Raw genomic sequence first — 72,089 nt, 5'->3', positions numbered from 1 at the left:
AGAGAATGCATGAGTCTTGAAGATCGAAGAACATTGTTCAAGAGGAATAAAGAGAAGAAAGATAAAAGTGGGAAACATAAAAATTAGGAGGAAAAATAGCAAAAGGAAACCAACCATGCAGCATACAAATAACGATAACCAAAGGATCAACTAGAAAATATGAATAAAGGGAAAGTCTGGAAGAAAGGAATGCAATGATAGCCCAAAGAAAATAAGAAATGAAGAGGAATAGAGAAGAAGAGAAACACCAACAAGCATATGAAGGTAGAGGGGACAAGAGGAACAACTTCTAAAGTATGAGTAAGATGAAGAAATAATAAGTAGAGGAAATGATAAAGTCGAAACAAGAATTAAATAAGAATAAAATCCAAAGAAGATAGGAATAAGAAGCAAGAAGAGGAAGCCAAAAGGAAGCAGGAGGCTCTTTCCATGTACATTCATTAAGATTGACTCAAGGGACAATGGAGAAAAAGGTAGTTGATCAGCACTGTCAAGGGTCCCCAATGTAATTATATTTATCACGAGTTTGGGACATTCCTCCGTTTACTCCAATTACTGGTGGTAATATTCCACTATGAGAACTAGGGATCCCAAGGGATGAAGAAGAGGATGTGTTGGATAACACAAGGCTAACTTTAGATAAATTCCAATGAAAAATAATGCAAGAAAGGAGGAAGTGTTAGGCAAAGAACCCACCTAAGCCCATATCATTTGTCACAAAAAAGGAAATTATCATAGATACCACCATGAACCTCTAGATGATTGGTTCATCTGGAACTACTTTCATGCCTACAATATAGTTTAACATGAATATATTGAAAAAATTAGTCGATGATATACAGGAAAATCTTGGTTCTTTTGAATAAAGAGTTGCACAAGTACAAGAAGAGAACCGGGCTTTGTGTTTGGCCCATTCGAGTAGCGAAGAATTGTAGGAATATATTCAAGAGGATGTGGAGACATTAGAAGATACTATGGTTGTGTTCTACCAATAAATGATGAAACCACAACATGCCATAGTAATATTTTCAACCACTTAGGAAAAATCTAAAGGAAATGAAGTGATGCTCAAATAGGGCACAATAATTATCGATAAAATACACAAATGGACCACTAAATATATGAATGCAGCATAAATGCTCCCAAAAATAGAATGCATAGTTGTTGAAGATGAAAAAGTTTAAATTCGCATTAAGGTCCATTCATGTGAAAATCTAGCAAGAGATGTGGTTAAATTTTTAGCATCATATAAGCATATGTTGGAATATGTAATCGATGTGCATAAAGTTCCTTCTATTGGACCGGTGGATGAAATAATGCGACAAGAAGAAGTTATGCAATAAATCCAGGGATTCCTCAATCCTTTTAAATAGGCTACTAACATGGAAGAATTAGAAGTTACAAGGGAAACAATTAGTCAATATGTGGTGGATCATGTAAGGTTTTCTACTCAGATTTTGACCCTATCAAATTAGATAAAGGTAAAGAATAACAGCCTATTGCTAGTTTCACTAGAGTGTCTCCAGAGACATGTAGAAAAAAAATATAAATTTGTCGACATTGCAAAGGAATACATGCCTTGGTACACATATCTTGTACACAAATTACATCTAGATGTCCCAAACCTTTCTATAACTTGAATTGTATAATAATAGCAATTCTCTCTATCATGTAAGATAGTAGTAGAATAGAGACTACAATAGATTAGAGAGCCACGTGGGAATGTGAAAGTTCATGGGGTAGCTCAAAAGCCACACGTGTAGAAAAAAACCCCACCGATTGTTCTATAAATATCTCCTCATGACACAACATAAGGCACTTTTGGTTCTGGACTAATTTGTGGATATTGTTTGAGAACTAATAGATTTTTTGGTGAATGCAAGAGGTAATTTCATATTTCCACTTATGGATTTGATGGACTTCTCATCTGATGGTGCTATGGATATTTCATCTTAATGATTCAAGCTTTATGAATTTTTTCCTGTTGTTTCTTCATGTGTCATCAAGCATTGTGGGATTTCTCTTGTGGTGAATGGATGGTATATGAAATGTGTACTTTTTTCTTATGTCAATGAATTGTCTTATTTACTTGAGAATTATATAATTGTAGAATTGTGTGCCTACATATGCTTTCATGGTGTTATTAATCAAAAACTTATACTTGATTGATAACTTACTCCTTGTAGTATGAATGGGTTTGATTTGTAGCTTTGCGAACACTACTATTCTTGATATTCATGCCATAATATGATGTTGTTATTTATAGTATCTTATGTGCTGAATTTTCAATAGATTTATTTCTTGCATATGTTGAACCTTTATCTATTCTATGACGACTAGTACCTCTTTTGTCCAAAGCAAATTTCAATCAACAGATTGACAATCAGGCCTACATACCATATGCAACTCCTAGACCAAACACTACAGAGTCTAATTGGGATTCTACGTTGGGGAGATACCCTACGTGATGGTGGTACATTCAAGCCCATCAACATAGTGTTGTTAATTTAAATAGAATGACTTTATTTTCAATAACATTTTTAATTTATATTTGTTTATCTTTATCTTCACAATTTTGATATGTTAATATTTTATTTATACGATAAGTACATAAATTATATAAATTTATAAACATTTATTCTGTTTGAATATATGTTTGTGTGTTAATTTTTCATTTATACCATGCACAGTTAAGTCATATATATTTATATATTTATCAATACTTATAATAGAAGTATAACATTTCAATAAAATGTAAAATTAAGATAGAAAAAAAGGTTTGCAAGTTTAAAAAAAAAACTTACTTTTTTTTCATTTATTGTTTTTGTATGCACATTTTTTTCTATTATTTTTTTATTGGATGAGTGAGCCATTGTAATGTAGTGTTACATTTAAAAATAATAAATAAATATATACAATAACAAATTAAAAAGATAGTAATAACAAAAAAAAATACTTTGTAATATGAAAGATATGCAATTCATTCACTAATAGATATGGATTCAACAAATATCATGTAAAACTAACATAATTGATATTGCATGATATGTAATTCATTTTTGCATAATTGACATGCGATAACTAGAATAAAAATATAGTATATACTAATAAGAAAAAAAAAATTAACTCTTACTCCTAAACAAATTTCTCAATGTCAATATTAAATAATATTTATATCAATTTGATATAAAAGAAAACAAATTAATTTAAATTAAAAATTTCTTATGTTTTCACTTTGCATTGTAAACATTATGTGTAGTTCATTGTATTTTGTATATGGATTTGATATATAACATTTAAAAAATATTAATAACTATAATAAAAGAATTTAATGTATAAAAGGAACAAATGTAAGTTAAAAAATGAATCTCTAAATTTTACTTATTAATATTTAAAATATTTTCATATTTAAAATTCTGAATATGTCTATGTTAATTTTCTTATTATGCCAAGATCTGCTTTACACTCCAGCATGAGGGAAATGTTTTCATGTAACATTACATTTAAAAATAATAAACTAATATTTACAATAAAAAATTATAAAAAAAAATAACAAAGAAAAATGATGTGGGCATAGATAAAATACTTCAATTAACATCTTAACTTTAAATCGACTTTATATAAACATTAAGTAGTTGAAAGCGGAGAAAAATGATAATTATTTAATTTACAATATTAAAGAGATGTGTAATTCGTTCACTACTAAATATGGTGTTGACAGATGCAATGTAAAAATAATATAACTGATATTTCATGATATGTTCATTTAATATAAAAAAAATTATCATCACCAAAAACATATTTGATTGTTATCGATAAAAAAAATATCTTAATGACCTTTTCAAATAACATAGTTTTGCATCATGATTATATAAAGAAAATAAAGGTAATTTAAATTAAAATATTTTTTATATTTTTGCCTTTAATTGTATGGAATATATGTAATTTATTTCATCCTTCATGTGGATTTTATACATAACATTTAAAGGTTTTAGGTACGAAATTATTTCAAGTATCCATCAAATGTTGGTGGATTCGAGACAATGTTTTCCATTCAATGTCATGTGAAGGTGATCTTTGACGTTATCATTATTAACTCCTCCAATGAGTCAAAAAAGGGGTATGGGATCAATCCCCTCCTACAAGGTGGTAATGACTAGGGACCATCACCCAAATCTAATTAGAGAAGGTACAATTAGTGAATAAGCCATAAGTCAGGAGAGAGAAATTCTCGAAGAACAGTGGAAATCTTGACACAAAGGAAGATGCCTACCAAAATCTTCTATGAACATAAAATATGTGATTCCAAATAATAAGCTAAAATGTTCCTATTAGTATATGAAATATCATGATATTACCTACAAATTTATAGGGATTTTGTTAAATGGATATAAACCATGTGGAAAGTAAAGGGCAATATTAAGCATTCAGCTAAAATTTGGCAGTAGGGTTTATTTTAATGTAATTTTCTTGAACATAGAGGAGAGGACCTGAATCTCTAAAAATGGTCAATATTCTTTCAATAATGTTGATATTTTTCATGATTTCTTGGGAGGAATGTTGTAATCTATAGTAGGAAAAATTCATGATGGCTCTAGTTTGGGTGTCATTATTTTCACTCCCTACCGACGTCTGTGATCTTAAAATTTTAGAAGATATTGAAAATATTTCTTTATATGTGGGGAATGACTCAGGTTCAGCTTTAGTTAGCAAAAAAAAATCCCTACACTATTGGCCCTTTCGACATCAGCCTGGAGCGCAGACTGAATTCTCACCCGAAGCAGTATGGGAGGATGCTAGAACCAAATTTCCGCACCCTCACATGGTCGTGATGTCAGCTTATACCCTCTATTCCTACTTTTGCGTAGGTCACTAAGATTTACGGTCCTATCAATTTATCCCTTTATTCCACCCTTCAGTACCTCCACGAAGGTGTACGATTAACCTTTGCACATCCTTCATCCGCGATCTAGGCACTTTTGTGCTGCTATGACAGTGTATTGTATAGGTTCCTGATTTATCTTAAGTGTTTACTTATCTTACTAAACAATCATAGTGAGCACCACGTAAACATATATTCTTACTTATGTTCAACTAACCAATATAGTCACATACATTCGCGGATCACATGAACATAGTAAATCAAATCTAAAACGCAATATAACCAGATGCATTAATAAGACATAAATACACAGAATTTGCAGAATAACTCTCTTTATTGATATCTTCAAATTAATACAGACTCTATCCGCCCAGCGCACATAGATAAAAGGGTCCACACACTTAGCTTTGGACTTCCACCCTAGCCCTCTACGCACTTAGCTGTAGAGCCTCTACCTACGCTATGACCCAAAACACTTAGTCTTCTCTACCAAGACCCTAAAACTTGTCTTTCAACTAAAGACTACTTAGAGCTTACTTAATTATCTCCTTTTTATACAATCCCATGTTCCACGGAACATGGGTGTATCTTTACAGCCGATTTTACACTTTACAAAATAAGGGCAGACAACCCTTTATGACTCTTGACACCTTCATGCTCCGTGGCCACAAAATGCATAAACTTTACAACTTTATTATAAAATTGCCTAAAACCATGGGCTTGTAGCCCCAAAACTGTCATTAGGGGAACCCAATCCATAAAGGCCCCCAACACAAACATGGTGACTCACCCTCGAGTCACTCTGTGGGCACGCAGATCTTGGCGTGAAGAGCTCCCATCTTGGCCTATATGATGGCAACCTCGACAGTGACCTATGCAGCTGCTTGCTTTTCTTCTTGAACCAACTACTCAGTCGCGGGTCCTAAACTATCAACCTAAAGCATCTACTGAGTAGCTTACAGAGTAGAAATATTGCCTTCAATACAGTCCATGATCAAATAAGCCTCATCCAACCACGCCTTTAGCACTACCTCCTTTTGTTGTGTTATATCTACCTGTTCTTTCAATTTGTTTGCCTCCTGTAGCTTCACCAGTCTCTACGTGAGAGCGATGGTTTACAATGTACCTTTCACTTCGTCATAGCAATGTTGCAATTCTTGTGCTTCTGTTTCCAACTGATATATATTAGGGTCCTCCTATAGACACATAGAGAGCTCGAACAACTGTTCAAAAAGTTGTGTGCAGTCTGGTACTGCACTGTCTACCATTGCTATCACCTCTATGATAGTGGTTGGACATTTCTCCTTTACTTCTGGCAGAGTTTACGGTTGGGACTTCAACTGTAGATCTGCAATCTTTAGGTTCAGATCCAGCTAAACCCTAGACCATCTGTGCGAGCATCACGTACCTCTGTAGCAAGCTTGCAGATGGGCACCTCCTCCGGTTCTTCCTCAGGAATGGCCAACTCTGGGACCATTCGACATGCCTCCTCCACGACTTGAACTATATGTTTGTTTCGATCGATTACCTCGGTCATGGTGGCAATGGCAGAGTCTCACTGTAGGGCCATATGTTGATTATTAATCCTCTACTCACTAATTACCCGCAAAGCACGGTGTTCACAGGTCCTCAACTCTGCGATCTCTCCATCCTACGATAGGTGGAGCGCCTTGCCAAGGAGCCCTACCAAGTTCATCCACACTCTGTTGAGGGGGCTAGTAGTGGGTCTATTAGCTTCATTCTCTATGGTCAGCGCTCCATACGGTAGCACTATCACGCTGGAGACCTTCGAACACAGCATCTCCTGTGTCTGCTTTGGAAATTTCTCAAATATTGAACTGGCTAGCAAAGCTTTGAAGTTCTCGCGGTTCATGTGTGCCTGAAAGGTATATGATTCGATGGATGCTATGTTGAAATGATGATATAGATACCTTCTTGGATCATAGGTACCCCTGATGCATGCATTTTCTAATAAAGGTACTACATTTAATTCAGCAAGCATCCTTACATATACGCTCAAGATAAATATTCAAGCGGGCAAAGATCGACAGAAAGGTAATCCATCAAATTTTTACATGGATTCTTACCTTATTGATGGAGTTTGTGTAAGGTGTCAGTTTGGAGGATGGAGTTTGAGATGGACTCTAGAGGTGCAAGAGCTAGTTCATATTTATTATAACTGTTTTTCAGCATAGGTTACAAGGATTCATTTGAAACTACTTCATAAACTTTTATTGGTGCACTATATTAGGAACTCTTTGGCCATGACCCACCTTGTTTTCCAGAGCAAGATAAAAATACCATCATCGAGGCAACATATTGGTTCCAAATTAGGGAAGAAACTTATATCAAATTTTTTCGTGCATACAATCCCCCCCATGCTCTCTTGATGTTCGTGACAACTAGAGTTCTCTTGCAAGATTTTTTTTATCAATCAACTAATAGATTACCCAAAGCATTATCGATGGGTAATAAGTGACCATGGCCCATGGTTCCTATAATAATTGGAGCATACTCTCTTCAAAAATTCAAATAAGTTGAGGCAGAAACTAAAGAAATAAGAAGTCTCTCTTTCATTGATTTGAGTCTCTGAAAGTATGAACCAAGAGGTACTCTATAGGAAATGTAAAGCACAAGGTTAAGAACTTCTACAATGCTTTTAGGGTATTGGGTTCAAATGAGAAAAAAAATAAGTAGAAGAAGAGAAGTGAGATGATGAGGACAAAGAATGCATGATTCTTGAAGATCAAAGAACATTGTTTAAGAGGAATAAAGAGAAGCAAGATAAAAGTGGGAAACATAAAGAGTAGGAGGAAAAATAAGAAAAGGAAACCAACCATGGAGCATACAAATAATCATACCCAAATATTCAACTAGAAAATATGAATAAGCGGAAAGTCTGGAAGAAAGGAATGCAACGATAGCCCAAAGAAAATAAGAAGTGAAGATAATTAGAGAAGAAGAGAAACACGAACAAGCATATGAAGGTAGAAGGAGACAAGAGGAACAACTTCTGAAGTAGGAGTAAGATGAAGAAATAATAAGAGGAGGAAATGGTAAATACAAAACAAGAATTAAATAAGAAGAAAAGCCAAAGAGGATAGGAAAAATAAACAAGAAGAGGAAGCCAAAAGGCAATAGGAGTCCCTTTCCATGTGCATTCAATGAGATTGACTCAAGGAACAATGGAGAAAAGGAGTAGTTGATCAACATTGTCAAGGGTCCCAAATGTAAGTAGATTTATCATGAGCTTGGGACATCCCTCCATTTACTCCAATTACTGGTGGTAATATTCCACTACGAGAACTAGACATCCCAAGGGATGAAGAAGAGGATGTGTTGGATATCACAAGGCTAACTTTAGATTAAAATGAAAAATTAATGCAAGAGAGGAGGAAGTGTTAGGCAAAGAACCCACCTAAGCCCATATCATTGGTCACAAAAAAGGAAATTGTCATAGATACCACCATGAACCTCAAGATGATTGGTTCATATTGAATTCCTTTCATGCCTACATTATAGTTGAACATGAATAAATTGAAAAAAAAGAGTCGATGATCTATAGGTAAAGCTTGGTTCTTTTGAATAAAGAGTTGCACAAATACAAGAAGAGAGTTGGGCTTTGTGTTTGGTCCATTTGAGGGACAAAGAATTGTAGGAATATATTCAAGAGGATGTGGAGATATTAAAATATACTATGGTTGTGGTCTACCAAGAAATGATGAAATTACGTCATGCCATAGTAATAATTTTCAACCACTTAAGAAAAATATAAAGGAAATGAAGCCATGCTCAAATGGGGCACAACAATTATTGATAAAATACACAAATGGACCACTAAATATACGAATGTAGTGGAAACACTCCCAAAAATAGAATGCATAGTTGTCGAAGATGAAAAAGTTTAAATTTGCATCAAGGTCCATTCATGTGAAAAGCTAGCAAGAGATGTGGATAAATTAATGTCAAAAAGTTGTGTGCAGTCTACCACTTCATTATCTACTACCACTATCACCTCTGTGACAGTGGTTGGACATTTCTCCTTTTCTTCTGCTAGAGTTGAAGGCTAGGCCTTCAACTGTAGATCTACAATCTGTAGGTTCAGATCCAGCTAAATGCTAGCCATCTCTGTGTGAGTATCACGCAGCCCTCTAGCAAGCTTGCGGACGGGTGACTTGATCAGTTCTTCCTTAGGAATGGCCAATTCTGGGACCATTCAGCATGCATCCTCCACGAACTAAACTATACGCTTGTTTCGATTGGTTACCTCGGTCATGGTGGCGATGGTAGAGTCTCGTTGTAGGGCCATATGTTCATTATTAATCCTTTGCTCACTGATTACCTACAAAGCACAGTGTTTGCGGGTCCTCAGCTTCGTGATCTCTCCATCCTGCAATAGGTGGACTCCCTCACCAGGGAGAGCTTCCAAGTTCATCCACTCTCCCTTGATGGGGCTGGTCAGTGCTCCATACGGTAGCACTATCATGCTAGAGATCTTTGCACATAGCATCTCCTATGTCTCCTTTGGAAATGTCTCAAATTCTGAACTGACTAGCAAAGTTTTGAAGTTCTCGTGGTTCATGTGCGCCTAAAAGGTATATGATTTGATGGATATTATGTTGAAATGATGATATAGATACCTTCTTGGATCATGGGTACCCTTGATGCACACATTTTAAGCTAAAGGTATTGTATTTAATTCAACAAGCATCCTTACATCTACACTCAAGATAAATATTGAGGCGGCCAAAGATCCAGAGAAAGGTAATACATCAAATATTTACATGGATTCTTACCTTCTTGATGGAGTTTGTGTAAAATTTCAATTTGGAATATGGAGTTTGAGATGGAATCTAGAGGTGCAATAGCCAGTTCATATTTATTATAAATGCTTTTCAACGTAGGCTACAAGTATTCATTTGAAACTACTTCATTACCTTTTATTAGTCCTCTATATTAGTCACTCTTTGGCCATGACCCACCTTTTTTTCAGAGAAAGATAAAATTACCATCATCGAGGTGGCATATTGGTTCCTTATTAGGGAAGAGACTTATATCAAAGTTTTTGGTGCATAAAATCCTCCTCATGCTCTCTTGATGTTAGTGACAACTAGATTTCTCTTGCAAGAATTATTTTATCAAACGACTACTGGATTACCCAAAGCATTGTCGATGGGTAAGAAGTGACCATGGCCGATGTTTCCTCTAATAATTGGAGCATACTCTCTTCAAAAATTCAAGTAAGTTGAGGCAGAAGCTGAAGAAATAAGAAGTGTCTCTTTCATTGAGTTGAGACTTTGAAAGTATGACCCAAGAGGTATTCTATAGGAAATGTAAAACACAAGGTCAAGAACTTATACAATGCTTTTAAGGTACTGGGTTCAAATGAGAAAAAAAAAAGAAGTAGAAGAAGAGGAGTGAGATGACGAGGATAGAGAATTCATGAGTCTTGAAGATCAAATAACATTGTTCAAGAGGAATAAAGAGAAGAAAAAAGTGGGAAACATAAAAATTAGGAGGAAAAATAGCAAAAGGAAAGAAACCATGGAGCATATAAATAATGATAACCAAAGGATCAACTAGAAAATATGAATAAGGGGAAAGTTTAAAAGAAAGGAATGCAATGATAGCCCAAATAAAATAAGAAATGAAGAGAAATAGAGAAGAATAGAAACACCAACAAGCATATGAAGGTAGAAGGAGACAAGAGGAACAACTTCTAAAGTAGGAGTAAGATGAAGAAATAATAAGAAGAGGAAATGATAAAGACAAAACAAGAATTAAATATGAATAAAAGCCAAAGAATATAGGAAAAAGAAACAAGAAGAGGAAGCTAAAAGGCAGCAGGAGGCTTTTTCCATGTACATTCATTAAGATGGACTCAAGGAACAATGGAGAAAAAGAGTAGTTTATTAGCACTGTCAAGGGTCCCAAATGTAAGTAGACTTATCACAAGTTTGGGAAATTCCTCCATTTACTCCAATTACTGGTGGTAATATTCCACTACGAGAACTAGATATCCCAAGGGATGAAGAAGAGGATGTGTTGGATATCACAAGGCTAACTTTAGATCAATTCCAATGAAAAATAATGCAAGAAAGGAGGAAGTGTTAGGCAAAGAACCAACCTAAGCCCATATCATTTGTCAAAAAAAAGGAAATTATCATAGATACCACCATGAACCTCAAGATGATTGGTTCATCTTGAACTACTTTCATGCCTACAATATAGTTGAACATGAATACATTGAAAAAATGAGTCGATGATCTACAGGAAAATCTTGGTTATTTTGAATAAAGAGTTGCACAAGTACAAGAGGAGAACCATGCTTTGTGTTTGGCCCGTGAGGAATTGTAGGAATATATTCAAGAGGATGTGGAGACATTAGAAGATACTATGGTTGTGTTCTACCAATAAGTGATGAAACTACATCATGCCATAGTAATATTTTCAACTACTTAGGAAAAATCTAAAGGAAATGAAGTGATGCTCAAATAGGGCACAACAATTATCAATAAAATACACAAACGGACCATTAAATATATGAATGCAGCATAAATGCTCCCAAAAAAAGAGTGCATAGTTGTCGAAGATGAAAAAGTTTAAATTCACATCAAGGTCCATTCATGTGAAAAGCTAGCAAGAGATGTGGATAAATTGTTAGCATCATATAAGCATCTATTGGAATATGTAATCGATGTGCATAAATTTCCTTCTATTGGACCGGTGGATTAAATAATGTGACAAGAAGAAGTTATGCAATAAATCCATCGATTCCTCAATCCTTTTAAAAAGGCTACTAACATGGAAGAATTAGAAGTTACAAGGGAAACAATTAGTCAATATGTGGTGCATCATGTAAGGATATCTACTAAGATTTTAACCCTATCAAATTAGATAAAGGTAAAGAATAATAGTCTATTGCTAGTTTCACTAGAGTGTCTCTAGAGACATGTTGAAGAAAAAAAATACAAATTATCGACATTGCAAAGGAATATAAGCTTTGGTACACATATCTTGTACACAAATTACATCTAGATGTCCCAAACCTTTCTATAACTTGAATTGTAGAATAATAGCAATTCTCTCTATCATGTAATATGATAGTAGTAGAATAGAGACTACAATAGATTAGAGAGCCTCGTGGGTATGTGAAAGTTCATGGGATGGGACAAAAGTCATACATGTAGAAACAACCCCGCCAATTGTTCTATAAATATCTCCTCATGACACAAGATAAGGGACTTTTGGTTCTGGACTAATTTATGCATATTGTTTGAGAACTAATAGATTTCTTAGTGAATGCAAGAAGTAATTTCATATTTTCACTTATGGATTTGATGGACTTCTCATCTGATGGTGCTATGGATATTTCATCTTAATGTTTCAAGATTTATGAATCTTTTCCTCTAGTTTCTTCATGTGTCATGAAGCATTGTGGGATTTCTCTTGTGGTGAATGGATGGTATATGACATGTTTAATTTTTTATTATGCCAATGAATTGTTTTATTGACTTGAGAATTATATAATTGTAGAATTGTGTGCCTACATATGCTTTCATGGTGTTATTAATCACAAACTTATATTTGATTGGTAACTTACTCCTTCTAATATGAATGGGTCTGTTTTGTAGCTTTGCGAACACTACTATTCTTGAGATTCATGCCATAATATGATGTTGTTATTCATAGTATCTTGTGTTGAACCTTTATCTATTCTATGATGATTAGTACCTCTTTCATCCAAAGTGAATTTCAATCAACAGAATGACAGTCGAGCCTACATACCATATGAAACTCCTAGACCAAACACTATAGAGTCTAATTGGGATTCTACGTTGGGGAGATACCCTAGGTGTTGGTGGTACATTCGAGCCCATCAACATAGTGTTGTTAATTTAAATAGAATGACTTTATTTTTAACAATATTTTAAATTTATATTTGTTTATCTTTATCTTCACAATTTTGATATGTTAATCTTTTATTTATACGATAAGTACATAAATTATATAAATTTATAAACATTTATTATGTTTGAATATATGTTTGTGTGTTAATTTTTCATTTATACCATGCACAACTAAGTCATATATATTTATATATTTATCAATACTTACAATAGAAGTATAACATTTCAATAAAATGTAAAATTAAGATAGAAAAAAAGGTTTGCAAGTTAAAAAAAATTACCTTTTTTTTCATTTATTGTGTTTGTATGTACTTTTGTTTTTGTTATTTTTTTTATTTGATGAGTGAGCCATTGTAATGTAGTGTTACATTTAAAAATAATAAATAAATATATACAATAACAAATTAAAAAATTAGTAATAACAAAAAAATTACTTTTTAACATTAAAGAGATATGCAATTCATTCACTAATAGATATGGAGTCAACAAATACCATGTAGAAATAACATAATTGATATTGCATGATATGTAATTCATTTTATGCATAATTGACATGCGATAAATCGAGTAAAAATATAGTATATACTAATAAGAAAAAATATTTAACTCTTAGTCCTAAATAAAACTTCTCAATGTCAATATTAAATAATATTTAGATCAATCTGATATAAAAGAAAGCAAACTAATTTAAATTTAAAAATTCCGTATGTTTTCACTTTGCATTGTAAACATTATGTGTAGTTCATTGTATTTTGTATATGGAGTTGATATATAACATTTAAAAAATATTAATAACTATAATAGAAAAATTTAATGTATAAAAGGAACATATGTAAATTTAAAAAAAAAAATGAATCTCTAAACTTTACTTATTAATATTTAAAATATTTTCATATTTAAAATTCTAAATATGTCTGTGTTAATTTCCTTATTATACCAATATGTGCTTTACACTCCAGTATGAGGGAAATGTTTTCATGTAACATTACATTTAAAAATAATAAAGTAATATTTACAATAAAAAATTATAAAAAACAATAACAAAGAAAAATGAGGTGGGCATAGATAAAATACTTCAATTAACATCTTAACTTTAAATCCACTTTATATAAACATTAAGTAGTTGAAAGCGGAGAAAAATAATAATAATTTAATTTATAATATTAAAGAGGTGTAATTCGTTCACTACTAAATATGGTGTTGACAGATGCAATGTAAAATATAATATAATTGATATTTCGTGATATGTTCATTTAATATAAAAAATATTATCATAACCAAAAACATATTTGATTGCTATCCATAAACAAAATATCTCAATGACGATTTCAAATAACATAGTTTTGCATCATGATTATATAAAGAAAATAAAGGTAATTTAAATTAAAATATTTTTTATATTTTCACCTTTAATTGTATGGAATAGATGTAATTTATTTCATCCTTCATGTGGATTTTATACATAGCATTTAAAGGTTTTAGGTAGGAAATTATTTGAAGTATCCACCAAATGTTGGTGGATTTGAGCCATTGTTTTCCATTTAGTGTCACGCGAAGGTGATCTTTTACGTTATCGTTATTAACTCCTCTAATGAGTCAAAAAAGGGGTATGGATCAATCTCCTCCTACAAGGTGGTAATGACTAGGGACCATCACCCAAATATAACTGGAGAAGGTACAAGCAGTGGATAAGCCATAAGTCAAAAGGGAGAACTTCTTGAAGAACAATGGAAATCTTGACACAAAGGAAGATGCATACCAAAAGCTTCTATGAATATTAATATGTGATTCCAAACAATAAGCTAAAATGTTACTATTAATATATGAAATATCATGATCTTACCTACAAATTTATAGGGATTTTGTTAAATGGATACAAACCAAGTGGAAAGTAAAGGGCAATATTGGGCATTGAGCTAAAATTTGGCACTAGGGTTTATTTTAGTGTAATTTTCTTGAACATAGAGGATAGGACCTGAATCTCTGAAAATGGTCCATATTCTTTCAATAATGTTGATATTTTTCATGATTTATTGAGAGGAATGTTGTAATCTATAATAGGAAAAATTGATGATGGCTCTAGTTTGGGTGTTGTTATTTTCACTCCCTACTGACGTCTGTGATCTTGAAATTCTAGAAGATATTGAAAACTCTATTTTTTTTATATGTGGGGAATGACCCAGGTTCAGGGTTAGTTAGCAAAAAAAATCCCTACACTATTATCCCTTTCGACATCAGCCTATGGAGCGTAGGCTGAAGTCTCACCCGAAGCAGTATGGGGGGATACTAGAACCAAGTTTCCACACCCTCACATGGTCGTGATGTCAACTTATACCCTCTATTCCTACTTTCGTGTAGGTCACTAAGCTTTACAGATCTGTCAGTTTATCCCTTTATTCCACCCTTCAGTACCTCCACGAAGGTGTATGATTAACCTTCACGCAGCCTTCACCCATGATCTAGGCACTTTCGTGCTACTATGATAGCATATTGTATAGGTTCCTGATTTGTCTTAACTGTTTACTTACCTTACTAAAACATCATAGTGAGCACAACATAAACATATATTCTTACTTGCATTCAACTAACCAATATAGTCGCATACCTTCGCGGATCACATGAACATAGTAAATCAAATCCAAAATGCAATATAACCAGATGCATTAACAAGACATGAATACACAGAATTTGCAGAATACTTCTCTTTATTGATATCTTCAGATTAATACACACTCTATCCACCCAGCGCACATAGTTGAAAGGGTCCACGCACTTAGCTTTGGACTTCCACCCTAGGCCTCTACACACTCAGCTGTAGAGCCTCTACCTATGCTACAACCCAAAACACTTAGACTTCTCTACCAAGACAGTAAAACTTGTCTCTCAACTCAAGACTAATTATAGCTTACTTACTTAGCTCCTTTTTATACAATCCCATGGTCCGTGGACCATGGGTGGATCTTTACAACCGACTTTACACTTTACAAAATAGGGGCAGACAACCCTTTATGACTCTTGACACCTTCGCACTTTGCAACCAAAAAATTCACAGACTTTACAACTTTATTACAAAATTTCCTAAAACCATGGGATTTTAGCCCCAAAACTATCATTGGGGGAACCCAGTCCCAATAGGCCCCGAACACAAACATGGTGACTCGCCCTTGAGTCACTCTATGGGTGCATAGATCGTGTCGCGAAGAGCTCCAATCTTTACCTATATGATGGCAACCTCGATAGTGCACTGTGCGGCCACTTGCTTTTCTTCTTCAACTAACTTCTCAGTCACGGGTCCTGAACTATCAGACTAAAGCATTTACTGAGGAGCTTGCAGAATAGAAATATTACCTTCAATACAAGCCATGATCAAATAAGCCACATCCAACCATGGCTTCAAGCATGCCATTAGCACTACCTCCTTTTGTTGTGCTACATCTTCCTGTTCTTACAATTTCTTTGCCTCCTGCAGCTTCACCAATATCTGTGCGAGAGTTATGGTTTATGTTGTACCTTTTACTTTGTCATAGCACTGCTGCAATTCTTGTAATTCTGTTTCCAACTGATATACATAAGGCTCCTCATGAAGACTCATTGGGAGCTTGAACGACTGTTCAAAAAGTTTTCTGCAGTTTGTTACTGCACTGTCTACCGTTGCTATCACCTCTGTGATAGTGGTTGGACATTGCTCCCTTACTTCTGGCAGAGTTGAAGGTTGGGGCTTCAACTGTAGATCTGAAATCTATAGGTTCAGCTCCAGCTAAACCCTAGCCCATCTGTGCAAGCGTCACATACCCCTTTAGCAAGCTTACGGACGGGCACCTCATCCAATTCTTTCTTAGGAATGGCCAACTTTGGGACCATTCAATATGCCTCCTCCACAGACTGAACTATATGCTTGTTTCGATCAGTTACCTTGATCATGGTGTTGATGGTAGAGTCTCACTGTAGGGCCATATGTTCATTATTAATCCTCTGTTCACTAATTACCTGGAAAGCGCGGTGTTAGCAAGTCCTCAGCTCCACGATCTCTCCATCCTACAATAGGTGGAGCACCTTGCCAAGGAGTGCCGCCAAGTTTATCCACACTCTATTGAGGGGGCTAGCAGTGGGCCTGTTAACTTCATTATCTATGGTCGGTGCTCCATACGGTAGCACTATCACGCTAGAGACCTTCGCACACAACATCTCCTGTGTCTCCTTTGGCAATTTCTCAAATACTGACCTGGCTAGCAAAGCTTTGAATTTCTCGCGATTCATGTGCACCTGAAAGGTATATGATTTGATGGATGCTATTTTGAAGTGATGATATAGATACCTTCTTGGATCACAGGTACCCTTGATGCACACATTTTCTACTAAAGGTATTGTATTTAATTCGGTAAGCATCCTTACATCTACGCTCAAGATAAATATTCAAACGACCAAAGATCGAGAGAAAGGTAATCCATCAAATTTTTACATGGATTCTTACCTTCTTGATGGAGTTTGTGTAAGGTGTCAGTTTCGAGGATGGAGTTTGAGATGGTCTCTAAAGGTGCAAGAGCGAGTTCATATTTATTATAAATGTTTTTCAATGTAGGTTACAAGGATTCATTTAAAACTACTTCATAAAATTTTATTCGTCCTCTACATTAGGAACTCTTTGGCCATGACCCACCTTGTTTTTCAGAGTAAGATAAAATTACCATCATCGAGGCGACATATTGGTTCCTTATTAGGGAAGAAACTTATATCATTTTTTTTTGTGCATACAATCCTCCCCATGTTCTCTTGATGTTCGTGACAACTTGAGTTCTCTTGCAATACTCCTTTTATCAATAAACTACTGGAATACCCAAAGCATTGTCGATCGGTAAGAAGTGACCATGGCCCATGTTTCCTATAATAATTGGAGCATACTCTCTTCAAAAATTCAAAGAAGTTGAGGAAAAAGCTGAAGAAATAAGAAGTGTCTCTTTCATTGATTTGAGTCTTTGAAAGTATGAACCAAGAGTTACTCTATAGGAAATGTAAAACACAAGGTCAAGAACTTCTACAATTCTTTTAGGGTATTTGGTTCAAATGAGAAAAAAAAAAAGAAGTAGAAGAAGAGGAGTGAGATGATGAGGATAGAGAATGCATGAGTCTTGAAGATTGAAGAACATTCTTTAAGAGGAATAAAGAGAAGCAAGATAAAAGTGTGAAACATAAAGAGTAGGAGGAAAAATAACAAAAGGAAACCAACCATGGAGCATACAGATAAACATACGCAAAGCATCACCTAGAAAATATGAATAAGGGGAAATTCTGGAAGAAAGGAATGCAAAAATAGCCCAAGGAAAATAAGAGATAAAGATAAATAGAGAAGAAGAGAAACACCAACAAGAATATATAGTTAGAAGGAGACAAGAGGAAAAACTTCTAAAGTAGGAGTAAGATGAAGAAATAATAAGAGGAGGAAATGATAAAGATGAAACAAGAATTAAATAAGAATAAAATCCAAAGAAGATAGGAAAAAGAAACAAGAAGAGGAAGCCAAAGGGCAGTAGGAGGCTCTTTCCATGTGAATTCGATAAGATTGACTCAAGGAACAATGGAGAAAAGGATTAGTTGATCAACACTATGAAGGGTCCCAAATGTAAGTAGATTTATCATGAGCTTGGGACATTCCTCCATTTACTCGAATTACTGGTGGTAATATTCCACTACGAGAACTAGACATCCCAAGGGATGAAGAAGAGGATGTGTTGGATATCACAAGGCTAACTTTAGATCAATTCCAATGAAAAATAATGCAGGAAAGGAGGAAGTGTTAGGCAAAGAACCCACCGAAGCCCATATCATTAGTCACAAAAGAGGAAATTGTCATAGATACCACCATGAACCTCAAGATGATTGGTTCATATTGAATTCCTTTCCTGCCTAGATTACAGTTAAACATGTATAAATTGAAAAGAATATTCGATGATCTATAGGTAAAGCTTAGTTCTTTTGAATAAAGAGTTGCACAAGTAAAAGAAGAGAACCGGGCTTTGTGTTTGGTCCATTTGAGTGGCAAAGAATTGTAGGAATATATTCAAGAGGATGTGGAGATATTAAAAGATACTATGGTTGTGGTCTACCAATAAATGATGAAATTACATCATGCCATAGTAACATTTTCAACCACTTAAGAAAAATATAAAGGAAATGAAGCCATGCTCAAATAGGGCACAACAATTATCGATAAAATACACAAATGGACCACTAAATATATGAATGCAGTGGAAACACTCCCAAAAATAGAATGCATAGTTGTCGAAGATGAAAATGTTTAAATTCGCATCAAGGTCCATTCATGTGAAAATCTAGCAAGATATGTGGATAAATTGTTAGCATCGTATAAGCATGTGTCGAGTATGTTGGAATATGTAATCGATTTGCATAAAGTTCCTTCTATTAGACCAGTCAATGAAATAATGCGACAAGAAGAATCTATGTAATAAATCCATGGATTCATCAATCCTTTTAAGCAAGCTACTAACATGGGAGAATTAGAAGTTACAAGGGAAACAATTACTCAATATGTGGTGGATCATGTAAAGATATCTACTAAGATTTTGGCCATATTAAATTAGATAAATGTAAAGAATAACACTCTATTACTAGTTTCAATAAAGTGTCTCCAGAGACATGTAGAAGAACAAAAATATAAATTTAGTGACATTGCAAAGGAATACGATCTTTGGTACACATATCTTGTACACAAATTACATCTAGATGTCCCAAATATTTCTATAACTTGAATTGTAGAATAAGAGCAATTCTCTCTATCATGTAATATTATAGTAGTAGAATAGAGACTAGAATAGATTAGAGAGTCTTGTGGGAATGTGAAAGTTCATGGGGTAGCTCAAAAGTGTTAGAGAATTATATATTATAGAGAAATGGAGCACATAAAATATTACAGAAATATAAAAACTGAAAATGCATAAAACAAGAGAGACACAGATATATGTGGTTCACCCAGTTTGAGCTACAACCATGGAGAAACAGCCAGTCCTTCTTTTTACATTATCGAGCAAACTGAAGAGATACAACCTATAGCAGATTCACTGTAATTCCCTCTTCGCTTGCAATCTCCTCTCTCTTCCTCACTCAGAATATAGATCTGCATAGATGCAATACAATTCCCTCATATCTAGTGAGGGGTTGCCTTCTAGGGCAAAAAACCCTAAATTAAACATAACGTCTACCGTCCAATCTCCCCCTAATGAACGGCCCAAATTGACTACGAAATTACAACATTTTACAAGGAAATTTTACATCTATTCTTAGCTTTGGGGGCGCTGCACCCAATCCCCCCACCAGGGTGGGGCTCACAAAGGTCACATCCACCCCCCACCTTGACACCCCCTACAGCGAATATTTTATGGGCGGCATTTCCACCCCATTACGAACTGGGGTCCAATGCGGAAATACCTTTGAGTACAGAAGATAATCAAGCTCCACACCCAACAACCTTCCACTTGGAGACTAATCATAGAAACTTCGCCGCTGCTTCATTTGCTAGACAATGGCTCCACTTTGGACCTAGACATTTTTCATCTTCTTCATCATACTTGAAGACCAATTGAAACTGAGCAAATTCTCAGTTTCTCCCTGGTTACAACTTTTGATAGCATATCTGTAAGATTCTAGCTAGTGTGTATCTTTTCCAGCTTCAACTATCCATCTTCCAACGCTGACCGTATGAAATGGTACTTGAGTTGTATATGTTTAGTCTTGGAATGAAATGCAGAGTTCTTTGCAAGATGTATGGCACTCTGTCTGTCAGTGTATAACTTTCCCAACTCTTGCTTCTTACCCAATTCATCCAGGAAACCTTTGTAACCAAATCTGTTCTTTACTAGCCTCTATAGCAGCAAAATACTCTACTTCTATTATTGAGATTGCAACAACACTTTGTAGTTTTGAGACGCAACTGACAGCTGTTCCACCTACAGTAAACACATACCCTGTTGTGCTCCTCATGTTATCTCTATCACTTGCCATATCTATATCAGCATATCCCTATAGAGCAATGTTTGAACCACCAAAGCGTAATTCTTGATTTTTGTTACCTCTCAAATACTTGAGGATCCACTTCACTACCATCCAATGTTCTTTTCCTGGATTGTTCATGTACCTACTTACAACTCCCACTACATGTACAATATGAGGCCTTGTGCAAATTATTGCACACATTAAGCTTCCAATTGCTGATGCATATGTAACTTTAGACATATGAGCCATTTCTTCCTAGGTCTTAGGACATTCATCCTTACTTAATTTGAAATGGTTAGCGAAAGGTATACTAACTGGTTTTTCATTCTGCATATTAAACCTTTTCAACACCTTTTCTATGTACTCACTTTGAGACAATGTTATTTTTCGATTCTTCCTATCTCTAGTCATTCTCATACCAAGGATTTGTTTTGCAAGACCCAAATCCTTCATTGCAAATGAGTTTGCCAATTTTCTTTTGAGCAGATTTATTGCTTGCATGTTACAACCTGCAGCAAGCATGTCATCTAATTATAATAACAATATAATATAGCTGCCATCATTTTTCCTTTTGAGATAAAGACAATGATCAGAGTGACATCTAGTATAACCTTGTTCAGACATAAACTTGTCAAATTTTAGATACCTCTTCCTTGGAGCCTATTTTAAGCCATACAATCTCTTCAACCTACACACTAGTTTCTCCTTCCCTTTTACCTCATATCCTTGTGTTAGGGTCCCACCCTAACCCCCTTATTTATGTAATGGGATGACGTCATAGTCAAGAGTCAATAAAGCCCATATTAATAATTGTAAGTGGTTAATCCGCAATTAATGACGGAACAACAGTTAGTTGCAAATGGGCCATAGTATTAGATAGATGGTATTAATAAAACCCACGGTATTGGCCCGTGGTATTGCATGTATGAGTCATATATAAAGGATAGAGACTCCCTGCGAGGAGCATCGTGTCTTATTTTGTAATCGAGCTCTGCTGTATTGGAGGTTGCCCCCTCAAAGAGGCAAGTGAACATTACTCTCTGAATAATAAAATCATTGCTATTCTGTATTTGGGTATCATTTTGCAGGTTAAGAGCATAACACCTTGTGGATGTTGCATATATATATCTCTTCCTCCAAATCCCCATGGAGAAAGGTTGTCTTTACATCTAACTGGTCAAGATGCAAATATTTAGCTACTACTAAACTTAAATAGTTTTGATTGAAGTCATTTTAACAATAGGAGAAAATATCTCATCAAAGTCTATACCCTATTTCTGTGCAAACCCATTCACAACAGGTCTAGCTTTATACCTTTTTCTACCTCCATATTCTTCTTTCAACTGGTAAACTCATTTATTCTGAAATGTTGTTTTACCTACACGCAACCTGACTAAGTCCCAAGTCTGGTTATGTGCTAAGGAGTCCATCTATTCTTTCATGGCTTGCTCCCACTTCTTCCTGGTTTCTACCTGTACTACTTCTTCATAACATTCTGGTTCACAAGAATCAATCAACAATACATAATATAATGAAGGAGAGTATTGTTCAGGGGGTATACTTATCCTGGTAGATCTTCTAACACCACTTTCAGGTGTTTGAGGTGCTTGTTGTTGTTGTGCTTGTTGTTCTAGTTGTTGATCATTATGGTTTTCGGGCTGTCACACGGAATCTGTCAAGGGTGCGGACACGACTGACCTTCCTAGAAGTCTAAGACATTCTAATGACAAACAAGACAAAATGGAGTGATCTTTCTCTAAATACACCTTTTACAACATGAAAACTACAAGTGTTTAGGCTTACCTTATTCCAAAACGCTGTTGTTGAAGTCCGTTCTTGACGATCCGGATGAGCTCCTCCTTCAAGTCAATTCCTGCAACCACAAACAATCAAACAATTACCAAGCACTTGCATTTCATATAATAAAACATATATTCAACATGCAGACCAAGGAACACATGAAATAACTCATTAACACAAGCTATTGAGAAAAATAAACCAGTTTGTATTAATAACGAAACAAAGAAACTCTTACAACCTGGCCTTGGTGTTGTGCAAGTTCCTCCCAGGGTCCATCAAGGGTTTTCCTCTACTTTGACAAAGCTCACCCTCTCCCAAGTAGAATCAAGTGAAGACAATCTCTCCTCACAAAGGCTCTAATGGAAGACCTAAATCCTGCAGCATTTACCCAAAGAAAATGTATAGCTCCAACCTCTTCTCCTTTTGGCTCAATGCCTTTATTTATAGTGCTGTAAAGAGGTTATTCAGGTCCACTATCAATGGGATCATCCCCCTCTATGGGTGGGATAGCTCCCTTATTGATGGGATAAGTTCCCCCTTAATAGAGATACATGAACCAACTGGAGGCGCATCCATTTCATCAAACCGACCTCTAGAATGTTCTAGAAGTAACCACAAGTAACTTTTTCAAGATAAAACTCGCGCATTTTGCCTTTTACAGAGGGACGCACCTGTCCCTTAACATACAGAGCGTCCATGGACGCAGATTTTGTGAACATGGTCAGCGTCCCCGCAGGTAATGCTAGAGAGAACCTGCGACCCCAGAGATAAACATAGTTTTTACAAGACTTTCTCTCTTCTTTGAGTTTGAGATGGATAACAGAGGCATGAGACTTGCCTAAGAGGGTAGCATGACTGTTGATTTGAGCCATACTAACTGTAAGTAGTCAAGGTGACATTTTTTAGTGTAACAGATTGCCCCCTAAAGTGCGAAGCCTGGAATAGAATAGGGTTTTGTAATTCTAGGAAGGGTGAAGCGCTTTATCATTTCAAGGATTGCCTTGTGGATGGCTTGGTTGGAACCTGCAATTTTCAACGCAAAATACATGGATAAGATTATATCATCACTGAGGTAGCCATTCCCATACTCAGATTCAAAACTTTAACTAATGGACTAACTATTCTGATACAGGAATGATCTTGCAGTACATTATTTTTATAGACTTTTGTAGATACAGTATGGACGCAGCCATCTGTTTATGATAAGTCTACATAGACAATGAATACAAAACTCCTCGCAGCCTGGATGGTAGAAACTAGATCCAGGGTCTTCACTTCTACTTCCCGAATTGGTACGATTCTAGCCATGTGATTAAATGATTCGATGTCGAACATGGTAGAAACCACTTGATTACCAGTCAATGATGCAAACTGTTAACAAGTGTGAGAGAAACCACCAGTAATGTCAATGGTTCTCAAAGTACCAAGCACAACCCGTGAAATGTGAATAGATGTTTTGATGTCGAACACTTCACGGAATCCTCTGATCGAAAGTCAATGATGTAAACTGACGTCAAAGGCGAGAAACCTGCCATTGATGCATGCAGACTTCAAGGTACTGTCGATTCCTAAGTCATCTTTCTAGATAATGTGTCGATGTCGATAGAAAGCGACCCGTTGCAGGCAAGCCCGCAACACGAAATCATTGTTCAAGTTGAAGAAATGTTGCTGTAAGGACTGACTCAGGGATGGTCAAATGGATGACAAGTATTTTGCAGATGAAAGTTTTGCTTGCAACCTCTTGAACACATAACGACACAACAGATGGTTTGGTGACGAATAACTCAAAGTTGATCCCTGAACCCGGTTAAAGATTTTCAAAGTGATTTGGTCAACTGTGAGGTAAAAGATTTCCCAACCCAGGTGAATGAAAAGTGTCGTGTTCAAGAGCGGTAATAAAGTTTCTTCTGAGACAAAAGGTGACAAATAGGTTCATTCTTCTCTTTTTTCCCCCACCATTTCTGGCAAGTACCTCTTTATTTTTAACAAGCTTGAGGAGGATAACATATGCTTGATTATAAGCTCATCCTTCGGACGAGTCCAACCTAGTTTAAATTCGAACCCTAGGAAGGAGTGGTTCGTTCCTGTTTGTAATTGAACAGGTCCTTTACTGTAAAAGTTTAACGAGCCCAGTATAGGAGAAACTCGGCGTTTTTCAATTTTTAGAGAGTCTGAAAAAACTAAAGGAGACTCCACGTTGAACTTTTTCGTAAGTTTGTGTCCCTCAAGCCCGAAAAAGTATAAAATAATACCTGGGGGAACCGCTTGATCTTGCGACCAAGGAGTACTTTCATAATAGTGTCGCTGACCTGAAAAGTAAAAAGTGATCAAAGACACGTCGTTTTATTTCCTTATCGAGTTTGAAACGACAAAAACCCGGCAATCTTTTCCTGATTTTGCGGTCAGAAAAGAGCTAAAAGGGGACCGTCTTTTAATTCCGTTTTAACGAGTGAAAAAGAAACACTCGGCGATCTTTTCATGTTTTAGGAGTCAGAAAAGGGCTTAAAAGATGACTCTGAAATTTTGTTTGTGAAAAATTACAATTTCCCTCGAAATCCCTTCGTTCTGCACAAAAGCGACACATTACTCATACCTGTTTAAAATAGGCAAAAATACATTTGAAAACATCTTTTCATGGTAAAAAATGAACTAATTCATCCAAAAAACCTATAAAAAGACCTTTTACCATGTCATTTTTACCGTTTCACTGTTGAGGTTGAAAAAGGAGCTTTTGACAAGAAACTTCCCGTGGTTGCTGCGGAAAATCTGACCGTCGGAATCGAACGCCGCTTCACCGAGGTATTTTACACATCCCACTCTTCATTTTTATCCGTTTAGTTTTTTGTTTTTGGTCTCTGTTTCATTTTTGGGGGGGTTTTGGGTTCAAAATGCGCCCCTCGGCGGACGCAGGTGCCCTTCGGGTGACCTGCGTCCCCCGACTTTTTCTCACACGGGAAAAAGGTCGGGGGACGCAGTCCGCCTTCAGGCGAGCTGCGTCCGGACGCCCTGTGCTACAAAGTCGGGGTGCGTCTTCCGCAAAGGGTGCATTTCAAAACCCTAACTCTCTCAAAAAACCACCAAATTTTCTCAAGTTAATTTCTAATTGACTCTTTTGATGTGCAGGACCTAAAACATGTTAGACTGGAGAGAGAGAGAGCACGTAGAGGACGATGAAGCTGCGATTAACCACCAACCCTCTCTGGATGCCTTAAGAACATGTGGATTGTACAAATATTGGACCATACCGGGCATGAGGGGCCAGGTAAGATTTTTGGAATGGCTGGTTGAGCGATGGAACGTTCAAGATCAATGTTTTTACATTGGAGGGCACCAGCTCGAGATAGAGCCCTCGGATGTATACTTTCTCACTGGCTTGCCAAACAGAGGTGAGCAACTCAACCTTGCGGGGACCAGGCCGGGTGGCCAATCCCTTGATGATCTCCGCGAGGAGTGGTGCAGACCAGGGACTCGCCATAAAAAAGGCGTGGAGATAAAGCACATCGCTCTGGCGGAACTTAGAGTTATTGCATTTACGGTCACTAGGATTTGTGGCGCGGCCGCCTTGCACATTGCCTCCGGATCCCAAATGCGGATGGCAGTTGACTGTTACCAAGGCACCATCTTCAACTGGTGCGAAGCTGTGTCGGCTCATATGAAGAGCCAACTAACCAAGGCAAAGAACGGACGACTAAAAACTTTTGGATATGGGCCTCTAGTCGTGAGCTTTGCCTTGGAGAGAGTTCCTATGCTGATCCCTCAGCAACTCACTGTTGATGACTTGGGTCCTCGGGAGCCAAAGCTTGTTCGATGGGTTGCGGTGATGGCCCGGCATCCTGACGAGGGTGCTGCAGTGGTTCGATTCTCAGACAGTTACTTCGACTGGCTAGAGGGCCAGCTTTTTGTGATACAAGACTTTCCATATGCCGGAATGGATTTCAGAGGTGATCCGGACATGGTTCTTCCACAGGGAGAACAATGGGATGACAGAGGTACTTTCATTTTCACAAGTTTTCTAATTATGTATTTTTTATTTTTCATATATATCGTCTCAAAGTAACAGTAAAATTTTAAAAATGCAGATGTTGGACCACAGCGTCCAGCCAATCTCCGGCCTTACGACAGACGACATCCAGCTGCACCGGCACCGGCCCCACAGGATGCGGCTGCGGAAGTACTAGCTGATTTGGAGCATGATCTAGAGCGTCTCACGGCAGATATACCTGAGACTACTATGGACGATATTCCTATGAGGCTTCAGCGCTTCGTAGTCGCGGTCCCTGGACCGTTTAGGAGATTTTTGCGTAAGGTAGCCCGCGCAGTGGTGTCGTACAGAGAGCACCACCAGTGATTGACTAGTCACTTTTGTAGTCACATGTGACATTTTTGACTTTTTGTACTATCATTTTGCCGATCATAAGGTGTGTTAAACCTATGATCGAAGACGATGTATATTTTTTGGACACACTTCTATCTATATCTATATATCACTATTACCGGCTTATCTTGTTTAACATGTATGATGAAATGTCTTTAAATTTACTTGCATGATTATTATAAATGTCTGTCCAACACTCGAGAAGCAATTGCATCTGCTAATGTATTCAAAGACCTTGGAATATGTTGATATTCAATGTAATCAAATTCACGTTCCAAGAGACGCACTCTCAAAAACAACCTTAATAACACAGGATTTCTAATGGCATAAACTCTATTAAGCTGTAATACAACAAGTTCAGAATCTAACCTCACTATCAAACGTCGAATTCCAAATGAAATAGATTCGGATAATAATTCAACCACTGCACTGTATTCTGCAATGTTATTCGTTGTTTGACCGAGGCTTACCCCATGCATAGAAACTAACTCGTCAGAGGGTGAATAGATAACCCAAGCTGCGGAAGAGATATTCCGTGTACTACGACAAGCACCATCAGCAAATCCAATGTATGTTTGGAGAGGCGTCGACATCTACAATATCAAGAGTAAAACCAAGATGAGCCAAAATAATGACGAAAAACCACACTTGCTAAGCTAAGCACACTGACTAAACTAACACACTTGCTAGCTAGAAAGGAAATCTAACCTATCTAAAAATTTCTCCATCCATCATTTTAAGCATAATACCTCTTTAGGTAAAGTCCATTTCTGGGTTTGCCCAAAGAGTCCCCATCAAAATCAACTAACTCATAAGCCCCTTTTGCTAGCTTTCGCTTTACAATGTAGGGCCCATGCCACATGGGAACGAATTTTCCAGCACCTAGCTTATCGTTCGCTTGATCATATAATAGTACTAGGTCTCCTTCTGAAAAACTTCGAGGAGTTACATTTTTATCGTACTGGGCTTTCATTCGTTTTGCGTGAGTCTCGATGGCTAAAGTAGCGTCACGTCGAGTCTCATCTAATTTAGCCAAGTATAACAACCGTTTCTCCTCTTCGGAAGTAGCTGGAAGTAATTCGACAGCCATTTGAAGTGATGGGATTTCGCACTCAATAGGTAACACAGCTTCTAAGCCATAAACTAGCTGAAAAGGGGTGAAACCTGTTGAATTTTTCACTGAAGTTCGATATGCCCATAGCGCCGAAAATAACATGTTATGCCAATTCGTTCGATGGATACCAATGATCCGTCGAATCATGACGACTAGAACTTTGTTGATTGACTCAACCAAACCGTTGGCTTGCGGATAATAAGGTGTAGAGCTATCGTGGCGCAAACCAAGCTGGCTTGTAAGCTCAGTCATCATGACATTTCGAAAATGGCTTCCATGGTCCGTAATGATTGCTTGTGGGACACCAAACCTAGTTATGATATGATTGAATACGAAAAGTGCAGCTGTCTTGCCGCTTGCGTCGAATGTAGGCATCGCCTCGGCCCACTTAGTAAAATAATCAACCGCAAGGATGATATACGCATGCCCCCCGGCCGAGTGAGGGTTACAAGTAATAAAGTCAATGCCCCATTTGGCGAATGGACCAGCGGCAATTATAGGGTGGAGAGGAGCAGGTGGAGCGCGCATCTTGCGATCAAACACTTGACAGTTGTGGCATTTTCTGACGGCAAGGATACAATCTTTAAACATAGACGGCCAGAAATAGCCAGCGCGCAACACCTTCTGAGCTGTGGCATACCCAGACATATGACCGCCACATGCTCCAGAGTGACAATCATTCAAAACTCTCTCAGCCTCATCGTGAGTTAAACAACGTCGAAAAACTAAGTCTGCCCCCAGGCGATAAAGTGTATCTCCAATAATTCTGTATTGCTGGGATTGAAACCGAATTTTTCGACGGTTTTCCTTGGAAGCTTCAGGCCGAAAGGTTTGGGTTTGGAGATAGATGATTATATCCCCATACCACGGATCTACAGTGCTAATAAGAAACAAAGATTCGTCCGCAATGGACTCCTCTGCCACAGTCTCTGTGTCAGCACTCGGGAAATCACACATTAATTCCGCGAAGACTAAAGATTTCTTAGACTTGGACTTCTCAAACTCCAAGTCGAACTCTTGCAGGATGACGATCCATTTAGAGTACTTGCCCCCTAGCAGTTGTTTTGTCAAGATATAAATCATAGGGTTGCAATCCGAAATAACAGTAGTTTTGCGGAGAAGAATGTAGTGACGAAAACGCTGGACAGCTTGAACGGCTGCCAGGGCCAATTTCTCCACATGTGAATATTTTAACTCAGTTGGATTTAAGGTTCTGCTAAGGTAATATATCACATGCTCTGCCTTGAATTCATCTTCTTGAACTAACACCATTCCAATGGTGGAATGCGAAGCTGCGAGGTATAAGAAGTAGTCCTGGTTGTAGTTGGGAGGATGCAATAACGGTGCATGGGTCAACGCGTGTTTCAATGCATCAAAAGATTGTTGAGCAATCTCGTCCCAAAAGAATTGTACGTTCTGTTTCAACAACCGTGTAAAACCTTTAGTGACCTCGGCGTAGTTAGGGATGAATCGGCGTAAAAAGTTCGCTTTCCCTTGCAAACTTTGGAGTTGGCGCAAACTCGAAGGAGGAGGCAATTGGATGATAGCCTCGACTTTCGAGGGATCGACGCGAATGCCGGTTTTGGAAACAACAAATCCCAGCAATCGACCTGTTTCTATACAGAAAACACACTTGTGGGGATTCAACCGAATTCGATAATGCCTACACCTCATAAAGATTGCTCGTAAATGGACAAGGTGATCAGCTCGGTGTAAAGAATGAGCAGGCAAATCATCGAGATAGGGTTGCACAATGTGCTTGATGTCATGAAATGCATAAGACATGGCCCGTTGAAAAGTAGCACCGGCATTCTTAAGGCCAAAAGGTAATTTGCAATAAGCAAATGTCCCCCATGGACAAATGAATGCCGTTTTTGGTTGATCGGCAGGTAGAATATTGATTTGATTATAACCTGAGAAACCATCCATGAAGGAAAACATCTCACTTCCGGCACAATCATCAATAATTTGATCGATATAAGGCGTAGGATAGTTGTCTTTTGGACAAGCTCGATTGATATCCCTATAATCGATACAGATTCTTATTGTTCCTTGTTTTTTATTGACGGGAACAATATTCGATACCCAATCCGTTAACGGGATCGGATAAATGAAACCTGCTTTCAACAGCTTTTCGACTTCTGCTTTGATTGCAGCTGCTTTTCGAGGGTGAATCTGACGCAACCGTTGCCGAATGGGTTTAGCATCCGGGTAGGTTTTAATCTCATGAACAACAATGGCAGGATCAATTCCCGGCATTTCCTCGTAAGACCAGGCAAACACGTCGCGGAATTCTTGGAATAGGGCCTTGTAAGTTTGGATTTCTTCTTCAGTACATGCGGCACCTATATGAATGTTCTCCTCGATTCCGGGCTTCACTGAAATATCAATGGGAATAGTACGAGAAATATTCCCTAAATTCAGCTCTGAATCAGAATGTTTCGTTGGATCCTGAGCGTCTTTGACATATTCAGCGGTAAAGATAGATGAAAAATCATTTTCAAATGCATCATCCTTAGGTAAAAACGAAGATCTGTGATGGAGATCTTCCCATGGTAGATCATCTACACTTAGGATTTCGCGAAGTTGTTCGTCAGATGACACTTCTTCGGGAAACGTTATCCGTTCTAAGGGTGAGGTGAAAAGTGACTCTTCACTGACCACATTCATTTGGTCGGTTGAATGAAAGTCGGTAAAAGACATAAGAGCTTCATAAGCAATCTCATACGGACTCAACGGCATAACATCACCGAGTGAGTCTAGCTCAGAGTCAGAGGGAACATACCAAGGATCATCATAAATAATGTTTTCTGACGTGATCATATGAATTGTTGCAAACGAAGGGTCTGCATTGAGTGGAGGGAGAGGAAAAGTTCCCAGTAAACCGGAATCCTTAACTAAACCTACACCAATGTCCCTATAAGGGATTGTCGTTTTACCAACATGCTGGATAGTTTCTAAAGAGGTTGGGTCGGATGAAAAGTATGTCAGCTGATCAATAGTCACGATCTTACCGTTATGTGGAAACTTAATGACTCTGAAGACCGATGAAACGACCGCTGTCATAGCATATGACCAACTTCGACCCAAAAGAAGGTTGTAGTCTAGAGGGGCATCAACCACTTCCACATCCAGACTAACGGTTTTACCTTCGACCCCTATAGGCAATTCTTGTAGAATACCAAACGGACGGAACCCACGGCCATCAAAGGCCTTAAGGATGGTGGGGGATTGGTTCAACGAAGGAGAACCAAGCGATCTCCAACATTGAATCGACATAATACACGTAGAAGCTCCCTCATCAATCACAGTCCGATGAATAGGCCTGTTTTTGACTATCACTGGAATTTGGAAAGCCATTTGATGGGGAAGACGCAGTGTACTACTTTCTAGATCAAAGATCATTAGGTTCGGGTCCTGAACATCGACAGCTCCAATAGCCGACAAAAGCAATTTTCGTTGCGCTGGACATGATTGCAGCACTTCGAGTGCCGACATTGCTGAAGGTGAAACAGCTAAGTCTTCAACAATGTTGTAATTCTGGGCTGCTCTCGCATGTGGATTGAAAGCAGACCTTCGAAGTACACCCTTGGCGGGCGGCTTAATCACTAAGTCTGGGTTAGGTTTTTCGATCTGTAGTGGATCGGAACCAGGAGCTGAGGTTGATGGGTTAGAGTGAGAAGATTCTGCTTCTTTACCATCAACAGGAGCCTTACTACCATAATCTTGCGATCGAGTCGCAATCCTGGCATGAGACATCATCAAAATGGGTTCTTCACTGGCATTCGAAGAAGAACCTATCATCTTATTTTCCTGCTCGGGAAATGGATTTTTTAACACAGCAGGAGTGGGAGAACCTTTAACTATTTTCACTACCTCGGCCCGATGAGGGCAGTCTCTCGTAAAATGATCTTCTTCACAAATGAGACAAGGATAACGAGGTTTGCGCTTTTCGTCATTGGTTTCCGACTTTTCCGTTTTCTCCTTTGGAGCCTTGTCTGCTTTAGGCTTCTTCTTTCCTTTCTTCTTTCCACCGTTTTTGGATTTGGCCGTAGATGACTCTACAGCGTGAATGTCGGCGGTAAGTTCAGGAGGAGAAGACTCTCTCATTAATGGATTCCCCAGCGGAGTCGCCAATTTGTCACACGGAATCTGTCAAGGGTGCGGACACGACTGACCTTCCTAGAAGTCTAAGACATTCTAATGACAAACAAGACAAAATGGAGTGATCTTTCTCTAAATACACCTTTTACAACATGAAAACTACAAGTGTTTAGGCTTACCTTATTCCAAAACGCTGTTGTTGAAGTCCGTTCTTGACGATCCGGATGAGCTCCTCCTTCAAGTCAATTCCTGCAACCACAAACAATCAAACAATTACCAAGCACTTGCATTTCATATAATAAAACATATATTCAACATGCAGACCAAGGAACACATGAAATAACTCATTAACACAAGCTATTGAGAAAAATAAACCAGTTTGTATTAATAACGAAACAAAGAAACTCTTACAACCTGGCCTTGGTGTTGTGCAAGTTCCTCCCAGGGTCCATCAAGGGTTTTCCTCTACTTTGACAAAGCTCACCCTCTCCCAAGTAGAATCAAGTGAAGACAATCTCTCCTCACGAAGGCTCTAATGGAAGACCTAAATCCTGCAGCATTTACCCAAAGAAAATGTATAGCTCCAACCTCTTCTCCTTTTGGCTCAATGCCTTTATTTATAGTGCTGTAAAGAGGTTATTCAGGTCCACTATCAATGGGATCATCCCCCTCTATGGGTGGGATAGCTCCCTTATTGATGGGATAAGTTCCCCCTTAATAGAGATACATGAACCAACTGGAGGCGCATCCATTTCATCAAACCGACCTCTAGAATGTTCTAGAAGTAACCACAAGTAACTTTTTCAAGATAAAACTCGCGCATTTTGCCTTTTACAGAGGGACGCACCTGTCCCTTAACATACAGAGCGTCCATGGACGCAGATTTCGTGAACATGGTCAGCGTCCCCGCAGGTAATGCTAGAGAGAACCTGCGACCCCAGAGATAAACATAGTTTTTACAAGACTTTCTCTCTTCTTTGAGTTTGAGATGGATAACAGAGGCATGAGACTTGCCTAAGAGGGTAGCATGACTGTTGATTTGAGCCATACTAACTGTAAGTAGTCAAGGTGACATTTTTTAGTGTAACACGGGCACGATCACTTTTCCCGTGATCTCGTCAAGCACTGTGTATTCTCTGTTTTATTTTTCTTGTTTCTTTTCCAGTAGCTGATCCTTATATAAAACCTTTTCATTGAATATGACATTGTTGCTCCTAATGATTTTGTGTTTTTCATAATCATAAAAGCGATAACCAAAATCATTAATACCATATCCAATAAAGGTACATCTCTTTGATTTTACCTCAAGAATTGTTCTATTTTCTTTATTAATGTGGAAAAAGGATTCACAACTAAAAGTCTTTAAGAAAGAGTAGTTTACCTTTTTTCCTATCCATGCCTCCTCTGGAATACCACCATCCAAGGAACTCGAATGCCCTCTGTTTATTAGATAAACAATAGTATCTATGGCATCTACCCAAATTGTAAAGGAAATATTGCATGCAATCTCATGAACCTTTCATGCTCCATGACTGTCTTGTTCATCCTTTCTAACACACCATTTTCTTATGGTGTTCCTGGAACTATCATCTCTTTATGAATTCCATTCTCTAAACAGTACCTACCGAATTCTTTGCTGCAATATTCACCTCCATTGTCTGATCTGAGACACTTCAACCTTTTTCCTATCTAATTTTCAACCAAATCTTTCCATTTCTTGAAAGTGTCAAATACATCAAATTTATTTCGAATACAATAAATCCAGGTTTTTCTGGTTGCATCGTCAATGAAGTAACATAATAATGACAACCACCAAGAGATGATACCTAAGCAGGTCCCATACATTTGTATGCACAAGCTCTAATTTTTCACTCGTCTTTACTTTCCCAACTCTAAGGAATCTGACTCTCTTCTATTTTCCATAAACACAATTCTCACATAATTTTAAATCAACATGCTTCAAACCTGGCAACAAATTTCTTGAGTGAAGAATCTGCATCCCCTTCTCACTCATCTGCCTGAGCCTATGATGCCACAATGTCGTATCTTCTCCTGTAGAGGTTAAAGCACTAACAAAATTAGAAATACCATTGCATAAATACAATGTACCAAACTTTCCTCCTTTCACTATAACCAGGAATCCTTTAGTGACCTTCCAAGTTTTATCTGTGAAAGTAGTTACGTAACCTTCACCTCCCAACTACCTTGTTCAAATCAGATTTTTCTTCAGATCTAGAACATGTCTACCTCCTTCAATAGCCACTAATTTCCATTTTCTGTTTTGTGAAAACTATACCGATTCCAATGATTTTACAGGGTTTATCATCACCCAATCGAACCTGTCCAAAATATCCTTTACCATAATCATAAAAATGTTTCCTATCAGGTGTGGCATGGAATGAAGCCTCTGAATCTACCACCCAGGCATCAATAATATTTTTTAATGGAAGAATCAAAGTGTCTTGCAACACATCAGCTGTTACATTCGCTTCATGATTAGTTTCTTGTTGTGCATCTCCTTCTTTTCCCTTTCGAGACTTGCAGTATTTCTTCAGGTGTCCTTTCTTCCCGCATTTCCAACACATTATCCCTGATCTGGACTTGGATCTATGTTTTCTTTACTTACTGTGATATCTAGGGCTCTTTCCTCTTTCCATTTTTCTTCCCCTAGTCTCTATAGTCAAAGCATTACCTGATGTCTCACCGGAGCTTTTCCATCGCATTTCCTCGCTAAGGATTGAATCGACAACATCATCAAACTTTAAAGTACTAGATCCATAGATAGAGTTACTAATGGCCATAACTAATCCATTCCAACATTCCGGCAATGAGCACAGAAATAACAGAGCCCTAACTTCATCATCAAAAGTTACCACTATAGAACTTAACTGACTGGTAACTGTATTAAACTTATTTAAATGATCAGCAACATATCCACCTTCTCACACCTTCATATTAAATAAATGCTTCATAAGAAATGCCTTATTTGAGACTGAGGGTTTTTCATATAGTTTGGCCAATGTTGACATTAAACCCTTTGTTGTCGTTTCCTTTGAAATATTAAACGCTACTGATGCCACTAGGCACAACCATATTGTTCCAAGTGCTTTTTTGTTGAGAATATCCCATTCTGTGTCTATCATACTCATTGGCTTCTCTGTCTTTCCACTCAATCATTGGTACAAATATGTCTGATATAGATAATCTTCCATATGCATCTTCCACAGATGGTAGTTTTGGTCGTTGAACTTTTTGACCCTAAACCTACCATCTTCCACCATTTCTCCCACTCGAACCAGGAATCCTTCTCTCCTGCGAGTTTATCAGCCAAATAGATCTTTGGATCTGATACCAATTGTTAGAAAATTATATATTATAGAGCAATGGAACACATAAAATATTGCAGAAATATAAACACAAAAAACAAATAAAACAAGAGAGACACATATATACGTGGTTCACCCAGTTTGGGCTACATCCACAGAGAAACAGGCAGTCCTTTGTATATTATCTAGCAAAATGAAGAGATACAACCTACAGCAGATCCGCTGTAATTCCCTCTTCGCTCTCAATCTCCTCTCTCTTCCTCACTCAAAATTTGCATAGATGCAATACAATTCCCTCATATATAGCGAGGGGTTACCTTCTAGGGTAAAAAATCCTAAATTAAACATAACCTCTACCGTCAGATCTCAACCTAATGAACAACCCAGATTGACTATGAAATTACAAAATTTTACATCTATTCTTAGCTTTGGGGGCGCTGCCCCCTATTCCCTCGCTTAGGGGGGGGGGGGGGGGGGGGGGTCCCAAAGGTTACAGCCGCCCCACCCTAGAACCCCCTGCAGCGAATATTTTACGGGCAACGTTGCTGCCCCATTACGAACTGGGGTCCAATGCGGAAATACCTTTGAATACAGAAGATAACCAGGCTCGATACCCAACAAAAAGCCACAAGGGTAGAAAAAACCTTCTCCATTGCTCTATAAATATCTCCTCATGACGCAATGTAAGGGACTTTTGGTTCTGGACTAATTTGTGGATATTGTTTGAGAACTAATAGATTATTTGGTGAATGCAAGAATTAATTTCATATTTCCACTTATGGATTTGGTGGGCTTCTCATGTGATGGTGCTATGTGTTAGGTTCCTATACCAATAGGAGTCATAATTTTGAATGACTAAGGTTAAACCTTGTAATATTGTACATACCTTTACTTTCTACAGATGTTTTCCATATTAAAAAATAAAAAAATGTAAAGATGGTATGTCCTAAAAGAATAATCAAAGGACAAAAAGAATGAAAATAGGTCAAAAAATGACATATATCAACCCCAAAAGACAAAAAGAGACCATGAAAGTGTGCAAGTCAAAATGCCCCTACTATTTACTTTTTCTGCATAATAAATGATTGTGTGTAGCTTGTTACTTATGCTGCAATCCATGATAGTCAAAATGTTTAAACTTGGCTATTTCATACGTTGAATTTTATGTTTATAGGTAGTGAATAAATCTGACCAAATAGTGTAATCTTGGCAGAAAGGTTGTAGAAATGTTGTAGAAATATCATGTCATTTGATACAAAAAGCACTTATGTCATTGTTTCAAATGCACCATTTAAATATGCATGAGTGGTAAACAAAACAAAGGCAATGGTTCACAATGTGATTTATTTAACATCCCCTCATTCATTTTAACCCCCATAATACTCACTAATTTCCCTTTCATAATAAAAATATTAATACCTCTAGTTCTTTTAGTAAAAAAGGCTCAAAGCATTTCTCTAACTTCTGGTGGGACCAGACCGTTGGCTCGATGACTTAAGAGGGAAAGGTATTAAATTTCATTATAATTCATTCATCCCCCTCATAAAACCCCTTTTCCTAAGGTTAAGTTCTCTTGCCTACGAAAACCCCTTTATAAACATGTTTATACCAAAACCCACCAAATACATTTATCCTAAAGTACTAAGGGTATGGAATGCACATAATATTTCATATACCTAAGCACAATACCCCTTCTGCTCATTTCGCTTCATATTAACTTTTTAATTAGATATATAAAATTCCTGATAAACCCATTGTCAGGTGTGTATTTAACTTCTTTATATAAATTAACCCCACCCCTTAGTTTACTTATAAACTATATTACTACCCCATATCCCACAAATATATTAAATCCCGCCCTTAGTCCTTAATCCCTCATTAAAGCACCCCAACGAGATTAAGTATTAAGTTAATCATAAACCACCGGTGATTAGACCCATGGGCCACCCCGAAAACTTTTTGTATAAATCACCGCACATCTTCACCTCCTGATCACCATATGATCTCCCTCCCCCTCATCCAACGGCTCGCATCCATATCGGGTCGACCCAATGTTCACCTTTTAGCCACCCAAGTCCACATTTTTCCTGAGATTGTTCATATGTGCTATGCTTGCTATGTCCCCAGTCACAAAACTATCATGTCTCATGGCTAGAAGGTCCTTTCCACCATCACTACTGAGTCTATTAATGAAATGTTGCAGCTCTAACTAGGACACAACCTAACCGCACTCTCAATTGGAGACTTGTTGGACCTATATCCTAAACTTAGCTTTGCAAAATTGGCCCAACTATTCCAAACCTTCATAAGAGAAGAGAAACACATCCGTAAAGACTCCCCGACCATATGTAGCTACTATTTTTTTCCCATGGGGCCATAATATTGTAGCCATGATATCCTGCATTTTGGGGTGCACCACTAGTGAATACATTGATGAGTTAATCCTTGCATTCATGTCCATCTACACTCTAGGACAGGCTCCTACTATCATTTATGACTATGCCCAGTTTATAGCTGATAGGATGCATGAGAAATTCCTTAGAAGGAACAATGAAAGAGTTTTCAAGTATTCTTCAGTTTTATAACATATATTCTTATATTATCAACCTGATCAGTTCCCATTCACCCTTCAGAAGTTGGACAGCAAAGGTCAGCCGAGTTTAGTCAATTTTTGGACCCCATTGATCCACCAATCTCAGTCTCCATACTCTTGTTCTGATTTTATTGATTTATCTGTACACCCAATTATGACAATGTTGACTAGAAGCCCTCCCCCTAGAATCAACTCAGAAATAAAGAGAGTCCTTCAATTGTCTAAACAGACCAAAGTGGGTGACTGGTACCTTTACCAGAACCATACAGAAATCAGGATATATGGTTGCATGCTTGCACCATATAAGTTGCCAAGATACCTCCCCATGAGGTTGTTTGCCCTAGAATATTATAGACAAATCATCAATGCAGATGAAGTCAACTTTGTCAATGCTAAGAAGAAGGCTTATTTCAAGATAAAAGACCAACTAGGCCCCTTCATATGCAACTCTAGGGAGGCAGGCAAAGAAGCAGACCTAATTCTACAGAGAATGAAGTTCCAAAGAAGTTTTGTTTGGAGATATGATCCTTTGGAATTCATCACAAAGAAGAGACAAAAGGTCAAGCTAGGACCTTTCATTCACCATCCCATACCTGAAATAGAAGCATATACAAATCAAACATAATGGGTGGAAGGTACCCAACTAGACCAAGATAACACCAAAGTTGATCCAAATTGGATCCATGAAGATTATCACAGTACCATGACTGTATCAAATCAGGACAGAAACTTCGAATTCAAGAGCATAGAGTGATCAGGAAGACCTCTGAATAGTGGCAGTTGGTAGCCAGCGAGGAACGACGAGGACCTCAGTCAAAGGGCGCTGATCGAGGCCCATGGAGACTGCACAGGAGGCCAAACTGGCACTTGAGAAGCCTGAATCAGGAAAAGGAGGCCATTTCTAATGTGTGATTAGTGCTTAGTGCTAATCGCACATCGCTGGGCAAAACCCCTCGAGAAGGAAAGGTCCCGAGCACTTAGTTGCATGGAAGCCAAGAAAACTGTGGGGAAAGCGGTAAAGGCTAAAGACGAGACCCATGTTCCAAAACCAGCAGTATATCGGGGGCACTATTGAGAGGTAAGAAGATTTGGAGAAAAACGAGTGATTCCATTTAGCGCCCAATGCATGGCAAGCAGATGAGAGAGAAAACCACCACTCATCGCACGCTAACGGTCAAGCAAGTTAACCACGTGAAATGAGTGAATGAGGTCAGATCTGGGGGCTCCAGATCTAATGGTAGAGATCAATCCCGATGGAGGAACCAGATTTAATAGGGGATTAAACCATGACAGAGAGAAGCTTGATGTCTAATTTGGCCGCCGAGTTAGCGGATGACTGATTCCACGATGTAACTAAAAAACCAAACCAACGAAGAAGAGCTTGCGCAGTTCCCAACAGGACAAGTGGCCACTCCTTGTGAGCCATTGATGTTGACGCAGAGATAGGGAACCCCAAGTGAGCAATAGCAGGCGATCTGATGGGGGTTGAAGACGAAGCGAGTAGTCCTGAGATCGATTGGATTTAAAGCCAGGAACAAAGATAGAGAATGGAGGTCACTCAGAGAACACCAAGAGGAAGAACCAGAGAGAAGGAGATGAAGATAGAGAAAAGAAAATACAGTGAAGCAAGAAGCAGAAAGACAGAAAGCTGAGCTGACCTGTAGCATAAGGCAACATCGAGTAATACCTGAGAGGATCTGTCAGGAATTGAGCACCACATTGGGCTCCTCCCATTAAAGACCAGAGAGGTCAAGTTCTAGTAAGGAAAAGAGTCTATGTACTCTAGTGGCTTGGGGGATCCAAGAACCACCCTGCCAGGAAATTTTGTTCAAGAGACTCAATTTGACCTCCTCATTGTAATTCTCTGCTTTAAAGACATAATAAAAGAAGTGCACCACTAAAAGCTGGACTAGAGATGTAGCCTTGGAGGATAGGGTGAACTCGTTATTAATTGTTGTATTCTATAATTGCTTACTGTGTTTCTCTTGTTGTTTTCCATCTTCTAGTGCCTGTGTATTTTGCAATCTAATCGATCTATTGCCTAAAATAACATATACACACACCAGCACATGAGTCTATAATACCGTCATTCAATAATTAATTAAGTAAGGTCACTCAAGGGAGATTTTCAAATCAAGTGGTATCGGAGCTTTAGGCTGTTAAGGTTAGACAAGATTATGTTGGTTTAGTTGTGAATGCTCACAGGATCAAATCTCAAATTAGGAGAAGGAGAGTTGGTTGAAACTAATCCTGAAATTGGGAGAGTCTATCCTCAGAAGAAAATGTCAGAGGAAGGTTCTATGGGGCTAGACCCTCAATTCATAGAATGTTTCCTAGCCATAAATTCCATGGTAGAAGAAATGTATAGGGACTTTAGAAAACATAAGGATGAAGAGGCATCAAGCTCTAAACAAGACAGAGGAGAAGATGAATCACATTTCCATGACCACTCAAAAGGAAGAGTGAAAAAGGAAAGATTTCTCACACCTCCTAATAGCCCTATAGATAACAAGAAAGCATCTTTGATCAAGCTAGATGTTAAATTTGATTTGATTATATATGATGGAGAGCTAAATGTAGAAAATCTAGACAAATGGATTAGACAAATTGATGTGTATTGTAGAGTGCAGAATATCAACTCAGAAAAGAGAAAGATTCATCTGGCAAGACTATGCCTTAGAGGCACTGCCTTGGCTTGGTGGGAAGGTAGAACCCAAGCTGACATGGAAAGACATGGTAAGACTATCTCTGTCTGGAGTGAATTTTTGTCTGCAATAAAAAAGAAGTTCTATCCATTGGCCTACACGCAACAAGCCATGATGAGTTGGAAAACTCTTTGACAGTTCAAAGGGAAAAGTGTGCAAGGGTACACTAATTAATTTAGAAATAGAGCATTGATTCTAGGAATCTCATTAGACTCATTAGAGACTTTGCTGAAGTACATTAGTGTTCTAAAAAGCTACATGAGGCACCCCATCCTCATGTTTAATCCCACTAGTATAGATGAGGTATTTGTACAAGATACTCATCTAGAAGCTAGAGGAAAGAATGGAAATCCAAAAGTTGGGGGACCATCCCAACCCACTACAAGCAAGAGAAAGGAGAAAAGAAAGTAGAAGTGGAAAGCAAGGAAGGCTAACACTGCATAGAAAAGCAAAGCCTCATGCACTCACTGTAAAAAGGATGGGCATGATGATGACCATTATTGGATTCTGCATCCAGAGATGAAACCTAAGAAGTTTGAGGGCAAGAAGAAGAAGATTGTTGCAGCTATTCAGAAATATTTGGGGTCAGACTCAGGAGATGAAACAACCATTGCAGTGACAGGTATAAAAGGTTGTTTCAGAGTATGATATCTTGTTTCAAGAACCTAAAGGTCTGCCACCCAAAAAGGAAATAGTACATGATATTATTTTGTAGCAAGATGCTCCATTGCCTAACATTAGAATGTACACGTTGTCTGCTTTATAGAATGTTGAAATCAAGAAGTAGGTGCAAGAGTGGCTCGAGAAGGGATTCATCAGGCCTAGCAAATCACCATGTGGGTCACCAATCATTTTGGTGAGAAAGAAGGATGGCTTGTGGAGAATGTGCATTGATTACCAAGCACTCAATAAGATAACAATAAAAAATCGTTATCCCCTTCCTCGCATAGATGATCTTTTAGATCAATTGAAAGCAGTTGTTTATTTTACCAAGCTAGACTTGCACAGTGGATACCATCATGTCAGAGTTGCTAAAAAAGATGCATGGAAGATTGCTTTCAAAACAAAGCAAGGATTGTATGAGTGGTTGGTTATGCCTTTTGGCTTAACTAATGCTCCTGCTACTTTCATGAGATTAATGAATGATGTACTCAGAACTTTTCTTGATGATTTTGTTATTGTGTACCTGGATGACATTTTGATTTTTAGTAAAATGTGGGAAGAACACTTAAAAAAGCATGTTAAGCAGACACTAGATGTTTTGAAAAGAGAAAAACTTCATGTTAAGCTCTCAAAATGTGAATTTGGAAAAACATCTCTAAATTATTTGGGTCATATAGTAGGGGGTGGTGAATTGAAGATAGATCCATCTAAGGTGGCAATCACTGTAAACTGGCCTAAACCCAACTTTGCTACAGAAGTTAGAAGCTTCTTAGGGGCAACACAATATTGGAGGAAGTTCATTTCTAACTTTTCCTCAATTGCAGCTCCCTTACATGCTTTAATAGGATTGAACAAGGTGTTTTAGTGGGGAGGAAAACATCAGAAATCCTTCGACACCTTGAAAGAAAAGATTAGTGCAGCACCTGTACTAGCACTGCCTGATCTTCAAAGACCATTTGAGATCCAAACAGATGCTAGTGACTATTCAATGGGAGCAATGTTGACACAGTACGATAAACCCATATGTTACCATTCTGAGACTTTTAACCCTGCAGTAGTTAACTATCCTACATATGATAAAGAATTGTATGCATTAGTTCAGAGTGTGAAAAAGTGGAAACATTACTTAATGGGCAAAGAGACAGTGATACATACTGATCATCAACCACTTCAATATCTACACTCCCAAACTAAGTTGCAGCAATCAAGACACAAACAACAGTTTCATTTAGTCATCAGATATAAAAAGGGCATACACAATAAAGTTGCAGACATGTTATCTAGACCCATTATAAATGCATCTACTATACTTAAGCATAATTCTGTGCTACATTGAATAATATGCTCAAGATATAGAATTTAAAGATGTATATGCAACTTTGAGTCCAGGCAAATGGGTAGAAGAATTGGATTATCATGTGAAGGAATGACCCTTATACCATTGTGGGAAGTTATGCATTCCACAAACTGAGAGAGTAATGATAATTAGACAAGCACAAACTTCTCTGATATCAAGTCACTTTGGGGTAAGTAAAACAATTACACAGCTGCAAAGATTTTCTTATTGGCCAAAAATGAATGAGACCGTTTCTAGATATGTAAGAGGGTGTACTATGTGCGCTAAAAGCAAGCCCAGCAATAGAAAACTAGGCTTGTACACTCCATTACCAGTTCCTTCTCACCCTTGGGAAAGTGTTTCCATGGATTTTGTTGGAGGACTACCTAAATCTAAGAAATATCATGATTATCTATATGTTGTTGTGGATAGATTTAGCAAAATGTGTATTTTGATACCTTGAAATGAACATGTATGGGTTCATTTTGGATTTCCCAATCTCATTGTATCTTATCGAGACACCCAATTTGTGTGGAATTTTTGGTCAAGTTTGTGGGAACTTATGGACACCAAACTAAAGAAAAGAACAACTTTTCATCCACAAACAGATGGCCAGACAGAAGTAGTTAACAGGACAGTGATCCAGTTACTCAGAGGATATTGCAGCAAACATCCTAAGCTTTGGGATGAACATTTGTGTTATGTGTAGCATGCGTACAATAGAGAAAAATGTTCTTCTACACAAAGATCTCCTTTTGAGACTTGTTTTGGTTTCACCCCAATCTCTCCTTTGGATTTTGTCTTTGGTAAAGATACCACAGTTGATGGACACAGTGATGTGGATAGGGAAACTAGGTTCATTGAACAAATCCAGGAGATCCACCAGGCAGTACAAGAATGGATAGAAAAAGGTCAGGCCAAATACAAGGCAAGGCATGACAAGCATTGGATGGAGCATATTTTCCAAGTTGGTGACCAGGTCTGGCTGTATATCAGCAAGGACAGGATGTAAGGTGAAGGTAAAAAGCTAAAGATTATCAGGTATGGACTTTTCAAAATACTTGAGAAGATTGGTGAGAATGCTTTTCACCTTTATCTACCAGCTTACATGCACATCTACTCAGTCATAAACGCAGATTGCTTGAGATTGTTTGAACCCTCAATAATTGAGGATCCCAAAGAGCAAAGTAAATTGCCTTCTATTGATGACCTGCTACTTGAATATCTTAATGAATTATAGGAAGACACATTTCTGGACAGGAAGGTGAGGACAATGTGCAGAGGAGATGTTGAGTACCTTAGAGTAGGGCTCAAGGGTTCAAAGTCGGGCAGTGCAAAGTGGATCGATATTGGACAAGTGAGACAACCATACCCTCACTTAGTCGATGCTTGAAAACTAACTTTTGGTGGTCCAAAATCTTTTTCAGTGGGAAGGTCGTGATCCAAATTGGATCCATGAAGATTGTCACAGTACCATGACTATATCAAATCAGGAAAAAATCTTTGAATTCAAGAGCATATAGTGATCAGGAAGACCTCTAAACAATGGTAGTTGGTAGCCAACGAGGAACGATGAGGACCTCGGTCAAAGTGCGCTGACCGAGGCCCATGGAGACTATATAGGAGGCCAAATTCACACTTGGGAAGCTTGGATCGGGAAATGGAGGCCATTTTTGATGCACGATTAGCACTTAGTGCTAATCACGCATCACTGGGAAAAATCCCTCGAGAAGGAAAGGCCCCAAGCACTCGGTTGCATGGAAGCTAAGAAAACTGTGGGGAAAGCACTAAAGGCTAAAGATATGACTTTCGCTCCAAAAAAGGTAGTATATCAAGGGCACCCTTGGGCGGTAAGCAGATTTGGAGAGAAACGAGCGATTCCATTCAGTGCCCGACGCATGGCAGGTGCATGAGAGAGAAAACCATTGCTCATCACATGCTAATGGTCGAGCAAGTCAACCGCGTGAAATTAGTGAATTATGTCAGATCTGGGGGCTCCAAATCTAACGGCAGAGATCACACTTGATGGAGGAATCGGATTTAACAGGGGATTAAGCCACGACAGAGAGAAGCTTGACATCTGATTTGACCACCGAGTTGGCGGATGACTCATTCCACTGTGTAACCGAAAAACCAAACTGGCAAAGAAGAGCTGGCGCAGTTCGTAAGAGGAAAAGTGGTCACTCCCTATGATCCATTGATGTTGACGTAGAGACAGGAAACCCTAAGCAAGTAGTAGTAAGCGATCCGATGGGGGTGGAAGAGGAAGCAAGAAGTCCTGAGATCGATTGGCTTTAAAGCCATGAACAGAGACAGAGAATAGAGGACACTAAGAGGACACCGAGAGGAAGAACCAGAGAGAAGGAGATGAAGACAGAGAAAAGAAAAGACATTGAAGCAAGAAGAAGAAAGACAGAGAACTGAGCTGACCTGTAGCATAAGACAGCATTAAGCAATCACTGAGAGGATCTGCCTGGAATTGAGCACCACATTGGGCTCCTCCCATTAAAGACTAGAGAGGTCAATTTCTGGTAAGGAAAAGAGTCAGTGAACTCTACTGGCTTGGGGGATCCTAGAACCATCCTGCCAAGAAATTCTATTCAGGAGACTCAATTTAAGCTCCTCATTGTAATTCTTTGCTTTAAAGACACAATAAAAGAAGGCCACCACTGAAAGCTAGATCGAAGATGTAGCCCTAGAGGATAGGGTGAACTCCTTATTAATTGTTGCGTTCTGTATTTGCTTACTGTGTTTCTCTTGCTGTTTTCCATGTTCCAGTGTCTATGTATTTTGTAATCTGATTGATCCATTGCCTAAAATAACATAGATACACACCAGCACATGAGTCTATAATACCTTCACTCAATAATTAATTAACTGAGGTCACTCATGGGTGATTTTCAGATCAAGAGTAGATGTAGAGAATGCTCTAATTGATTTAGAAAAGCATATCGATGCCAGCTCTTTTATGCAGTTATCAGAGGAACTAGACAAAACCATGAGTACCCCTCTAGTCATTCAAACTCCTCAAAATGAGGAGAAGATTCCAAAAAGAAACAGAGAAGGGGCTTCCACTTCAGGAATGGCCACCTCCGATTTGTAGCGGGAATCAAGCAAGAGGGAAAGGCTAAATCCTACCTCTGAGTAGGAATATACTGAAGACTCAGAAGAGGTCACAAATACAGAAGTAGAAAGAAGTAGGCCTACCACTCCCTCTGGAGGCATGCAAGAGCCTTCCACATCACAAACTCAGATGTTGGAAAGGAAACTTAGTGTTGAAGTGTCTTCCTTTAGAATGTCTGCTAACAAAGACCAAGATATCAAGGAAAGATATAAAGAAATCAAAGCTAGAAATGAGAGCCTTAAGGCAAAAACATATGCTTATTACCTGAATTTGACTCCCACCAATCAAACAAGGCTAATGTCAGCATTTGACCTTAAAGAGGGAAAGTTGTAGATGGCCATTTTTAAGCCTATGACCCAGCAGCCCAAGACAACATTAGATTTTAAGAAGGTGGACTTCGAAGTGTTGGCAAGGGATATTCATCGCATAGGCCAGATTGAACTACACAAACAAGCTGGAGAGATGATATACTCCACCCTGTAAATTAAATCCATAGCTTCTCACCAGCTACAGAACTCTCTGAACAACATCTCAGCATAATTCTAGTTAGAGAAGGCATCCTCACAGGCCAAGGATACAAGGATCAAGTCCCTAGAGGACTTGATGATTGAATTGGGACACAATCCCAAGGATATAAAAGCCACATAACAACTTATTAAAAAGAGTAACGATGATATAGCTGCATTGAAGAAACAAATAAAAATACCTCAACTACAACATCCACAAGCATTGGAAGTCCTAGAAGGCCAGCAGGGGCATGAACAACTAATGGACTTAGTCTTAAAGCTGAGTGATCAACTAAAAAATATAGAAAAGGAATTGGATGCTTTAATCAAATTAAAACAAGCAGATGTGGCCACTTCTTCAAAAAATGTTATCCCTACAGTCTCCATAGCAGTGCCATCCACACTAGCAGTAGCTTTGGCAAATACAGCTCCACTTGCAACAACCTTGCCAGTAACAACAAAATATACATAAACAATAGGTACATCAAGATAGAAAGTAGCAGTACTAGTCAAAGCCATGGAAGAGATGTCATTCCAGGCTACTGAAATGAATAGGTTAAGATAAAAGGTTGGAAGTTTGGAAACAGACTGCAAACTTTCTCAACTGAAGTAGAAAGAAGAAGCATAAAAATACCAAAGAATGAGTGAAAGCATCAAAGTCTTATAGAATGACTTAACATTGGAGAAACCACTTGGGCAAACCAAGGAAATTTTCTGGACCAATATCATTGACCCTATCAAGGATATTTGGCCCTCAATTCAAGTTATTTTTGAACCAACAGAGTTAGTGAAGATCACTACAAAAGCTACCCAAAAAGTGAAGGAGGAGTTGGGAGATAAGCGAGAGGATGCCAATAGACTCATCCACTTCCTCAACAGCAAGAATAGATATGAGCTCCATCAGCTAAATATAGAAGATAGGATACAATCATTTTATAAATAAGGAAGGTCCTCTCTAAAAGGAACCTTATGCTTAACTTAGAAGAAAAATGTCACAGTATGCAGGTAGCCACTAATAGGTTCATGGCTAAGATCCAAATTTTAAGAGAGAAAGGTCTACCCAGTCCTATGGTTATCGATGACAAACGCGTGACATAATTAGACTATGATACCAGACTCAGACAATTGGCAAAGGAGCAACTCATCTCTTCATCCATAAAAGCATTGCCAATAGGAAAAGTTTTGTACAACACATTTGAAAACTTGTTCATCCTAGAGGATGAGATCAAAAATTTATTCCTAACCAAGCCCAATTTTTCCAAATATACTGAAGCTAATGAGATATACAAGAGAATGATGAATTTAAAGTGACCTAATTTAGAATGGTGGGATACAATGACATATTCTCTAGGATGAATTTACTACACAGTAATAATAGAACAACCAGGTAAAACAGGTAAAAACAACACATCAGGGTCAAAGAGTATCAGGGTTAAAGAGTATTAGATGAAAGGCAAAAGTTAAATAACACTCCAACATGAAACACTAAAACAACAAGCCAGCATAAAGGGCTACACTTCAACAATAAAGGTCAGCACAACCATAATAAAAGGTACATCATGAAACAATTCATTATCTGTCTCCATCTTCTTGCAAGAAGATATTTGTATCAAAAAATTAATCTCAAATCAGTTTGAGATATTTTGTAATAATTTTTTTATAAATACTTCACAATTTGAAGTATGTAGGGTGGATTCCAAACATTTCTATAGACTTCTTGTTCTTAAGTCTGAAATTCTATTGTATCAATGACTAGATTAGCTAGCTAGATCAAGGTATAAAGATCAGATATTTCACAAGATTCTTCTGTAAAGAAAAGTTCAAATAAGTATTCTCTCCAGTTCAATGTTATTTTTCTTTAAGCTTTTCCATAGTCTTACTTGTATCTCTAAAAATTTGAATGCTATAACATGAAATGATATCTCAGAAATTGCCTAACTGCACTATGTCTTCACTGTTATGCATGTTCAATGTTTTATTCACAAATCAAAGTTAAAGAATTCTTGATTTCTCCTTACTTTAGGTAATTTATTTTAATCTATAGCAAAGGATTCTTAATTGCCCTTTGTTCATGATTATCCCTTGTTCTTCATTTTAACCTTTGTCTAAGGATTATTCGGTGTTCTCTCACCCTGGTTAGGATCATTTCACCCATTGGACCTGAAAATTTGCACTTTACTTTGCTAGCCTACCTTGTGAACATTCCCTTTAATGAATTGATCCAGTTCTGTTATCCATTTGCTGACTCCATAGCCTAATGGCTTAAAGACCTGGCTCTGTCCATCTTTTCCAGGAATTCCACCACCCAACCTTCAATTCAAAACCAAAACCCCAATGAACATTAAGAACTAGCCTAAAATCCCAGTAAAACAAAGCTAAATTTCATAGAGAGAACCCTCACTAAGTCATAGGTTGGCTAGAGCCTATACTTAAAAGATTGGTTTGTGGTTACCTCAGTTTATTCCTTCCTATGATAACCTCTAAGGAAAATTCTGAGTGATAACATAGTCGCGACCATACTAGGGATTAACCCTCAGTCGTAATAAATCTTTAAGAAATTTTTAATTTTGTATTTGAGCCTCTTAAATTAATTTATTAGAAGTTATTTCTCATAAAAAGAAAACAATTAAAAAAATTCTAAAACTCTGGATTCGAGGAGAACTCATTATACTAGGGATAACCCAGATCCAAACCCTCTCTATGTAGCTGATAATCCCAACCTAATTTCAAGAAAAACCAAAAAAATAAGTTCAACTAGTCACACACCCTTAGTTAAAGCTAATTCATGCCGTTATGAATGGTTGTTTTTAGAATATCTTCCCTTTGATGAGCAATTTGATTTGTCATTATTTAAATCAAAGTTTGAAAGTGAAAAATACGATACTATTCTGGATCCTCAGTTCATTGTAGACCTTGAAGTCCAAAAATCCAACAAATCATTTGATGAGTACATTCTGAATTCATCAACGGTCATCCCTTGGTACTACCAAGATCCCTGAGCTTTTTGAATAATTATCCATTACTCTTAGTTCACCACTATTTCCTTCAACATCTGAACCCCATTCCCCACCAACATTCATACCCTCACTCCCTTACCGACCTAGCACTATTTGTTTACCACTCACCAGTCCTAGTTCATCCTCCACTACTGTATCATCTTCCAGTGTTTCAACCCCACCTCTTAGCCCTTCCTAGCTTATAGCCATGGAAAATGAATATGCTTCCCTTTTCCTACCTTCTCCATTGCCATGCCAGTAGACTACCAAAGTAAAGTTGTCCAATTTGATTGCATAGGACACTGCATTGCACAACACCATGTTAATAAGATGACATATTACTTTGAACTTCATGAAATGGATATTGTGGATGTCCAAATGAGACTATTTGCTTAGACTTTAGCTGGTGATGTTAGGAAATGGTTTAGATCACTGCCTGATAATAGTATTGATAGTTTAGAAGTATTTCATATGCAAATTTTGAATAGATAGGAAAATAAAAAGATTCCTCTACAGATCCTTTCAGAATATGAAAATAATAGGAGAAGACCCAATGAGACTGTTCAAGGTCACTACACCAGATCTAACAATATATACAATGCAATTCTAGTTAATCTTAGAACCCCACCTAACTTAGAATTAAGAAATTTCCCTGAAGGTTTTGACACAAACATGGCATTCCACCTTAGGGAAAGAAACCCCCCAACCCTAAAAGATATGCAAAGTGTAGTTGTAAGTGTAGAGGTTAATTTATTAGCTAAAAGAGCTAGAGTTAGGAATGAAAGAAGAGGAAAAACTAAAGATGATCCTTCACCCTCTGACATTAAAATATATAGCTTAGCGAAGGGCATTGAAAAGTTAATGAATAGAATGGAGAATATAGATAGGAAACCCCAGTGCGATAATCAACAGGAACCTCCAGTCAGAAACCGGAACTTTAGGAAAAATGAAAACCAAAACAGTGGAGAAAATGGACCTGATCATAATATTAGGCCTCCTTTCCAAGAAAATTATGTAGAAACTTCCCATCCTAAAGACCCAGAGAAAGACACATAGATTAACCTGATGGGATTAGATGATGAAGGTGTTGTTTTTCTGACCCAAGGTTATTAGGAATTGCATATGTTGCAGCAATTGCAAATCTAGTCTTGAGATTCATTTGATTATAAAAAAGGTTATGATTCTACCATCTTTGAAATGAAAAATTTGTATAACCTAAGGAGTAAAAATAATTCTGATATTCCTTACCAGGCCAAGAAAATAATGCCAAATCAACCCAAGAAAATCAAAGAATCCCCAGTTTATAAAATCCTCCAGATTCTCCCCCGATAAAATCGTAATCCTTCTAGCCCCACCATTGTAGATATAACCCTAATCAACCTTCTGATGATCAACCCTTTACCTCAACTCCCCCTAAAAATCCAGTGGACACACCTCAAAACACTAGATTGGAAAATTCACAAAAGAGGTCCCCAATAAAGGAAAAGAAGACCATCCCACTCAAATCCCTACTATGAAAATTCAAAACCCTTAGACAGAGAAAGCCCCTTTGTAATTAAATTTGGGAGCAGAGGTAGCTAAGCTAAAGATTTTAGTCCCTTTAACAAAACTAATGAAGAATGAAACTTACAAAACACAGAGAAACTAGACCCTGAATGTTGCTGAAAATGAGGATTCACTCAACCTTTTTATGACCAACCATAACTTATATTCAGTTGTAATGTTAATGGAAAACCACTGGAAGGAGGAATACCACCCTTCTATATTAGCCTTAGCGTCCATGACAAAATTCTTCATAATGCGATGTTGGATTCTAAGGCCTCCCACAACTTAATGACCAAATCAGTAATGGAGAAATTTAACCTAGACATTACAAGGCCTTAGAAGGACTTATTTTCATTTGACTCAAGTCAAGTAAAGTGTCTAGGATTGATTAAAGACCTCTGTATCACCTTAGTTCAGTATCCTGCCAAAAGAATCCTTATGGATATTGTGGTTTTTGACATCCCACCGAAGTATGGCATGCTGTTATCTAGATCATGGGGAGCCAAACTTCAAGGGTCTTTACAACATGATATGTCATATGCAACAATTTCTGTTTCTGGATAACCAAAGAAGTTGTACTGAGAAACACTAATGAAATCCATGGTAAGTAGCCAGCATCGGCCTCAAAACTTTCCTATCTACTCTGTACATTCAAACGTTGATTCTTTTATCCTGTATAATGATGATCAAACACAAGAAAATATTTTAGACAGTGCTGATACATAACCAAAAGAAGTTGCAGTTTCAAAATAAGAGGAAATTGTCCAAACTTTAGAACTTTCCACTAAACAAGGTAGTAAAAATGAGGAAACGTTTTTGACACTAGATGATGAGAATTATGAACATGAGATATTGTGGCATCTTAAGTTTGATAGGTCAGCCAATAAGTTTGGAGCAAGAGCAGGAGTTTGGATATGTAATTTGGAGAATAATCACTGCGAAGCCCATGCATACAAATTAAATTTTAAATGTACTAACAATATTGTCAAGTATGAGGCACTAATTTTAGGTCTTAAATTTGTTAGAAATCTAGGAGCCAAAAGAGTCTCTGTCATGGGAGACTCTGAACTAGTTATAAAACAAATTGATGTTGTATATATGACTAAAGACCCTAGGTTAAGTTGTTATAGAGGAACCATTGTAGAAATACTAAACACTTTCTTAGAAACCAAGCTTGTTGTAATTCCTAGAAAACATAATATGCAGGCTCATAGTTTAGCAATGTTTGCCAACACCTACAAGTTACCCTTTCAACCTAACCATCAATACACTGCTGAAGTTAGGCACAAACTTGTAATTCCAAATAATTTGAAGAACTAGCAAATATTTGCTGATGACAAACAGATAAACAACTTTTTAATCCCAAAAGAAGAATTTGTAAATAGCAATATAGATACTGACACATCAATAGATCCTAACATTAAAGACAAAATAGAAATAATTGAGATAGAAGGTGAAGGGATAGATAGATTTCATCCCACTAAATTTAAGAAATTAGATGTAGAGAACCTAAAACAAGTTGAGATTGATGAAATAATTAACGAAGACACCGAAGTAATCAACTTCAAAGACAATTTCTTACCTAAGGGATTAACCCCTTTGGAAGACTTGTTTGACTCAAATGATGTTCCTAGAAAGCCTAAAATGGAACCTTTAAAATCTAATATAGAGGAGTGTAATATAGGAACTAATGAAAATCCAAAATTGATCAAACTTTTGAAATCACTACCTCCAACTAAAAAGGTGAAATAGATTGAGTTATTAAAAGAATTTCAGGATATTTTTGCTTGGAGTTATGAGAACCTTAAGTCCTATGACACCAACATCATACAACACACAATCCTTATAAAAGAAAATAAATATCCTTTCAGACAAAAACATTGAAGGATAAGTCTTGTACTATTACCTTCAATTGAAAAGGAAATCAAAAGAATGTATGATCCTAAGATAATTGCACCAATCAGATTTTCTGATTGGGTTTCAAACTTGGTGCCAACTAGGAAGAAAATTGGCGAGATCAGACTCTGTGTGGACCTTAGGAACCTCAACAAAGTATCACTTAAAGATAATTACCCTTTCCATAATATGGATCATAATTTGCAAAGGGTAGTTGGATCAACCAGAATCTCATTATTGGATGGGTTTTTTGGTATAATCAAATCTTAGTTCATCTTCATGACCAAGCCAAGATTACCTTCACTACTCCTTGGGGCATATTCATGTATGTGAAAATGCCTTTTGGACTAATGAATGCAGGAGCCACTTTCCAAAGGGCTATCGATATAGCCTTTGCAAATAAATTCATGATTTCCTAGTGATATATCTAGATGACATTACTATGTTTTAAAAATTTGATAGTTAACATTTGGATCATCTAAGGCAGGTTTTTATTAAATCCAGGAAATATGGAGTTTCTTTAAACACAAAGAAGTCTTTTTTTAGGTTAAAATACATAAATTTACTAGGTCATATAAATTCAAAAGATGGTATTCAAATAGACCCTGCAAGAATAGAAGCCATCGTATAGATATAACATCCAAGCAACATTAGGGAATTGTAAGCTTTTTCAGGGAAAATTAACTTTCTCAGAAGATTTATTTCTAATCTAGCAGAATTAATAAGATCACTGAACAAAATGTTGAAAATAGATTTGACCATAAAATGGATTGTTGAGGCTAGGAAGTCCTTTGAAGATATCAAACTAGCCCTAACTAGAACACTAGTTTTGATCAGCCAAAATTTGACAGAGATTTCATCTTATTTTCCTTTGCTTCTGAGCACACAATTGCTACAGTTTTACTACAGAAGAATGACCAAGGCTATGAACAACCTATTGATTTATTTAGCAAATCAGTGATAAATTCCCCTCTAAAATATAACATAATGGAAAAACAAGTGTTTTCTTTGGTCAAAGCCATCAAGGATTTTAGGGTGTACATTTTATATTCTCATATAGTAGCCTACGTTCCTAAGTCAGTAGTCAAAGACATCCTAACTCAGGGTGGTCCAGATGGAAAGATGGGAAAATGGATTACTACTATTCTAGAATATGACATAGAAATCAAACCAAATAAGTTAATCAAGGGCCAAGGTTTAGCCAAGCTCATGGCTGATCAAACTGTCAAGCCCTGGATATAAACTTTATTGCACAAATAGATAATGAAGAGGAGATGACGACTCCACTAATCAACCAAGCCTTTATTGAATCACCATGGTATGCTGATACCATTGAAGTTTTACTGAATTTACAAGCTCCTCCTGAATTATCTAAGACCAAAAGCAGATTTTTAAAGATGAAATCCTTAAAATTTTGTATATTATACAATGCATTGTTTTGGAGAAATCATGAAGGTATTCTTCTCAACTTATTATTAAAAGGTGAATCTAACAAAGGATTGCAAGAGTTTCATGCAGGTGACTGTGGAGGACACCTTTATTGGAAAACCATTGCTAATAAAATTCTTAGAGTTAGTTTCTACTGGCCTACCTTGTTTTCTGATGTAAAGAAATATGTGACCTCCTGTCACAAATGTCAAATTTTTGAGGGAAATAATAAGCTTCTACCTTTACCCCTCAAGCCAATCTCTGTTGAAACACCTTTTCAATAATGGGATTTAGACTTCATTGGTGAAATTCACCCACCTTCCTCTACCCAACACAAATGGATCCTCACTACCACAGACTATTTCACAAAATGGATAGAGGCCATACACTGTTGTCATAACCTTCTTTGAAACCAACATTCTATGAAGATTTGGATGTCCAACTAAGCTCATTACTGATAATACAACATCCTTTAAATCCAAAAGAATGGTAGATTTCTGCAACATGTATCATATAGCCCTGGGCCATTCCACAGCCTATTATCCTCAATGGAAGGGACTGGCAGAATCCTCAAACAAAAGTCTGGTGAACATCATCAAAAATTTGTTAGAGGATAATAAGAAAACATGGAATAAAAAGATAGTCAATGCCTTATGGGTAGACAAACTAACAACTAAGAAATCAATTGGTACCTCTCCCTACCAACTAGTTTATGGGATGGAAGTTGTTTTTCCATGCTCCTTGGGAACACCAGTAATGAAGTTTCTTTAGGAATTTTAGGTTTAACCAAATAGTATCCAAAGAAGAATCAACCAAAAAATTCATCTTCAACACACTAGGGAGGAAGTATACATCATATCTCATATTGTGTAGGAAACGATTAAAAAGATTCTTGATAAGAGAACCAAGGCCGAAGATTTCTACCTTGGTGAAAAAGTCATAAAATGGGATTCAAGGAGGGCAGATAAAGGTAAACCTGGGAAATTTGATTTCCTATGGAAAGGCCCATATGTCATTTACGCTTTTAGAGGTAATAATTCTTTCTTCCTAAGAGAAATGGATGGTACTGAAGTAGAAGGTGGACCAGGGAATGGTCGAATGCTCAAACACTATTTTGAACCTAACTACTGATTTTTGCTTCCCATTGTACATATTTCATTTTTATTCAAAAAAAGTTTAGTCTGGATTGGATGGTGATTTTTGAAGTTGAAGCCCGAAGAGAAGGCCCTAAGCTTTAAGGATTCAATGTCATAAGTATCAATAATGCAAAGGCATAGAGGATAATTTTTTAAGGTAACATCAACAGCAATTCAAAGGCCACTGATCTACAAAGTTCTTGACATTTCACCAGGAAATTCCATCCCCAAATGGAGCCACTATTAGGCTCTTGTACCAATAGGAGTCATAATTTTGAATGACTAAGGTTAAGCCTTGTAATATTGCACATACCTTTTCTTTCTACAAATTTTTTCCATATTAAAAAATTAAAAAATGTAAAGAGGGTATGTCCTAAAAGAATAATCAAAGGACAAAAAGAATGAAAATAGGTCAAATAATGAAATATATGAACCCCAAAAGACAAAAAGGGACCATGAAAGTGTGCAAGTCAAAATGCCACTACTATTTACTTTTTATGCATAATAAACTTTTTACTTATGCCACAATCCATGATAGTCAAAATGTTTAAACTTGGCTATTTCATACTTTTAATTTTACATTTATAGGTAGTGAATAAATCTGACCAAGCAGTGTAATCTTGGCAGATCATTAGATAGGTAAAGTGAATAAAAGGAGCTCATCAGTTTAAGCTAAGCCCTTGGATGATATAAGGTTAGAATTAGATAGTTTATTTTGTAAAGAAAAGAAAAAGATTGATAACGGTTTGCTAACCTAAATGCACCCAAATAAAGTGAAGAAAAAATGGTAGGATGAGTAAGTGGGTAAGTAGTAGAAAGGTTGCGGAAATATCATGTCATTTGATACAAAAAGCACTTATGTCACTGTTTCAAATGCACCATTTAAATATGCATAAGTGGTAAAGAAAAAACGGAAATGGTTCACAATGTGATTTATTTAACATCCCCTCATTCATTTTAACGCCCATAACACTCACTAATTTCCCTTTCACAATAAAAATAATAATACCTCTAGTTCTTTTAGTCAAAAAGGCTCAGAGCATTTCTCTAACTTATAGTGGGACTGGACCCTCATCTTAATGACTTAAGAAGGAAAGGTGTTAAATTTCATTATAATTCATTCATCCCTCTCACAAAACCCCTTTTCCAAAGGCTAAGTTCTCTTGCCTAGGAAAACACCTTTATAAACATGTTTTATACAAAAACCCACCAAATACATTTATCCTAAAGTACTAAGGGTATGGAACATGCATAACATTTCATATACCTAAGCACAATACCCCTTCTGCTCATTTCATTTCATATTAACTTTTTAATTAAATATATAAAATTCCCGATAAACCCATTGTCCCGTATATATTTAACTTCTTTATATAAATTAACCCCACCCCTTAGTTTACTTATAAACTATATTACTACCCCATATCCCACAAATATATTAAATCCCTCCCTTAGTCCTTAATCCCTCATTAAAGTGCCCCGACGAGATTAAGTATTAAGTTAGTCATAAATCACCAGTGATTAGACCCATGGGCCCCCGCGAAAACGTTTTGTATAAATCTCCGCGTAGCTTCACCTCCCAATCACCATATGATCTCCCTCCCCCTCATCCAATGGCTTGCATCCATATCGAGCTGACCCGATGTCCACCTTTTACCCACCCGATAAGGAGGTTTTCCTTCTAGCCCCCAATGTTATATGGCAAATGCTGAATGGAATCGTGCGACCCCTCCTAAATACCGCCTGCACCACAAAAGCGGTGTGATGGACCTCCCAAACCACTTCCCCCTTTCAACCAAAAACCGTCACTATTCATCAATTACTGAACCAGCCAAAATTAATCACTTTTCCTATAAAAGCCTAATTATCCCTCTTTTCACTCTTTTTGCACATTTGCCTTTGAGAACTCAGAAAGTCATTGCGACCACTGCCAACAACCAAATTCCTCACAAACCTCCACCATTGCTCCACAGACGCTACAGCCAACCTAGTTCATTCATCATTCCATACCAGTACCGTACGAACCTTTGCAGCCGCCATCAACCACCCGTTTACAATCAATTTCGTCCAAATTCGAGGTATCTAACAGTGGAATTCCAACTCCATTGTCAAATTCGAAGTCAATTCACCCTCTTGACATTGTTAGTTATTTAAAAAAGATCCAATTTACTTAAATTTTAACAATGTGAGGCTTAAACAACTGCAAAAACCTCCATTGCCCTAAAAAAATTTAATCACTCCCCCCACACTCAAATCCATAAGACCTGAGTATGGATGCCCCAATTGCAATGCATGTAAGGCCCATCACTACACCTCACTTGTACCTGGACCACCCTCCTTTAGCTGATAAAGATTTCCAAATAAAAGATACCTCTACCCAAAAGTCCCCACTCAAACTTCATTGGCAAAGTAGGGACAGGTTCCTGAATCTTGCTGGTGAATTTGGCCTTTGGGAGTCATATTTTCCTAAGGACCAGTTCCCCCAAGTCCACATTTTTCCTGAGATTGTTATATGAGCTATGCTTGCTACGTCCCTAGTCAAAGAACTATCATGTCTCATGAGTAGAAGGTCCTTTTCACCGTCACTGATGAGTCTATTAATGAAATGTTGTAGCTCCAACCAGGAAAAACCTAACCCCACTCTCAATTGGAGACTTGTTGGAGCTGTATACTAAACTTAGCTCTGCAAAATTGGCAAAACTATTCCAAACCTTCATTAGAGAAGAGAAACACATCCCTAAGGACTCCCCCCAGTATGTAGCTGCTAGTTTTTTTCAATGGGGCCAAAATATTGTAGCCATGATATCCTGCATTTTAGGGTACACCACTAGTGAATAAATTGATGAGTTAATCTTTCCCTTCATGTCCATCTACACTCCAGGATAGCCTCGTGCAATCATTTATGACTATGCCCAATTTATAGCTGATAGGATGCATGAGAAATTCCTTGGAATGAACAATGAAAGAGTTTTCAAGCATTCTCTAGTTTTATACCATATGTTCTTATATTAACAACATGATTAGTTCCCATTCACCATTCAGAAGCTAGACAACAAAGGTCAACCCATGTCAGTCATTTTTTGGACCCCATTGATCCATCAATCTTAGTCTCCATATCCTTATTGTGATTTTATTGATTTATTTGTACACCCACTTATGACAATGTTGACTAGAAGCCCTCCCCTAGAATTGACCCATAAATAAAGAGAGTCCTTCAATTGGATAAACAGACCAAAGTGGCTGACTGGTACCTATACTAGAACCATACATAAATCAAGATATATAGTTTCATGGTTGCACCATATAAGCTGCCATGATACCTCCCCATGAGGTTGTTTACACTAGAATATTATAGACAAATCAGCAATGCAGATGAAGTCAACTTTGTCAATGTTAAGAAGAAGGCTTATTTGAAGATAAAAGACTAACTAGGCCCCTTCATATGCAACTCTAGGGAGGCAGGCAAAGAAGAAAACCTAATTCTACAGATAATGAAGTTCCAAAGAAGTTTTGTTTGGAGATATGATCCTTTGGAATTCATCACAAAGAAGAGACAAAAGGTCAAGCTAGAGGACCTCTCATTCACCATCCGATCCCTGAAATAGAAGCATATGTAAATCGAACATAATGGGTGGAAGGTACCCTAGTAGACCAAGGCAACACCAAAGTAGACGTAGAGAATGCTCTAATTGATTTAGAAAAGTAGCTTGATGACAAATATTTTTTGTAGGTACCAGAGGAACCAGACAGAACCATGAGTACCCCTCCAATCATGCAAACTCCTCAGAATGAGGAGAAGATTCAAAAAATAAATAGAGAAGGCGCTTCCACTTCAGGAATGGCCACTTCTGATCTGCAGTAGGTATCAAACAAGAGGCAAATGCTAAATCCTGCCTCTGAGCAGGAACATACTGAAGACTCAGCTGGGGTCACCACTCCATTTGGATGCATGCAATAGCCTTCCACATCACAAACTCAGATGTTGGAAAGGAAAATTAGTGTTGAAGTGTCTTCCTTTAGAATGTCTGCTGACAAAGACCGAGATATCAAGCAAATATATAAAGAAATCAAAGCTAGAAATGAGAGGCTTAAGGCCCAAACATATGCTCAGTACCTGATGTTGACTCCCACCAATCAAACAAGGCTAATGTTAGCCTTTGACCTTAAAGAGGGTAATCTATAGATGACCTTTGTTAAGTCTACAACCTAGCAGCCCAAGATAGCATCAGATTTTAAGAAGTGGATTTTGAATTATTGGCAAGGGATATTCATCCCATAGACCAAATTGAACTACACAAATAGGCTGGAGAGATGATATACTCCACCCTGATAGGTAAAGCCATAACTTATCACTAGCTACATAACTCTCTAAACAACATCTCAGCACAATTCTAGTTAAAGAATGCCTCCTCACAGGCCAAGGATACAAGGATCAAGACCTTAGAGGACTTAGTGATTGAATTTGGAAATGATCCCAAGGATATAAAATCCATAGAACAACTTATTAAAAAGAAGAAAGATGATATAGTTGCATTGAAGAAATAACTAAAATTACCTCAGCTGCATCATCCACAAACTTTGGAAGTCTTAGAATCCCAGTAGGGCCATGAAGAACTAATGGACTTAGTCTTAAATCTGAATGATCAACTAAAAGAGACAAAAAGGGATTTGGATGCTTTAATCCAATTAAAACAAGCAGATGTGGCCACTTATTCAACAAATTTTATCCCTACAATCTCCACAGTAGTGCCATCCACACTAGCAGCAACTTTGGCACCTACAGCTCCACCTGCAACAACCTTGCAAGCAACAACAGAATCTACATCAACAACAGGTACACCAGGAGAGGAAGCAGTAGAAATAGTCAAAGCCATGGAAGAAATGTCTATCCAAGCTACTGAAATGAACAGGTTAAGAGAAAAGGTGGCAAGTTTGGAAACAGACTGTAAACTTGCCCAACTAGAGCAGAAAGAAGAAGCACAAAAATCCCAAAGAATGAGTGAAAGGATCAAAGTCTTAGAGAAAGACTTAACACTGGAGAAACCACTTGGGAAAACCAAGTAAATGTTGTGGGCCAATATCATTGACTCCGTCAAGGTTATTTGGCCCTCAATTCATGTTAGTGAAGATAGCTATAGAAGCTATCTAGAAAGTGAAGGAGGAGTTGGGAGATAAGCCAAAGGATGCCAATAGACTCATCCACTTCCTCAACAGCAAGAATAGATATGAGCTCCATGAGCTAAATATAGAAGATAGGACTGCAACCATTTTAGAAATAAGGAAGGTCCTCTCCAAAAGGAACCTTATGCTTAACTTAGAAGAAAAATGTCACAATATGTAGGTAGCCATTGATAGGTTCATGGCTAAATTCTAGATTTTAAGAGATAAAGGTCTACCCAGTCATATGGTTATGAATGAAAAACTCATGAAATAGTTAGACTATGATACCATACTGAGATAGTTGGCAAAGGAGCAAGCTAGCTCTTCATCCATAAAAGCATTGACAATAGGCAAAGTTTTGTATAACACATTTGAAAACTTGTTCTTCGTGGAGCGTGAGATCAAACATTTACTCCTCACCAAGCCCAATTTTTCCAAATATAATGAAGCTGATGAAATCTATAGGAGAATCATGAATGTAAAGTTACCTGATGCAGAATGGTGGGAGATAATGACCGATTTACTTGGATAAATTTACTACACAGTCAAAACAGAATAGCCAGGTAAAACAGGTAAAAATAGCACATCAAGGTCAAAGAGTATCAGGGTTAAAGAGTATCAAATGAAAGGTAAAAGTTAAAGAAGACTCCAGCGTGAAACACTACAACAAGAAGCCAGCATAAAGGGCTACACTTCAACAATAAAGGCCATCACATCCATAATAAAAGGCACATCATGAAACAATTCATTATCTGTCTCTATCTTCTTGCAAGAAGATATTTGTATTTCCTAAATTTAATCTCAAATCAGTTTGATATATTTTGTCATAACTTTTTTGTATAAATACTTCACAATTAGAAGTACGTAGGGTAGATTCCAAAAATTTCTATAGCCTTCTTGTTCTTAAGTCTGAAATTCTATTATATCAATGACTAGATCGGCTACTCGGATCAAGGAATAAATATAAGATATTTCACTGGATTCTTGTGTAAAGAAAAGTTCAAATAAGTATTCTCTCCTGTTTAGTGTTATTTTTCTTCAAGTTTTTCCACAATCTTACTTGTATCTCTAAAAATATGAATGCTATAACATGGAATGATATCTTAGAAATTGCTTAACCTGCACTTTGTCTTGACTGTTATCCATGTTCAATGTTTTCTTCACAAATCTAAGTTAAGGAATTCTTGATTTCGCCTTAGTTTAGGTAATTTCTTTTGATCTATAACAAAGGATTCTTAATTTCCCTTTGTTCATGATTATCCCTTGTTCTTCATTTTAAACCCGGTCTGAGGATTCTTAAGTGCTCTCTCACCCTGGTTAGGAACATTTCACCCATTCGACCTACAGATTTGCACTTTACTTTGCTAGCCTGCCCTGTGAACATTCCCTTTAATGAATTGATCTAGTTCTACTATCCATTTGTTGGCTCCATAGCCCAATGGCTTAAAGACCTAGATCTATCCATCTATTCCAAGAATTCCACCACCCAACCTTCAATTCAAAACCAAAACCCCAATGAACGTTAAGAAATAGCCTAAAATCCTAGTAAAACAAAGCTAAATTTCATAGAGATAACCCTCTCTGAGTCATAGGTTGGTTAGATCTATACTTAAAAGATTGATTTTTGGTTACCTCGGTTTATTCCTTCTTCAAATAAATTCTACGGAAAATTCTAAGTCATAACACTATGGATATTTCATCTTAATTCATCAAGATTTGTGAATCTTTGCATGTAGTTTCTTCATGTATCATCAAGCATTGTGGGATTTCTCTTGTGGTGAATGGACGGTATATGACATGTTTATTTTTTTCTTATGTCAATGAATTGTTTTATTGACTTGAGAATTATATCATCGTAGAATTGTGTGCCTACATATGCTTTCATGGTGTTATTAATCACAAACTTATTCTTGATTGATAACTTAATCCTTGTAATATGAATGGGTTTGATTTGTAGCTTTGCGAACACTACTATTCTTGAGATTCATGCCATAATATGATGTTGTTATTAATAGTATCTTATGTGTTAAATTTTCAATAGATTTCTTTCTTGCATATGTTGAAGCTTTATCTATTATATGATGACCAATACCTCTTTCGTCCAAAGTGAATTTCAATCAACAGAATGACAGTCGGGCCTATATACCATATGGAACTCCTAGACCAAACACTATAGACTCTAATTGGGATTCTACATTGGGGAGATACCCTAGGTGTTGGTGGTACATTCGAGCCCATCAACATAGTTTTATTAATTAAAATAGAATGACATTATTTTTAAATAATATATTTAATTTATACTTGTTTATCTTTATCTTGAAAATTTTGATATGTTAATCTTTTAGTTATATGATAAGTACATAAATTATATAAATTTATAAACATTTATTATTTTTTAATATATGTTTGTGTGTTAATTTTTCATTTGTACCATGCACACTTAAGTCATATATATTTATATATTTATCAATACTTATAATACAAGTGTAACATTTCAATAAAATGTAAAATTAAGATAGAAAAAAAGGTTTGGAAATTAATAAAAAAAAAAAAAAAAAAAAAAAAAAAAAAACTTTTTTTTCATTTATTGTTTTTGTATGTACGTTTGTTTTTGTTATTTGTTTATTGGATGAGTGAGCCATTGTAATGTAGTGTTACCTCTAAAAAAAATAAAATATATATACAATAACAAATAAAAAAATAGTAATAACAAAAAAATACTTTGTAATATTAAACAGATATGCAATTCATTCATTAATAAATATGGAGTCAACAAATACCATGTAGAAATAACATAATTGATATTGCAGATATGTAATTCATTTTATGTATAATTGACATACGATAACTAGCATAAAAATATAGCATATACTAATAAGAAAAAATTATTTAACTCTTAGTCCTAAATAAAACATTTCAATGTCAATATTAAATAATATTTATATCAATTTTATATAAAAGAAAACAAACTAATTTAAATTAAAAATTTATTATGTTTTCACTTTGCATTGTAAAGATTATGTGTAGTTCATTGTATTTTTTATATGGAGTTGATATATAACATTTAAAAAATATTAAAACTATAACTATATATATATATATGTATATATATATATATATATATATATCTATATATATATATATATATATATATATATATATATATGGGTATCCATGATGAACCACACAAGTTGGTTCAAAACGTGTCGACCTAAATCTTCTAATGTGATTTCTTCCGAAAATGTTTTGAAATAATCATATAAAAAATTGTTATTCTACCTTTAAAGAAATTTATAATTTATTCATAGTTTTAATATAGAGTTGACATGTAACATTTTAAATACTAATAACAAAGTCACACACACACACACACACACACTGGAAAATATATAAACATGTAACTTTTAAAACAATATTTATAACAAAAATAATATTATATAGACAAAGTTCTATGCATATATATTTTCTACTTCCAAATATGATTGGCACGTATTAATATTTCAAATGTTGAAATGTCAATCATAAATAAAATATTTCAATGTTATATATATATATATATAGGGGGGGGGGAGAGAGAGAGAGAGAGATCAAATATTTTATTTATATCTCATATTATATACACAAAAATGCTAATACATGTCCTAATCATATTTGAAATTAGAAAACATATATAGATAGAACTCTCTATCTTTCTATATAATTGTTTTTAAATGTTACATGTTTTTGTCTCTGTGTTATTAATATTTAAAATGTTACATATTAAATTAATGAAGAATGAATGAATTACAAATCTCCCCCTAAATTAAAAAAAAGAAGAAGAATATTAATAGTATAAGAATTTTTTTTATTATAAAAAAACAACAAAGTCTCATCTTAACTTCAAATCTATGAAGAACCAAGAGGAATCATATATTTGGGCATCCAAATATTTCTATTTTACTTTCAAAAGAGGGTTTACATCTTCAGAAATTTGTTTAGAGTTAAGGTGGATCTCTTTTGGTTTATACCATACACACATAAATTATGTGTGTGTGTGTGTGTGTGTTTGTGTGTGTGTACCATTGACACCCAAATTATATAAATTTTTATGTTTATAACTAGTTATAATAAAAGTGTAATGTTTCCATATAATATAAAAATTAAATATTTAAAAGGAACATAAGTAAATTAAAAAAAATAAAATTATCTCTAAATTTTACTTCTTAATATTTAAAATATTTTCATATTTAAAATTTTGAATATGTATGTGTTAATTTTCTTATTATGCTAAAATGTGCTTTAAACTCCAGTATGAGGGAAATGTTTTCATGTAGCATTACATTTAAAAATAATAAACTAATATAAAATTAAAAAAAAAATAACAAAGAAAAATGATGTGGGCATAGATAAAATACTTCAATTGGCATCTTAACTTTACATCCACTTTATATAAACATTAAGTAGTTGAAAGCAGAGAAAAATGATAATAATTTACTTTATAATATTAAAGAGGTGTAATTCGTTCACTACTAAATATGGTGTTGAGAGATGCAATGTAAAAATAATATAGTTGATATTGCATGATATTTTCATTTAATATAAAAAATATTATCATAACCAAAAACATATTTCATTGCTATACATAAACAAAATATCTCAATGACCATTTCAAATAACATAGTTTTGCATCATCATTATATAATGAAAATAAAGGTAATTTAAATTTAAAAATTTCTTATATTTTCATCTTTAATTGTATGGAATAGATGTAATTTATTTCATCCTTCATGTGGATTTTATACATAACATTTAAAGGTTTTATGTAGGAAATTATTTGAAGTATCCATCAAATGTTGGTGGATTTGAGTCTTTATTTGTATCATGTGAAGGTGATCTTTGACGTTATTGTTATTAACTCCTCCAATGAGTCGAAAAAGGGGTATGGGATCAATCCCCTCCTACAAGGTGGTAATGACTAGGGATCATCACCCAAATCTAACTAGAGAAGCTACAAGTAGTGGATAAGCCATAGGTCAGGAGAGAGAAATTCTCGAAGAACCATGGAAATCTTGACACAAAGGAAGACGCCTACCAAAAGCTTCTATGAATATAAAATATGTGATTCCAAATAATAAGCTAAAATGTTACCATTAGTATATGAAATATCATGATCTTACGTACAAATTTATATGGATTTCGTTAAATGGATACAAAACAAGAGGAAAGAAAAGTGCAATATTGAGCATTCAGCTAAAATTTGGCACTAGGGTTTATTTTAATGTAATTTTCTTGAACATAAAGGATAGGACCTGAATCTCTGAATATGGTCCATATTCTTCCAATAATGTTGATATTTTTCATGATTTATTGGGAGGAATGTTATAATCTATAATAGGAAAAATTCATGATGGCTCTAGTTTGGGTATTGTTATTTTCAGTCCCGATCGACGTCTGTGATCTTGAAATTTTAGAAGGTATCAACAACTCTAATCTTTTATTTGTGCGGACTAACCTACGTTTAGCGTTGTTTAGCCAAACAAATCCCTACACTACTGGCCCTCTCGGCATTAGCCCGTGAAGAACAGACCGAAGTCTCACCCAAAGCAATATGAGGGGATGCTTGAACCAAGTTTCTACACCTTGAGATGGTTGTGATGTCAGTTTATACCCTCTGTTCCTACTTTCATGTAGGTCACTAAGCTTTAGGGCTCTGTCAGACTATCCCTTTATTCCACCCTTTAGTACCACTGCAAAGGTGTACGATTGACCTTCACGCAGCCTTAACCTGTGATCCAGGCACTTTAGCACTGCTGTGACAGTGTATTGTATAGGTTTCCGATTTATTTTAAGTGTTTACTTATCTTACTAAAGAATCACAGTGAGCGTCGTGTAAACATATATTCTTACTTGCATTCAATTAACCAATACAGTCACATACATTCGTGCATCACATGAACATAGTAGATCAAATCCAAAATGCAATATAACTAGACGCATTAAGAAGACATAAATACACAGAATTTTAATAATACTTCTCTTTATTGATAACTTCAGATTAATACAAACTCTATCCGCCCAACGCACACAGTTATAGGGGTCCACTCACTCAGTTGTGGACTTCCACCCTAGGACTCTACGCACTCAGCTGCAGATCCTCTACCTACACTACGACTTGAAACACTTAAAATTCTCTACCAAGACTTCAAAACTTGTCTTTCAACTCAAGACTTCTTAGAGCTTACTTAGTTAGCTCCTTTTTATACAATCCCATGGTCCACGGAACATGGGTGGATCTTTACAGCTGACTTTACACTTTACAAAATAAGGGCGAACAACCCTTTATGACTCTTGACACCTTCATGGTCCATGACCACAAAATGCAGAGACTTGACTACTTTATTATGAAATTGCCTAAAAACATGGCCTTTTAGCCCTAAAACTGTCATTGCTGGAACCCGTTCCCAACAGGCCCCCAACGTAAACATGGTGACTCTCCCTCGAGTCACTCTGCGGGCGCGGAGATCTTGGCGCGAAGACCTCCCAACTTGACCTGTATGATTGCAACCTCAGTAGTGCACTGTCTAGCCACTTACTTTTCTTCTTCAACCAACTGCTTGGTCCTGGGTCATGAACTGTCAGCCTGAAGCTTTTACTGAGTAGCTTGTAGAGTTGAAAGCTTGCCTTCAATAGAGGCCGTGATCAAATAAGCCTCATCCAACTAGGGCTTCAAGCTCACCCTTACCACTACCTCCTTGTGTTGCACTGCATCTACCTCTTATTTCAATTTCTTGACCTCCTGCAGCTTCTCCAGTCTCTGAATGAGAGCAATTGTCCGCGTTGTACCTTTTACTTCGTCATAGCATTGCTACAGTTCCGGTGCTTCTGTTTCCAATAAATATACATTAGGGTCTTCCTACAAGCTCATAGGGACCTCGAACAATAGTTGAAAAAGTTTTGTGCAGTCTGCTACTACACTGTCTATTATCGCTATCGCCTCTGTGACAGCGGTTTCACATTTCTCCTTTACTTCTATTGGAGTTGAAGGCTATGGCTTCAACTATATCTACAATCTATAGGTTCAGCTCTAGCTAAACCATAGCCATCTTTATGTGAGCGTCATGCATCCTTATAGAAAGCTTGTGAACATGCACCTAAACTAGTTCTTCCTCAGGAATGACCAACTTTGGGACCATTCAGCATGCCTCCTCCATGACCTGAACTATGCACTTCTTTCAATCGATTACCTCGGTCATGATGGCAATGGTAGAGTCTTGTTGTAGGGCCATATATTCATTATTAATCCTTTGCTCACTAATCACCTGTAAATCATGGTGTTGGTGGGTCCTCAACTCCGCGATCACTACATCCTACAATAGGTGAAGCACCTTCCCATGGAGCATTTCCAAGTTCAACCACGCTCCCTTGAGGGCACTGGAAGTGGGCCTATCAGCTTCATTCTTTGTGGTCATTGCTCCATCCGGTAGCACTATTGTGCTGGATACCTGCACACACAACATCTCCTTTGTCTCCTTTCGCAATGTCTCAAATACTGAAATAGCTAGCAAAGCTTTGAAGTTCTCATGGTTCATGTGCTCTTGAAATGTATATGATTCAATGGATGCTATGTTGAAATGATGATAAAGATAACTTCTTGGATCATGGGTACCCCTGATGCACACATTTTAAACTAAAGGTATTGTACTTAATTTAGCAAGCATCCTTACATCTACACTAAAGATAAATATTGAGGCGGCGAAAGATCACGAGAAAGGTAATCCATCAAATTTTTACATGGATTCTTACCTTCTTAATGGAGTTTGTGTAAAGTGTCATTTTGGAGAATGGAGTTTGAGATGGACTCTAGAGGTGCAAGAGCCAATTCATATTTATTATAAATGCTTTTCAACATAGATTCATTTGAAACTACTTCATAATCTTTTATTTCTCCTCTATATTAGGCACCCTTTGGCCATGACCCACCTTGTTTTTCAAAGCAAGCTAAAAATACCATCATCAAGGTGGCATATTAGTTCCTTATTAGGGAAGAAACTTATATTAAAGTTTTTGGTGCATACAATCCTCCCCATGCTCTCTTGATTTTAGTGACAACTAGAGTTCTCTTGCAAGAAGTTTGTTATCAATCGACTACTGAATTACCCAAAGCATTGTCGATGGGTAAGAAGTGACCATGGCCCATGTTTCCTATAATAATTGGAGCATACTCTCTTCAAAACTTCAAAGAATTTGGCACATAAGCTGAAGAAATAAAATATGTCTCTTTCATTGATTTGAGTCTCTGAAAGTATGACCCAAGAGGTACTCAATAGGAAATGAAAAACACAAGGTCAAGAACTTGTACAATTCTTTTAGGGTATTGGGTTCAAATGAGAAACAAAAATAAGTAGAAGAAGAGGAGTGATATAATGAGGATAGAGAATGCATGAGTCTTGAAGATCGAAGAACATTGTTGAAGAGGAATAAAGAGAAGCAAGATAAAAATGGGAAACATAAAAAGTAGGAGGAGAAATAGTGAAAGCAAACCAACCATGGAGCATAAAAATAAGGATACCCAAAGGATAAACTAGAAAATATGAATAAGGGGATGTCTGGAAGAAAGGAATGCAATGATAGCCCAAATAAAATAGGAAATGAATAGAAATAGAGAAGAAGATGAACAACAACAATCATATGAAGGTAGAAGGAGACAAGAGGAACAACTTCTGAAGTAGGAGTAAGATGAAGAAATAATAAGAGGAGGAAATGATAAAGACAAAACAAGAATTACATAAGAAGAAAAGCCAAAGAAGATAGGAAAACGAAACAAGAAGAGGAAGCCAAAAGGCAACAAGAGGCTCTTTCCATGTACATTCAACAAGATCGACTCAAGGAACAATGGATAAAAAGAGTAGATGATCAACAGTGTCAAGGGTCCCAAATATAAGTAGATTTATCATGAGCTTGGGACATTCCTCCATTTATGCCAATTACTGGTGGTAATATTCCACTATGAAAACTAGACATCCCAAGGGATGAAGAAGAGGATGTGTTGGATATCACAAGGCTAACTTTAGATCAATTCCAATGAAAAATAATGCAAGAAAGGAGGAAGTGTAAGGCAAAGAACCCACCTAAGCCCATATCATTGGTCACAAAAAAGGAAATTGTCATAGATACCACCATGAACCTCAAGATGATTAGTTCACCTTGAATTGATTTCATGCTTGAAATATAGTTGAACATGAATACATTGAAAAAAGAGTCGATGATCTACAGGAAAAGCTTGGTTCTTTTGAATAAATAGTTGCACAAGTACAAGAAGAGAATTGGGCTTTGTGTTTGGCACATTCGAGCGGCAAAGAATTGTAGGAATATATTCAAGAGGATGTTGAGACATTAGAAGATACTATGGTTTTGGTCTACCAAGAAGTGATGAAATTACGTCATGCCATAGTAAGATTTTCAATCACTTAGGAAAAATCTAGAGAAAAGGAAGTTATGCTCAAATAGGGCACAAAAATTATCGATAAAATACATGAATGGACCACTAAATATATGAATGCAGTAGAAAATCTCCCAAAACTAGAATGCATAGCTATCGAAGATGTTAAAAATGTTAAACTTGCATCAAGGTCCATTCATGTGAAAAGCTAGCAAGAGATGTGGATAAAGTGTTAGCCTCATATAAGCATGTGTTGAGTGTGTTGGAATATGTAATCGATGTGCATAAAGTTCCTTCTATTGGACCAGTCGATGAAATAATGCGACAAGACGAAGTTATGCAATCAACTCATGGATTCCTCAATCCTTTTAAACAAGCTACTAACATGGAAGAATTAGAAGTTACAGGGGAAACAGTTACTCAATATGTTGTGGATCATGTAAGGATATCTACAGGATTTTGACCCTATCAAATCAAATAAAGGTAAAGAATAACACTCTATTGCTAGTTTCACTAGAGTGTCTCCATAGACATGTAGAAGAACAAAAATATAAATTTATCGACATTGCAAACGAATACAAGCTTTGGTACACATATCTTGTACACAAATTACATCTAGATGTCCCAGATCTTTCTCTAACTTGAATTGTAGAATAAGAGCAATTCTCTCTATCATGTAATATGATATTAGTAGAATAGATACTATAATAGATTAGAGAGTCTCGTGGGAATGTAAAATTTCATGGGGTAGCTCAAAAGTCACAAGCGTAGAAAAACCTCGCCGATTGTTCTATAAATATGACCTCATGACATAGTGTAAGGGACTTTTGGTTCTGGACTAATTTGTGGATATTGTTTGAGAACTAATAGATTTTTTAGTGAATGCAATAAGTAATTTCATATTTCCACTTACAGATTTGATGGACTTCTCATGTGATGGTGCTATGGATATTTCATATTAATGTTTCAAGCTTTATGAATCTTTGCATGTAGTTTCTTCATGTGTCATCAATCATTGTGGGATTTCTCTTGTGGTGAATGGATGGTATATCACATGCTTACTTTTTTCTTATGTCAATGAATTATTTTATTGACTTGAGAATTATATCATTGTAGAATTGTGTGCCTACATATGCTATCATGGTGTTATTAATCACAAACTTATTATTGATTCATAAATTATTCCTTGTAATATGAATGGCTTTGATTTGTAGCTTTGCAAACACTGCTATTCTTGAGATTCATGCCATAATATGATGTTGTTATTCATAGTATCTTATGTCCTGAATTTTCAATAGATTTCTTTCTTGCATATGTTGAAGCTTTATCTATATTATGAAAACTAGTACCTCTTTCATCCAAAGCGAATTTCAATCAACAGAATGACAGTCAGGCCTACATACCATATGGAACTCCTAGACCAAACACTATAGAGTGTAATTGGGATTCTACTTAGGGGAAATACCCTAGGTGTTGGCGGGACATTCAAGCCCATCAACATAGTGTTGTTAATTTATATAGAATGACTTTATTTTTAGATAATATTTTTAATTTATATTTCTTTATCTTTATCTTCACAATTTTGATATGTTAATTTTTTATTTATACAATAAGTACATAAATTATATAAATTTATAAACATTTATTATTTTTTAATATATGTTTGTGTGTTAATTTTTCATTTACACCATGCACACTTAAGTGATATATATTTATATATTTATAAATACTTATAATAGATGTGTAACATTTCAATAAAATGTAAAATTAAGACAGAAAAAAAGGTTTGCAAATTAAAAAAAAAAATACCTTTTTTTCATTTTTTTTTGTATGTACATTTTTTTTTTAATCTTTTTATTCGATGAGGGAGCCATTGTAATGTAGTGTTACATTTAAAAATAATAAATAAATATATACAATAACAAATTAAAATAATACAAAAAAAATACTTTGTAATATTAAAGAGATATGCAATTCATTCACTACTAGATATGGAGTTAACAAATACCATGTATAGATAACATAATTGATATTGCATGATATGTAATTCATTTTATGTATAATTGAC

The sequence above is a fragment of the Pinus tabuliformis genome, chromosome 4_2, assembly GCF_031772625.1.
Source record: "Pinus tabuliformis cultivar Carrire ecotype Pingquan chromosome 4_2, CPIR1, whole genome shotgun sequence".
Classification (NCBI taxonomy): domain Eukaryota; kingdom Viridiplantae; phylum Streptophyta; class Pinopsida; order Pinales; family Pinaceae; genus Pinus; species Pinus tabuliformis.
Note: the sequence above shows the minus strand (reverse complement) of the source record.